We start from the raw sequence: 72,089 nt of genomic DNA on the forward strand, positions 1-72,089 counted from the left end.
AAACATCACCCCCAACTATGTCCCAAGCCATTTTAAAGAAATGACACGAATAGTCGTATGGCCTAGGAGCCTTATTCGAGTCCTGAGCAAACATGGCCGCATTGATTTCCTCCCATGAGACCTTTTTCTACAAGTGATCTTTAGCCAAATAAGAGAAAGAAACACCCAACAACTTCTTAATGACACTAGCATTTACCATTGAGACACAATCATCCCGTTTCCCTAGCAACTTCTCAAAAAACTTAATAGCTTCCTTGGAAATATGCTCTTACGAACAAAGAACATATCAACTCTTTGTTTTCTCTAACAACCACCATATATTGAAACAAAAAATCTAGAATTATGATCCTCTTCTGAACCCATTGGATTCTTACCTTCTACCTTAGGAAACTCTCCTACATTCAGTAAACACTCAAACTCAGAGTGCATTTCTCTTTCCCAAACTTGTAAATCCCTATTAAGAGGCAAAAACAAGACCTTCAATATGATTAGAATAGCTCCCATTCAACCAGATCAGAGATATGACCATACTTATTCATATTCAACCGTTTCAACTCAACCTTCTACCTTTTCAGCTTGACAAAAAGGGCTCTAATGGTATTAGCTACCCAAATAGGCTTCTTCCAACTTTTCTCAATGATACAAAGAAACTCTAGATTCTTAGTCCAAAAGTTAAAGAAATGGAATGGCTTAAGTAAAGAAGTTTGCTCTTTCTTCAAACTAACAAATTCAGAATAGTGATCAGATAAACTAGGAGCCAAAAAATCAACCTGCACATGAGGAAGATGTAGACACCATCACCCTGTCCAACTTTCTGGCCAAGAATGAGCCCTTATGCCTATTCAACCAAGTTAAAATCGGTCCAATAAAGTATGGTTGACTAGTGTTTATTTTGTGCTATATTTTGTGCTTAAATGTTCTTTGATTGTTCATGTTTATTACTAAATTGGACATTTTTATGTACTTTCTGTGCAGGGTAATGACTTCTGTAAAATGTGCTTAAAAGGGTTGAAAACTACATTTTTTTGTTATGGAATCAATGCTGGAATAGTGGGCATGAAATGTTGATGTGCCAGTGAGTCAGTAGCTTATAGAAGCTCTAGTCAACATCGTCCAATCAGCAACTTCTAGAAGATGGTCAGACGACTGAGCATTTCAAGCAATTCAAAATTCAAGATTTTTGTATTATCTTTAGGAATTTATTCAAACTATTTTTAGAATTATATTATGCTTAATCTAGGGTTTTTGAAGGCTATAAATATCCTCTAAGGGTAAGCCTTGTTCACCACTTGTTCTTCATTCAACCATTTTTCGAACTAGCTTGTTCTTTTCTTTCTTTTTATAAAAGTTCTTTCTTTATTATTTTCTTTTAAACTTTGTTTTTAAAATGCTAAGTATGACTTTGATCATGCTTAGATATTTTTTCTCTAAGTCGAAGGCTGAGCGATGACTAAATTCTAATATGAGAATTAAAAAACACTTAAGTAACTTCAGATACATTTCTCAATTTATTTCAAATCAAAACAAATTTTCAAAACCAAAGATAGTTGATGGTCAGAATGTTTTTGCGATTAAGCATGTGGGAGGAAGGATCAGCTAATTGATAGCAAATGAACTTCCTAGGAACACAACTAGCAAATTATTGCTAAAGTGAGAAATGAGATCAGAAACAGTTTGTATGGAAACAACTATTCGAGTCATTTTTTCTGCGCTTAGCGGTTCATGATCTACAACAATTAATGTTGATTGGATCAATTTCCAAATTCGAGATCTAAGAGTTGCACTTGGGTATTTGGTATACAAGTTAGTTGAAAGGATCTGTCCTTGTAGACAAAGTGATCGACGTGAATCCCGAAGGGTAAATCTATTTCGATGATCCGAAGAATGTTAGTTAAACCGAATGCCTAAGGCTGATTTAATCCATTGAATTCTCAAGATTCTATATTTCTCTATTTTCTTTAAATCAATTTTCCTTGTTTTTATTCTTCAACCACAATGCCCCCCATTTATTTCTTTCTATTTCATGTATAATGGTCAGAGTCAAAAGATAAAGAATTTCATGTATCTCCTTAGTCCCTGTGGGTTCGATCCTACTTCTCCTATACTATGTTAATTTACTTATTTGTTTATTCGAGTAAAAAGAATTTATTTTGATGTACAAAACAACACTTGTCAAATTGGCGCCGTTGCTAAGGACTAATAACATTTATTGATTATTTTTATTTTGTTTTTGATTTATGACCAAAAACAACTCGGGAGAATTACTAGATTTTGACCCGGAGATCAAAGCAAGAGCCCGAAGACTCTAGGCACAAAACGCTTCGAGAAAAAACAAAAAGACAAGAAGAATAAGAACAAAGTTCAAAAAGTGATCTAGATCTAGAAACAAAATTTGGAATTGACACATTTACCAAATCAAACAAAAAAAAATCAGATCCTGATGGTAAAAGAACAAATGTTCCGAGAGCTAGCTACAACTCCTGCTACTCAAACGCCACTTTTTATAACCTTTCTACAAGGCGAAGTTCCATTTCAATTGAAGACCAACCTTATTCGTCTCCTATCTACTTTCCGTGGTCTTACGAATGAAAACCCGCACAAGCATTTGATGAAATTCCAGATGGTATCCTCTAGCATGAAACCACAGGGAGTTTATGAATATCAAATAAAATTGAGAGCATTTAATTTTTCCTTAGCCGAATAGGCTAAGGAGTGGCTATTTTATTTACCTCCAAACTCAATTAATTCTTGGAGTGACATGTGCCAGATATTTCTTGATATATACCTTCTGACAGCCAAAACAAGTGAGTTACGAAGGAACATTCTTTCAATTCGAAAGAAGCTAGAAGAAAATCTTTACGATTATTGAGAAAGATTTAAAAAGCTTTGTGTGAGCTGTCCGCAACACGGATTAAGAGAACAAACATTGTTGTAATATTTTTATGAAGGATTGTCGCCTTTAGAAATGAAGATGATCGATGCCTTAAGCAGAGGAGCCTTAGTTAATATGACGCTGACAAGAGCAAGGGAATTATTTCGACAATGACAACTAATGCTCAATAGTTTTCAAGTGAACTCAGTCTACATGTTCACAAGATAAGTACCTATTCCATTGAAAATAAATTAAATAAATTAATTGTAGTGGTTAATTCATTGGTTGTAGGAAAATCTGGAGTAACAAGAGTCTGTGGGATATGCACGATGCCAGATCATCCGACAGACTACTTCTCGATACTACAAGAAATTCCATAAGTCAACGCCATAGGAAGATTTCCAGGACCTCCTCAAAGACCATACAATCCCTATGAGAATACTTATAATTCAAGACCTCCTCAAAGACCATCCAAACTTTAGTTATGTACAAAATTTGAACCTGAATTATCAACCGAGACCACATTCATAACCACAAATACAAAAGACATCATTGGAGGCGATGGTGGATAAGTTGGTAATTTTTCAGGAAGAATTCATCGCTTCCCAGAAGAAAAAAAAGTCCAATGAAGAACTGAAGCGCATTTACAAGAGCTGGATAATAAGTGAGCCAATTAGCCCAAAATACGGGAAAACTTGAGTCGCAGGGAAGACTACCTTCTCAAACGGAGTCAAATCGGCGAGAGAATATTAGTACTATCACTCTTCGAAGCGAAACTGCTATTAATCCCGAAGTCGCAGAAGAAGAAGAAGATATCGTACATTCTAACGAAAAAAAAGACATGGCACAATCCCACGATCAAAGTACAACTTCTTCGCCTTCTCCTTTTTTTACTTCTTCTCTTAAAAGCACCTCTCATTCTTTTCTTTCTTCAAGCAAAACCACACCGCCCTTCCCCTCAAGACTATTGAGGCATGATGAGAAAGCTAATGAGAAGGAAATTATAGATTTTTTTAAGAAAGTGCTAGCTAATATTCCTCTCTTTGATGTAATCTGACAAGTCCCGAGGTATGCTTGATTTTTTAAGGAACCTTGTACCACGAAGCGAAAATTGAACGATCACGAAAAGGTAAATTTGGGAGAACATGTTTCAGCGGTTTTGACCAAGAAACTGTCACAAAATGAAGGATCAAGGTATGTTTTCCATACCTTGTAAAATAGGTAATTTTTCAATTAAGCGTGCAATGTGTGATTTATGAGCTTCGATTAATGTTATGTTGCTTTATATGTATAAGATAATTACTAACGAGCCTTTGAAGGAAACACCAGTGACTATACAGTTGGCGGATTACTCAGTCATTAAACCAGTAGGAGTGCAGAAAAACGTTTTATTGAGAGTTGATGTTCTTATTCTTCCTATCAATTTTTATAAAATCAATATGGAAAACGACAAGACAAATACTTGTTCCAAAGTTCTATTAGGCTGACCCTTCTTAAGCACCGTAAATACGAAGATCGATGAGAGAAACTATATGTTGACGATGGAATTTGATGACGAGATTGTAGAGTTTGGCATCTACAATGCTATGTAACCTCCTGAAAATGTCGCTAGTTTAAATTTTGTCGATATTATTAAACCTGCAACTGATGAAATTTTGTAAACTAATTTTTTTCGACAAATTATGCAGGAAATCAGAAAATAAAAAAGAAAAATTCAGGAAATTGAAAAATAATTTTTTTGAAGAATCTGATTTGCGCCTAGTTCAATCTGAATCTAAAATTTTACTATCCCCTTTTCAGGTGCCAAAAATAAAATTGAAATTGTTGTGGGATCGTTCGAAGAAACCGATTTTTGGTAAAAAAATATTTATTCACAACCATTCTTTTTGACAAGATTTTAAAATTGGGGAAGATTCGAAGAAATCTTTATGAGAATATTCAAATTTCTCTTAAAGAATTTCTTAGTTGGTAGAAACATATGAAGTGGAAGTGTTTGTCGTGGAACCAAATTCGTTTTAATTTATTTCAATTTTTCATTTTTATTTTCCCTTTTAATTTTTGGTTTTTGATTTTTATAGGTACCACGCTGTTTGATCTTGAATTTTAAATAAGTGAAAGTCGTGAGTGTAACACTCATCTCCCGTATAGGTTTCCGTACACGAGATATGGATGTCACATCACTTTTAAAATATTTTTTCATTTGAAAAAAAATCATAGAATTTTGTTTCAATTTTTAATAACCTCAAAATATGATATTCATATAAGCAAAATACTAAAATTATTAATTTAAATACATTACAAAATATTTAATGTAGTTCCATTACATTCCAACTAAGTTTTCAAAAGGAATAAGATTGTCCCAACGTTACTGACGGGTCAACCTTAATTGATGATCGCTGCTGCTGCTGCACTCCTTACGCAACTAATCTTTGCCTTTACCTACGCGTGAAATCAACACACGTTAAGTAATTACTTAGTGAGACATAATACTTCAAAGAATTCAAACTTTATATATAATTATCTTATGAATACTGAATGACGATTTAAATTGCGAACTCTATAAGGACCAAATAAGCTATTCTTAGCTACACCATAATTCTTTCAATAAGTCATCTAAATTATTCTTAGTAGTCCCAGCCTATCTATCATTCTTTATATTTTTCCCCAATTATTCTTTATTTGCATGGTGTATGTTAAATTAGAAAGTACTATACATGTATTGCACCAATGTACCAATTGATCATGTATCTTTTATAATCATTATGGGAAGCATCTTAACTACTGTTAACACATCATTTTGTATCTTCATTTGGGCATCCTTTCATACCTATTTTATATTATTTACGTTTTTCCTTTATGACATCCATTCATACCAATTATGCATTGTTGTACATTTTATATCTATAAGACACCTTTCATACCGTTTATGCATCGTTTAAAACCAAATGCATTATAATTCCTTTAATCTTTTACCCAAAGGAATTTAACTTTTCATCTAACTTGCATGATTGACACTCTTTTGCCAAATACACAGATATGCCATTTATCCTTTACTCAACGGTCTTTAACCGTTCATCTAACTGACATAATTGACACCTTTATGTCAAATGCACAACTAGGCCATGTATCTTTTACTCAACGATCTTTAACCGTTCATCTAACTCGCATAATTAACACTTTTCTGCCGAATGCACAACTAGGCCATGTATCTTTTACTCAACGATCTTTAATCGTTCATCTAACTAGCATAATTGACACCTTTCTGTCGAATGCACAGCTAGGCCATGTATCTTTTACTCAACGGTCTTTAACCGTTCATCTAACTGACATAATTGACACCTTTCTGCCAAATGCACAACTAGGACATGTATCTTTTACGCAATGGTCTTTAACCGTTCATCTAACTGGCATAATTGACACATTTCTGTCAAATGCACAGTTAGGCCTCAAAGGCACTTAGCCTTTCATCTAACTGGCATAATTGACATCTTTTTGTGATACACACAGTTAGGCCACTTATCTTTTACTTTAGACCAGTTTCTACTATAATAATTATTCATAATATCAATTAACTCTTTCAATCATTATACATTCTATGGTTGATACCTATAGTGCCCATGCAATAATCCCAAAATCCTACTATAATTTACGTGGATTACTCACCCATTACCAATACTGAAATTCACCTTCTTATTATGAACTTTTGATAATTTCACATATATTTCACTTAGTATGAATTTCTTAGTTTGCACACACAGTGCCCATACGGAAATTCATACACTTAGTAAGAATTTATTAATTTTGCACACAAAGTGCCCATACCGAAATTCATACACTTAGTATAGATTTCTTAAGTTTTTGCACGCTTAGTGCCATTTGGTAATCACCATACTTACATTAATAAATCATACAACTATGACTACCATAACATATATGTACATAATTAAATGCACTCACCTGGCTTGCCTCGCTACCTTATCCAAAATACAATGTTTATCACTCAGGTAATTTGCCCTTGCCCTTCGTTTTGATTGACTCGAGAACTTGATTTCGATCTAATCAAGCATCTATTAAATACATGTACAATATCAATTATTAGTATATTTCCTAACGATTTCACTTAAACATTACTCAATAGAACCTATTATTAACTTTTCTACAACATTATCAGCCTATCTTACAATTTTTGAGTCCTCAATATCGATACCCATACCATGGTATCGATACTACCATACTATGGTACCGATACTATGATATGATATCGATACCATTTTTGTGTTCTATTTCGAAATGGTATCGATACATTCCTTTCGGTATCGATACTCTCCCTTTGGTATCGATACCGATTGAATCAATATCGATACTACTTAGCAAATTCTATTGATTTCAAGCCTATAGTATCAGTACTATTCTATCAGTAAGTACTATTCTATCAGTACCGATACTTGTGCCCAGAAATTATAGTTTTCAGCCCGATTATCACCTAAATGGGGTAAAATTTTGGTATGTTTATACTATATAATACTATTAAGCTCTTATTTACCTATCCATACTAACTTTCTTTCATTTAGTTACTTAAAACATCTAACATCCTTCAATATCATTTGATTCTAAGAATCACACCACATTTTCCAACTTGTTTTTAAACTCATCTAATGCTTCTAATCTCTCATTTACTACTTTGACAAGTCAAATCTACCGATAAACATCAATAAACACTAATATACTAAAATATCATTTTAAAACCCATTTTCTAAAATCTCTAATATTTCCTCTATTTTATAGTTTTAATCTCATATAACATTTCCTTAAACTTACCTATTACTTAAGGTTACAAGAACCAACCAAAAATCAACCGAAAACATAAGCTAGATGAAGCTTACCTTAAGCTATGGAGAGACACTCTCACTCACGGGAAAAAGAAGAAAAATCTTTTTTCACTTTCCTCTTTTTCTTAAATCCCTAAATTAAATGGGTTTTAAATTCATTTAACCTAAAAGACCAAAATGCCCTTTTAATAAACTATCTCTTACAAATTGATCTTACTTAAGTCATTTCTTATACTTTACCAAGTACTCAATTTTGTCCTCCAATTTTTTAATTCCTTTCAAATTAATCACTTGGGTATTACATTGAGTCTTTCGAATCGATAGCGAAAAATCGGTAAAAGTCAACCCCCGAGCATGAAAATTACATGCATGGCAGCAACAACTTTTGTAATTTGGAGCAACAATTTGCGTATATAATGGAGCATTAAAATCAGGCAAAAGCTTGAAATTTCACCAAAATTATGAAACTCACTGTTCTATTTAATTGGGTCCACCATAGCATAACCCATTCATGAGGCCGGTACACCCTAGCTAAACCCCTCCCAAATCCCTTTTCTTTGCCGCCTACCCCACCTTATTTCCGCCCCGCCCCCAAAATCCAACATTCTCACTTTTGTTTTCTTTCAGCCACCCAACCTTTCCTATCACTTTCAAACTCATTCCCTTATCACTTTTCAATTTTCAAACTCTACCTTACTTTATCCTTTGACCCCATTAAAATTATATTTTATTTTTTCAAACCTTTCTCCTTTCTTTCTTACGTAAAACCATAAACCTAAACAAAGACTTTTTCCCTTCCATACCCGATCATTCACTGCTATCACGTGCGCAAACCAACCTTGCTCCTATCGCCACCTCTTCTCCATTGATCATCATAACCGTTCAAAGGTTAGTTCCCGTACTCTTTTCCATATATTTTTCATCTAACATTTTACTTTCAACAATGGTTCAAACTAGAAATCAAATCGGTAAACCGTCCCGACCACGCGTCACTCTCGGTGGGGGATACCGTCATTTTACTATGCTACATGTGGTGAAGGTGCCAGCGGCTCAGACTCCCAATCGCTACAACCATCACCGCCCCGTGAACCCGCTGCCTGACTTGGTGAGCGTCGTGCATCACTCCGCGTGCGCGTTCGCCTACTCTGGAATCGGTTCACGTGCATGAACCGTCACTATCCGTCATCGTCGATCATGATACCATCGACTTTTTCATGCCGTTGCAAAGAATTACCAGACCATCAAGAGTATGGCTGAACCATGCTTTATCGTCTGCTACCTGAACTTTTCACATGGCACCATCGGCATCTTATTCCCAGTCGATGACGGATGATGCCCCATCGTTTGCCACGCACTTTGCCACTGCCGATCAACCAGAAGTTAGCTGTGAGTCTGTCAATATCGAGCCTTTAATGATGTGGCACCACGTGTTCAGTATTACGAAGATTTCCGAAATGGTTTACCATTCCAATCGGCGTTCCACCACAGCCGAGCCCGGAGCCATTATTAGCACCCAAGCAATCCTCTTCATCACACTCATTCTCCGGGTAGCACAATGCTTCACACTCGCCCATACATTCGGACGAATCTGAAGACATGGGGGATGATGCATTTGACCCCTACGACGAGCGCAATCACCATGGCTGAACTTACTCAGTTCTGGTCAAAGAGGTGTTGCAAGGGTAACTCGATGTCAATGGCGACGAAGCGTTATGATTCAACAACAATCACCATCGACGATTTCATATATGCAAATATATCCCATCACATACACTTGACATTTTGCATTTGAGCGATGCTGTCGCACACTATTTCGATGCCATTGGTTGGACTCCATACTTTAATATTCGATGCAACACTTATTAAGAGCTAGTCTTTGAGTTTTACACGACTTTTAAATTCTCACGAATCGTGGCATAACTTTTCAATTGTTGGGTTAATATTTTAGAGTGACGTTGGTTGATTTTAATTTTTTCATGGGGATCATGACGGATGTCACAAACCAAGATTCTCTAACATGTTTGTGTAAGATCTCACAGGATTTCAACACTGACATGGCCTATGAAGCACTTACGAGCATGGATGGAGTACAATTTGAGTCTCAAACATAAAAAACATAGCACATTCACGACCTGTCTCTCCGATATATCCACCAGTTTCTAGCATACAACTTCTCCGGACGTAACGATACTACGTCCTGCTTAAGAAAGGTTGAGTTATTCTTTTTATAGTGTATACAAACCGGGACAAAGGTAAACCTAGGGTATTGGTTTGTGCGTACCTTTGATAAAGTTGTGTGAACCAATTGACCCTTAATTCTTGACCCTTATATTACGCACCTAGCTCAACGTTTATTTCCAACAACATTTGATACTACTAATTTCACTTATGCTTTTCTTATGGATGCTTTGGATTCTAGGTGCTTGGATTCAATGGGAATTCTCGCCGGAACACCCGTCGCTCCACACATTGTACCTCCCGGCACCATCATGGCACGCCATGATCGTGTCTTCATAAGGAGGCTCAATCCTCCATCGACTCCGATAGCTAGCACGCAACAGAACTTGCTAGAAGATATACAAGGCGTCCAAGGTCGCTTCACCTCTATCGAATCCATTCTCACTGAGATTCTCTCTTACCTATGACCGGGATTATCTCGATGTGGCCATGGTCGTAGTCGTCATTAAAACAGGAGTATTCGTTTTCCCTCTCCTTTGCATCTTTATTTTGAATTACGTTTTGGGACAAAACGACTTAAGTAAAGTGGGATGATAGCATGTTAGATTTTTCCTCACTTGTTGCATGCTTGAAATCGAATATTTTGATATTGATATGCTTGATCGATTGGTTGCCAATTCTCTTGATTTGTTGAGTAATTAGATTGTTTTCTAATGAATTATCTAATTTCACTTTGAATTGACATTGATACATGATGGTTCGTTGGTTTAGCTAGTTAATTTCTTGAAATTATAATGTTCCATGGATTATTGGTTAATTGATACATTCACTTGATTCATTGAACCTATTTTAGTGATACTTGAGCCTAATGAGCATGAATTTTTTGTTTTAATCTTGCTCTTTGTTTCTTTGTGTGTGTCAAGCATTGTTTTTGCATTCCAGATCTTGTGGTTTGATTTTATTTAAGGCTACATGCATAATGAATTCAATGTTTTTAGATGATAGAGGCATTAGGATTAACCATTTTCTCTACCTCATTCAAAAAACATACCCTTTAATTTATCCCTTAGTGAACCAAGTTTGAGTCGACTTTCCCTTTTCTTTGATTTTCACCTCATGAAATTCAACCCGAAGCCTTTTCTTTCATCTTCCCTCTTTTCATACCCTTGTCGAGACCTTGATCATTCATTTTTGCCACCACAAAAAAGCAGCCGAAATAGTGAAGAAACACTAATGGAAATTTTGTTCGACCAAAAAAAGAAAAGGTTTCAAAAAAAATAAGAAAACACCCCTTTTGTTCGAACAATAGAAAAAAAAGAAGAAAAAATGACCCTTGATTCGAATGATTATCCCTTGGTTTTTTATTTTAATTATCTTCCTTGTGCTTCATTCTTATTGGTGGTTTGTTTCAATTTTTATGACTCTTTGTTTCAATAATTTTAAACATTTATTTTCGGTCTATTTCCCTACCCAAACCATACCCACATTACAACCTGATTAAAGGCCTCTTGGCTCTTGCATTGAATTTGTTTTTAAGTGGTGGAGATTAGATCACATTACAAGCTTATGGTTATGCATTGACTTGCTTTGTCTTGAACGTTTCTTTTCCTTAAACACTTTGAGCGAATGAGCAAATCCTTGTGAGGTAATCAAGTTGTGCATCATGAGATTAGTAGCCATTGGAATGTCTTCTTTCGATTATTTCTTATTTTTGCAACTTGTTTGTTTTCTTTCTAACTTTCAACTCTTTGCTTAATTGCAGTTTGTTAGGGACAATTGGATTATGATATGAGTTAAGGAATGAGAACCTATGGATTTAGTATGTTGATTGAGAAATGCTTCAGGACAAGCATTGGACAAGTGAGGGGGAATTTGACTAGTGTTTATTTTTTGCTTAAATGTTCTTTGATTGTTCATGTTTATTACTAAATTGGAAATTTTTATGTTCTTTATGTGTAGGGAAATGACTTCTGGAAAATGTGCTTAAAAGGGAAGAAAACTGCATTTTTTTGTTCTGAAATCAAGACTGGAATAGTGGACATGAAATACTGGCGTGGCATTGAGTTAGGAGCTTCTAGAAGACCCAGTCAGTAACTTCTGGTTAGCAGCTTCCAGAAGGTGGACGGACGACTGAGCATTTCAAGCAATTCAAAATTCAATATTTTTGTATTATCTTTAGGAATTTATTCAAACTATTTTTAGGATTATTTTATGCTCAACCTAGGGTTTTAGAAGGCTATAAATACCCTCTAAGGGTAAGCCTTGTTCATTGCTTGTTTTTCATTCAATCTTTCGAACTAGCTTGTTCTTTTCTTTCTTTTTATAAAATTTATTTTTTTATTTTCTTTTAAGCTTTGTTTTTAAAACGATAAGCATGACTTTGGTCATAGTTAGCCAATTTTCTTCCAAGCCAAGGGCTGAGCGATTACTCAATTATAATGTGAGAATTGAAAAAACCTTAAGTAACTTTGGATACATTTCTCAATTTCTTTTGTGCTTATTTCAAATCAAAACAAATTTTCAAAACCAAAGATAGTCGATGGTCGGAATGTTGCTATGATTAAACATGTGGGAGGAAGGATCAATTAATTGATAACAAATGAACTTCCTGGGAACACAACTAGCAAATTGTTGCTAAAGTGAGAATTGAGATAGAAAACATTTTGTATAAAACAACTATCCAAGTCGATTTTTATGCGCTTAACGGTTCTTGATCTACAACAATTAATGTTGATATGATCAATTTCCAAATCTGAGATCTAAGAGTTGCGCTTGGGTATTCAGTATACAAGTTAGTCGCAAGGATCTTTCCTTGTAGACAAAGTAACTGACGTGAATCCTGAAGGGTAAATCTATTTCGATGATCCGAAGAATGTGAGTCAAAGCGAATCCCTAAGGCTGATTTAATCCATTGAATTCTCAAGATTATACCTTTTTCTTTTTTCTTTAAATCAAATTTCCTTGTTTTTATTCTTCCACCACAATACCTCCATTTATTTATTTCTATTTCATGCCTAAATGTCAGAGTCAAAAAGACAAAGAATTTCATCTATCTCCTTAGTCCCTGTGGGTTCTACCTTACCTCTCCTATACTACGTTAATTTCCTTATTTATTTATTTGAGAGGAAATAATTTATTTTGGCGTACAAAAAGACACCCGTTAATGGTCGAGTAAACTAACAAATCAAGTGCATGCATAAAATACCTCCATATCATGCACTATAGAATCATCAATGACTCGAGATGTAACACCCCAAAACTCAGGTTGGTACCTCAGGTCAACCCGATACCAAAGGTTTGAGTTAAATAGACCTTAAATTATAATTGACCAAGTTTATTGTTTTTTGGCTTGAGTTAGGGCCCAAGAGTTTTGGTGGTTGTTTATGGGTGTTGTGTAAATTTTAAATTTTGGGGATTAAAAGTTTAGTTTACCCATGGTTAATTTTAATAGTTAAAAACCCTCTTATAAATTATATTTTTACGTGAACAACTCCTCCTTATCTTCTCACCAAATGTTTTTCTTCTTTCTTCCATAATTTTTATATTCTTTCTTCCATTCCAAGTTAGAGTTCAAGCGTTTCAAGTCTAGTGTGGTGAAACTAAGATGAGAATATCAATCTTCATCCTCCAAGCTTTTTTTAAGTTCCGTTTGATTAGTTTTTATGGATAGAACCAAAAATGAGTCTTGAGAGATTTGTGGGAATCTATGGATTCTAGCTAAGTTTTGAGTTATAGGGAGTTTGTTCAGATTTTATTCAACCCCTAGATGGATTGGTAAACCATTTTCTCATTTTGTTTAGTGAAGGAGATCGGAGAAAACTCAAGAGCTAAAGGAAAAGAAAAGTTGAATCTTGAGTGAGTTGAGAAAGTTTCTAGCCATCCAAGGAGCAAAGTAACACTTTTGCAACTCTTTTACACTCTTAGTGAGTCATTAGAAGTTTAAGATATTTTAAATGTTTGAGTTGAGCATGATAAGCATTTTCTTGGTGAAATTCTTGTTTTAGAGTTATAAATGTGTTTTCGTATGTGTTTGGGGACAACTCTATTATGAGCCTTGTTGATGAAATAAAACTTTAAGCATATTTGGGGACCTCACTAGGGTCTTTGGGGTTGAAATATAGTATTTTTGTATGTGTTTTATGACTTATGTAGGTAGAGTATCGATACTATAGGGATAATATAGAATATTCTTCTTCGATTTGGGCAAATTCATGAGTTTCTGGGCAAGAGTACCGAAACTTTGGGTCATAGTTTCGAAACTCCCTGAAAGTTTTTCCAAACTGGGTAAAACAAAATGTTTAAAAGTATTGGTACTTATATAAAGTATCGAAATTGTTACAATAGTATCGATACTCGGGCTAGTATTGATACTTTCAGTCTGTTTTGGGCAAAAATGTTAGTTTTTAAGGGAATTAGACTCGAGGTACACCAACACTTCATTATATCATCAAATAAGACTACAAGTGAGAATATTAATGATATTAATATTACACTTAGAAAGAATATCAATTAGGATGATATGAAAATAGCCTTGGATGATGCTCGGGAAACGATCAGGACACCCGAGTTCTTTTAGAAAATGCTAGCATTATCGAAAGTATAGATTCAGTCCGGATATATCTTTAGGTAGTATATAAGGAACTTAAAGCTAACTAGCTTGGGTGCAATGTCCGACACTCAAGGAGTGGGCTAGTCAAGGGGGTTGACTGATACAGAGAATTCGAGCAACTAGCCTCCGTAAACTATAGGGGTGTGTGAGCTCCGAGATACGGATCCCTTAGTCACACCATGATGTCTACCATAGAGTAAAGAGTGTAGTATACAAGTATACTCACTATTGTAGTTATCAATTAGCTTGAGCATGGCATGAACACTTTTAGTATGGTTTAGTTGTTAGTGTGGCACTGAGCTAGTTAGCTCAGCATTTGGAATTTGTTTCCTTACATATGTTAATCGAGGAACAGTACGATGACCTTTTTACAGTAGTGATCCAGACCCAGATAGTGCAGAGTACGTCTCAAGTTCATCTTTAGAGGGCATGTAAAATTGTAAACCCCAATTTGTATATTTTTTATAAGCTATAACTCATTTTAAACTATAGTATGTATGATTTAAATATTATTTTAGGAGCTCCTAATGTAAACTATTTTATTAAAATTGCAGTTGATTTGTTTTAGCATGAGTGGTTACAAATGGTCATTTTAAAAGGGAAAAAATTAAAAGAAAATTTTGGTTAGCCACTCCGGTGGTTCAGTGTGACATTCTGATTGGCTGACTATATATCGTACTGGTTTATGGTATTAAATTTAGTGGTATTAGAGTGTCATGTTTAGATATTCCTAGGACCTGCAAGTCAGACTCAGTAAAAGTTTATGAATATACATGTCTTTAGAGATGTAAAGAGTACTTCTGCTTTTGAAATAGTGATAGTAACTCCTCTTATTGTTTAAGTTTTTAGAGTTTAGTTGTGGAGGAGAGCCCAGGTCATAGTCAGGAGGGTAGGAATGAGAATATAGCTTACCTCGTAGGCAATATCAGTGATGATTTTATTCCCGATATAGATTTTGAAGAGCTCGAGGATGAGGGAGTTGAGAAGGCAACTTTCTTTATAGAGATGGCTGCTACCCTGAGGCATATAGCCAGAGCCTTACCAAGGACTCCAATAACACCACCTACCCAGCCAACCCCTCCTGTTGTAGCACCGCATAAGTCCTCTGTTGAGAGACTTAGGAGGTATCAGACCACATACTTTAACGGATCAGAAGGCAACTACCTAGTAGCGTATGATCAGTGGTTGAGGGAGACTCAAAGGACACTTCGTCAACTACACCTCACTCCTGGAGGTATGCTCGAGTGTGTCACATTTTTTCTGAAATGTGATGTAATAGATTAGTGGGATACAGTCGAGATTTCCATAGAGCCCGAGCGGCATACTTGTGAGTAGTTTTTAGCAGAGATTAACCAGAAGTATATAGGTAAGGCTCACATAGATGATCTTAGAGTTTTGTTTTTGCAGTTGATACAAGGAGATTGTTCTGTGTTTGAGTATGAGGTAGAGTTCCTTTGGCTCAGTTGGTACACGCCAGAGTTAGAGTATTCAGAGCACTTTCGATGTAGGAAGTTTATAGAGGGCATCGACTAAGATATCCTTACCCATCTATCCACCAATTCCCCTAGATTTTTTACCGAGTTGGTCCGCCATGCCAAGGCCTTAGAGAGGGTGCTGGGGAAAGGAGCTGCAGTTAGGAGTGCTACTCCCGGGTAGGTCAGAAGAGCTGTAGAGTTATCTGGACCATCGTAGTCATCCAAGAAAGCGCGAGACTCTCATGCTTCTTGAAAAGATTCACAAGGCCAGTCTAACAGACTATTTCATCAGGCGAGCAGAGGATGTGGTAGATCTGATCAACGTAGGAGACCTTTTGTCACTACCTTAGCAGTGAGCTCAGAAGGTTCACCAAGGGCACAATCTCAGCCTGTCTATTTAGTTTGCGACTGGAGGCTTCCAATGGTGTGTCGTCAGGGGTCTCGAGGTTGCTATAGATGTGGTTCTTTGGACCATTTTATTAGAGAGTACCCAAAGGTTAGAGATGTGGTACTAGCTTCAACGCAGAGGATGACCCTATCAGTTCAAAAGGGTAGAGGTTTCCACAGGGGTGATAGTTGAGCATCCGGCCAGACCGGTAGGGGTACGGGTGGATCTGGAGCCAGTGCAGAACCTAGAGTTACTGCTCGTCAGTATGCAGTCCGAGCCCAAGAGGATTACGACACTGTATTTACTACATTAATCGACCTAAGATCCAGTTATTCCTATATCTGTTATGAAATAATTTAAGAGATAAATATCCCAACTAAGAACCTCAAGATAGGGTTCAGAGTATCTAGTCCGTTAAGATTAGATGTCCTAATGGATAAGGTCCACCGTAGATGCCCTATTGAGATTCCAGGTGAAACCTTTTCCGGTGATCTTATGGAGTTGCCATTCAGAGATTTTGATTTAATTTTGGGTATGGACTGGCTATCAGAGCACGATGCGAGTTTGAGATGTAAGCTTCGATGACTTAAGCTCAAAAAGATGATGGGACTAGGATTGTGATGTTTAGGGTGCAAGGGTTGTTTCGGCTCTTAAAGCTCAAAAGATGCTTGATCAGGGTTGTGAAGCCTTCTTGACTCATGTAGTCGATACTAGGACAATAGTTCTGCGGATTGAGGATATCCTAACCGTTGGAGATTTTCCAGATGGTTTTCTTGAGGAGTTACTAGGGTTATCACCATCTGCTCTGATGTTCATTGCCCCTTATCATGTGACACCGACGAAACTAAAAGATTTAAAGATTTAAATCCATGAGTTACTGAAAAAAATGTTTCATTCGACCAAGTAAATCTCCATGGGGAGCATCATTTCTCTTCGTTAAGAAGAAGGATGAGTCGATGAGGTAATGCATCGATTATCGATAGTTGAATAAACTAACCATCAATAACCATCATCCCTTACTCAGAATCGATGACCTCTTTGACCAGTTCAGGGGAGTATGTGTTTCTCTAAAATAGACCTAATATCTAGGTACTACTAGTTGAAGGTTAAAGAAGTGGAAATAGAAAAAATGATGTTCAGGATAATATATTGTTATTATAAGTTCCTGGTAATACCATTTGGACTCACCAACTCCCCGATGATATTCATGGATCTCATAAACTGAGTTTTACACCCATACTTGGATCAGTTTATGGTGATTTTCATAGACGATATTCTGGTGTATTCATATTCAGAGGATTGGCATGATTGGCACCTCTACATAGTTCTTTAGACCCTTCGAGATCGATAGTTGTTTGCTAAGTTTGAAAAGAGTGAGTTTTGGTTATCCAAGGTTTCATTTTTGGGGCATGTAGTGGTAGAGGATGGTATCTGAGTTGATCCTCAAAAAGTTCAAGCAGTTCTTGAGTGGGAGCCACCCAATGCGTAATCAAAGTACGTAATTTCTTAGGTCTCACGGGTTATTATCGTCGCTTCGTAAAGGGTTTTCGATAATAGTCACCCCGATGACAAAGTTGCTTCAAAAAGGTGTATCGTTTGTGTGGGGTGAGAAACAACAATATAGTTTCGAGCAATTGAAGACCCTTTTGACCCAAGCCCCAGCCTTAACCCAGCCTAAGTTGGGAAAAGAGTTTACCATATACAGTGATTCCTCGTTAAACGGTCTGGGATGTGTTTTGATGCAAGATGGAAATGTAGTAACGTATGCATCTCGTCAGCTCAAATCTCACGAGCGAAATTACCCCACCCATTATTTAGAGCTTGCAACGGTTGTTTTCGTGCTCAAGATTTTGAGGCATTACTTATTTGGGGGAAATGCCACATCTTCACAGATCACAAAAGTTTAAAGTATTTGCTTACCCAAAAAGAGCTAAACTTGAGGTAGCGTATGTGGGAGGAATTACATAAGCATTATGATTGTGTTATCGATTATCACCCTGGAAAAGCGAACGTTGTGGCTGATGCACTGAGCCGAAAGTCAATGTCAGAGCTTAGAGCCTTGCTAGCGCGCCTGAGTATATCTAAAGATGGAGGATTATTGGTCGAGCTTAGAGTAGAACCCGAGTTAGTGGGTGAAGTCAGGAGACTTCAAAGTTATGATAATCTCATAAGAGCTCGCATGGAGCAAATCCATTGAGGCGAGTCCCTAGGGTTCGAAGTGCGAGATAGTGACGTGTTGTATTTTAGAGGTTGGTTATGTGTGCCTGATGTTGAGCAGTTACACATCAAGATCCTTCATAAAGCTCATTTTAGTCCACTCTTTGTCCATCCTGGTAGCAATAAGATGTACCAAGAGCTTCGACCGTTATACTTTTAGTCAGGTATTAAAAGAGAGGTTTCTGAGTTTGTAGCAAAGTGTCCGGTGTGCCAACAGGTTAAGGCGGAACATCATGTTCCCTCAGGGTTACTCCAGTCAATTCAGATCCAGCAGCAGAAATGGGACCGATTAACTATGGATTTTGTGACGGGATTACCGATGACAAGACGCAAGCATGATGTTGTGTGGGTGATAGTAGATTGGTTGAACAAGTCTGCTCACTTTTTAATGGTTAGAATAGACTTCACCTTAGAGAAGCTAGCACATCTCTATATTCGTGAGATAGTGAGGTTGCATGGAGTCCCTACTTCGATCATCTCAGATAGAGACCCTAGATTTATTTCTCGATTTTGGGAAGCTCTTCACAGTTCCCTAGGTACCAAGCTTTATTTCAACACCGCATTTCACCCTCAGAAAGACGGTAAGTCAGAGCGCGTTATTCAAATTCTTGATGATATGATTAGGTGTGTTATTATGGATCTTGAGAGTAGTTGGGAAGATCACCTACCATTGGTGGAGTTCGCGTATAATAACAGTTATCATTTGAGCATCCAGATAGCTCTATATAAAGCTATGTATGGACACAAGTGTATAACTCCTTTTTGTTGGACTGAACTTAGTGAAGGGAAAATAGTGGGACCAGATCTAATCTGAGAGACTGAAGAAAATGTCAAGGTAATTCAAAGAAGGCTTAAAGACGCTTCAGATAGGCAGAGATCGTATGCAGATTTGAAACGAAAGGAAATCGAGTTCGAAGTGGGAGAAAGGGTATTCCTTAGGGTTTCCCCATGGAAGAAAGTACTTTGGTTTGTACACAAAGAAAAATTAACTCCGCTTCATTGATCCCTATATGGTGCTCGAGAGAGTAGAGTCGGTTGCTTATCGTTTATCCTTACCCACATAGTTGAAACGCATTCATAATGTGTTTTATATGTCTATGCTTAGAAGATATCGTTTCGATTCGTCTCATGTCATATCCTTAGAGCAAGTTAAGTTGAGCCCCGACATGTCTTATGAAGAGGAGCCGATTAGAATCCTAGCCAGGGAAGTGAAAGAGTTGAGAAACACGAAAATCCCTTTAGTAAAAGTACTTTGGAGGAATCATGGGATCGAGGAAGCTACTTGGGAAACAAAGAAAGATGTAAAGATCCAATATTCGTATCTTTTCTATCCAGGTAAATTTTGACGACAAAATTTGTTGTTAGGAGGGGAGAGTTGTAACACCCTGAAACCCGGGTTAATAGTTCGGGTCAACCCGAGACCTAAAGTTTGAGCTAAATGGACCTTAAATTATAATGGACCAAGTTTATTGTTTTTGAGCTTGATTTAGGGCCCAAAAGTTTTGGTGGTTGGTTATAGGTGTTTTGTAAATTTGAAGTTTGGGGGACTAAAAGTATAGTTTACCCATGGTTAATTTTGAAAGCTGAAAACCCTCTCATATATTTTGTTTTTACGTGAACCACTCCCCCTTATCTTCTCACCAAATGCTCTTGTTCTTTCTTCCATAATTTCTTTCTTCCATCTTTCATTCCAAGTGAGAGTTCAAGCATTTCATGTATAGTGTAGTGAAACTAAGGTGAGAATGTCAATCTTGAACCTTCAAGCTTTGTTTTAAGTTCCATTTGATTAGTTTTCATGCATAGAACCAAAATTGGGTCTTCATAGATTTGTGGGAATCTATGGATTCTAGCTAAGTTTTGAGTTATAGGGAGTTTGTTTAGATGTTATTCAACCCCTGGATGGATTGGTAATAAATTTTTTCATTTTGTTTAGTAAAGGAGATAGGAGAAAGCTCAAGAGCTAAGGAAAAGAAAAGTTGAATCTTGAGTGAGTTGAGAAAGTTTCTAGCCATCCAAGGAGTAAGGTAACACCTTTAAAACTCTTCTATACTCTTAGTGAGTCATTAGAAGTTCAAGATAGTTTAAATGTTTGAGTTGAGCATTATAAGCATTTTCATGGTGAAATTCTTGTTTTAGAGTTATGAATGTGTTTAAAGCCTCTATTACGAGTCTTGTTGATCAAATAAAACTTTATGCATGTTTGGGGACCTCATTAGGGTCTTTGGGATTAAAATATAGTATTTTCATATGTGTTTTATGACTTCTGTAGGTAGAGTATCGATACTATAGGGATAATATCGATACTTGTTCTTCATTTTGGGCAAATTCGTGAGTTTCTAGGCAAGAGTATCGATACTCTTTCAAGAATATCGAAACTTTGGGTCATAGTTTCAAAACTCCAAGAAAGTTTCAAAACTGGGCAGAACATAATGTTTAAAAGTATCGGTACTTATATAAGGTATCGAAACTTTTGAAGGAGTATCGATAATCTTGGGCTAGTATCAATACTTTCAGTCTGTTATGGGCAAAAAGTTAGTTTTTAATGGAATTAGATTTGAGGCACCCCAACACTTTATTATATCATCAAATACTACTACAAGTGAGAATATTAATGATATTAATATTACACTTAGAAACAAGATCAATTAGGATGACATAAAAATAATCTTGGATGATGATCGGGAAACGATTAGGACACTTGAATTCCTTTAGAAAATGCCAGCATTATCAAAAGTATAGATTCGGTCTGGATATATTCTTAGGTAGTACACGAGGCACTTAAAGATAACTAGCTTGGGCGCAAGGTCTAACATTCAAAGATTGGGCTAGTCAAGGGGGTTGACCGATGCAGAGATTCCATGCAACCAACCTTGGTAGACTAGAGGGGTGTGTGAGCTCAGAGATACAGAACCCTCATCCGCACCATGATGTCTACCGCATAGTAGAGAGTGCAATATACGAGTATACCCACTATTGCAGTTATCAGTTAGCTTGAGCATGACATGCACACTTTTAGTATGACTTACTTGTTAGTGTGGCATTGGGCTAGTTTCCTCAGGGTTTTAGAATTTGTTTCCTTACGCAAGTTAGTCAAGGAGCAGTCCGAGGACTTTTTAATAGCAGTGATCCAGACCCAGATAGTGCAGACTACGTCTCGAGTTCATATTTAGAGGGCAGTATAATTGTAAACCCTAATTTGTATATTTTTATATGAGTCATAACTCATTTTAAACTATGGTCTGTATGATTTAAATATTATTTGGGGAGCTCCTAATGTAAACTATTTTATTTAAATTATGGTTGATTTATTTTAACATGAGTTGTTACAAATGGTCATTTTAAAAAAATAATAATAAAAGAAAATTTTGGTTAGTCACTCTAGTGGTTTCGTGTGACATTCTAAAGTCGATTGTGTGTCGTACTGATTTAGGGTGTTACACCAGAGCTCTCATCCGGAGAAGCCACGATATTAAAATTCCCCGAAACTAGCCAAGGAGTGTCTCCAACAAGTCTTTTAAGACCAACCAGGTGCTGCCAAAGCCTCACCCTATCCGAGCCCAAGTTACAATTGTAAATCCCATACACATAAAACTTAACCCCATTTACACTGATATGAAGAAGAATCTTCCACCATATCCACATAATCTTTGCAAAGAAACCAAATTCTGCAAAGATCCGAAAAACCATAGTTATGAAACCCCTTTCATTTAGAGAAAAACTTTCCCTAGATAAGATGTTTATAACACTCCCTAACTCTAGTCTCCAATAAGCAAAAGAGTTTATACTAAGCTTATTAATTTTCTCCAAAACCTAGATTGTTTACAAGGGTTATCGAACCACATTGTGTTCCAAAAAATGCATCTTCATGATAAAACAGGAGAAGTACCAACACCATCCTAAATTTCCCTTTTCGAGCATTCTTTTTATTCTTCTTCAACCCTTGCATTAACCCTTTACATTAGACCCATCACCTTTTTGCTGGATAGAAAATTGCACATTAAAACTCTCATTTCCCACACTAGACCCATCACCTTTTCGCTGGATAAAAAATTGCACATTAGACCCTTGCATATTCTTCTTCAACCTAGAAAATTGCACATTAAAACCAGGGTCTAAACAAGACACCAAACCATCATACTGCACAAGACCATCTAGCATAGCAACAATGCCCTTTTAATCCACCAAAAGAACATCAGAGTTCAGTTTCTCACAACCTGATCAATTCCAGCACTTTATTCAACCTCAACTGAAGCTATTGTATCAGTAACAACCACAGAAGCTTTTGAAACCCAAACCTGCTGAACAATTTTCTTATGCTCACAACTCCTATCAGTGTGTCCAAAAATATGACACCAAGAGCAACGAGGAGAGATCCAAGGGATACTTGACAACTGTCGTTTTGATGTCAAAATAAAATCCTTCTTCTCAGATAATAATTAAAGGAAAATTCATAGCGTAGAGAAGTAGGGTCGAATCCACAGGGACTTGGAAAATTCTTAATTTAATGTTTGATTGGTCTATGGCAGGCGTGAAAGATAGTAGAATGGGGGGTTTTGGGTATAATGAGATTTAAATAGTAATAAAGACAATTAAATAAAGCAATTGAAGTAAAAATAGGAGAAATAAGGTTGTGAATAAATACTGTGAAAATAGCCTCAAGCTTCGCTTTGACTCAATTTTCGTAGATCATCGAATAAGATTTTCTCTTCGGGATTCACGTCGGTTACTTTGTCTACAAGGGCTATCCTTGTGACTCTATCTTGTATACTGAATACCCAAGGCAATCTTTGATTCCGGCTTCGGTAATTGATTCTAACAACATCAATTGTTGTAGATCAATTACCGTTTAAGTTCGTGGCGTCCGACACGGATTGTTGCTTCTATAACCGTCAATTCCGATCTCAAATCCCTCTTGGCGAAGCTATCTCACCAAGTGTGTTCCCAGGAAGTCGAATTGTTTTCTATAAGTCGAATCTTCCTCCCACACGTTTAATCGCAACAACCTCTTGACCAAAGTCAATGTTTGATTTTGAAAACTATTTTGATTTTGAAAAATAAGCGCAGAGATTGAGAGAGATATTCCGAAGATATTAAGGGACCGTTTCAATTCTCCTGTTGGAATTGAATTATCGCGACAGCTCTCGGCTTATGAAAAGTTTAGCTAAGCATGACAAAAGTCATACTTAGCATAAAAACAAAACTTGAAAATAAGAAAAATGAAAAGAACTTGAAAAGTAAAAAGAAAAGCTTTTATAAAAACTAGAGAGAAAAGAAGAATGTATTCCGAATGATGAGTTTAGGCTTACCCCAAGTGGGTATTTATAGCCTCTCAAAGCCTAAAGGATAAACAAAGAAAATAATAAAATAATACAAAAGATAATTGTTTTTAAATTTAAATTCAAACTTAAACTAGTCTCCTAATGCAACTTTGCTCGTCAATCTTCCAGAAGGCGTGCAGACGAAGTCTTCTAGAAACCGCCGCTGACTGGACCTTCTAGAAACTGCCACGTCAGACCGCGTCGTGCCCAGAGTCATGCCCATGTCTCCAGCCGTGACCAAATAATAACAAAAATACAGAATTCACCCGTTTTATCACCAATTCTGGAAAGTAAGGACCTGCATGAAAAATAGACATAACACAACCAAATCAGCAGCAATAACTTCACAAAATCGAAGAAATAACGAACAGATATTAACGATTCTGAACACTCATCAAATTCCCCCTCACTTATCTCATGCTTGTCCTCAAGTATGATTAACCAAATCAGTCAAAAACTTCATTAAACGTTCTTTATCAAGTTTCATATTCAAGGAAGCAAGGTAGAGACCACAATAACTATTGAAGTCAAGAAATCAATCAATTGAACATCACCAATTGAAATAAGTCAAGTGCAATTGTAATATCCATTCATTCATAAATCTCAATGCTCATAACTCAATACCTTACCGGGATTCACTCAAATCACTCAATGTGTTTGGGGTAAAGAAACGCTCAATGTCGGAATCGACACGATATTACCATAAGCCTGCAAGTAAATCAAATCTCCACTACTAATAAGAACAAGATGCATAAATCAAAGGGTCTTTTATTGGTTGTAACCTGGCTTAGGTAAAGGTGGGGAAAAGGCTAAATATATGGCTAAAATTCAAGGCAAGGAACTAACAAATAATAATCTCAACTCCATCAAAACATTAAGCACAACAAGATAAAAAGACGGCATATCAAACAACAATTTTCTTGTCGAAATGCATTTTTTATTTTTCACACTTTTGTTGTTTTGTTTTCCATTTTTTCTTTCATGTCTTTTTTTTCCTTTTTCTTTCGAACAGTTTTTTTTTCGAACTGCTATTTTTTTCAACATTTTTTGTGATGGATAATACAATGGTAAAATTATTCATTTGCCCTGAAAAAGGTAGAAAAGAGGGATAAAATAAAAAGGCTCGGGTTTATGAATATGGTGGAAACAAAGAAATGGAAATAGGCTCAAAAGGGGTTAACTAAGGGAAAATATGCATGCGTAGGCTATTTAGTGGGGAAACAGAATGGTTAATCCTAAGGTGCCCAAATTATTTTTAAGCATCATGTTCATGTGTAATCTCGACAGTATTTAACATGCAAGTTCTAGAATGCCAATGTCAAATTCGACACACTCAATCAAACAAAATGAGAGCGAAAATGATATGCTCGTAAAGGCTCAAATCTCACCAAATTGTTTTCATGCATTGAGCTAATCACATTTCAACCAACAAAATCATGGAATATCACAAAAATACCAACTTATCACAATCCATGCTATCAATTATCCAGAATATCATAACCTAAATAATCATGTGTTCCCAAACAGGCATAGCATTCCAAAAATTTTCACCAAGACAAAGACAATCAATGAAATTTTTGACCAATTCAACCAACACATACTAGATTCAAAGCATAAAGACAAACGAAAGGAAATTCAATCCTATCCTACACTCTACTCCCCCTCACTTAAAGCGTTTTGCCTCAAAACGAAAAATTAAAATACAAGAGAAGGAATAGAGTACTCCCCTGATCTAGTGTCGACCGCGACCATGGCCTCGGCCGCGATGAGAGGTGCTAGGACGGAGGTATGAGAGAATTTTTGTGATGTTTGTCTCGATAGAGTGGAGGCAGTCGTGGACTTTATCCATTTGTGACTGCATATCTGGGCGTGGTGCTGCAGGAGGCGGTGCTGGTGCGTGTCGACGAGTGAAGACGTGCTCGCTGCGATGAGTGAGGATACCCGGTGGAATGAAGTAAGGAGCCGTTGGGGTTCCGGCAAGTAGGCCCATGGAATCCAAGCAACGCTCATCTAAAGTATCTGTAGAAAAAGCATAAGTAAATCGTGTTACATCAAAGCGAGTGATGCGAGAAGCTAAATGTGTAATGTAAGGGCCAAGGATAAATGGGCGGTTGGATCGGATAACGATCTCAAAAGCCCGAGCAAACCAAAAACCGAGGTTCACATGCTCGCCGGCGGACATGCACCATAAAAAGAATAGCTCGACGCGGCTTAAGGAGGACGATGAGTCATTCTGGCCAGAATAGTTGTAAGCGAGGAAGCGATGGATATAACGCAAGGCCGGGTCGTGGATAAGATGGGCTCGCGTCGAGCGGGCGTTAAATGTTGGTTCGGCTAAACCCGTGAGCACCGCATAAGCCGTGTCGGCGTCAAAACTCTGTGGAATCTCAAGCAAAGCAGTTAAATATGAATGACTCATGACATCCGTCACGAACCCCATAGCAAGATTAAATTATGATATAGACATTGAGAAGTAAGATCCACACAGTCGGAATGAGACAACATCAGGTGAACTAACATTAAGCAGGCGTTGGGGCGAAAAATTAAAAGTTGCATAAAATTCAAACACAAGTTCATAAAACGTTCCATAATTAATCATCGGATAAAGTTCCCAACCAATGGCAGCAAAGTATGCGTGAACAGATTCACGTAAATGCAATGTTTCTAGAGTACGCGTCGGAATATATTTAGCGACACGGAAAGGGCGATGTCTTACCGATTCGAAACGTACCAGTTCGTCATTGGAGAATTGTAAATAGCCGTGCATCGTCTCTTCGGGGGGAACTGCGTATGATTGTCCTCGATGGTTGCGCTCCGGGTTTTCGTGGGTTGGTGGCGGGCTGTCGGGTACGTCCCCCGAGCTAGGTGGATGGGTTGGCGAAGTATCACGGTCATGGTGTTGCCGAGAGCTGTATGTCGCGGGTGATGGATCCGAGGGTGGAAATCCGGCAGTGAAGTCCTCTGTAAAACCATAGACAGGGTGGTACATTAGCAAAGGTTGAATTGATATGGGGCTAGAGTTTACCTCGGGAGCATTATCCGATGTCGCTGAGTGCATCGAGTATGACGGGAATGCTGTCCGTCGTGAGCGAGATGACATTGCCTTAGTTGGCATGGAGTGAAACGACGGAGATGGAGACCGCGGAGGGGATGGGCGACGAGATGTGCTTGGGCTGGGACGGAAGGAGGCGGTCGGCACAAATGTCGAATGGTATGGCGATATCGGAGCCGGGCCATAACTTTGTGTTGATCGAACCGGGGGTTGCGGCGGTTGGGAATCGGAGTCGCTTGGCACCTCGACGAACGCCGGGGCGTTTGAGCGGCGTCGTCCACCAAGTATGGTGGGAGGCGGAGCGTCGGTGGCATCGGGTCGGTTTCGCGTGCGTACCATAGCGGGATAAGGAGAAGCGTGGTGTGTTGTAGCCGCCGACGATGATAAGGAGGAGGCGTGCGTTTGGGGGGTTGTCGAGTAGGAGAGGAAGTTTATGTGACTTGGGTTGAAGTTGATACTGCCGTGCGTGGGAGATGAGTTTGAGTCAAAATGGGTTTAATTTGTTTAATGATAAAGTGTTTGAAATTTGAAAAATAAATGGATAGATGGTGATAGGTTGGGGTCTACGTAATATCAAATTGGGGGAGAGGATAAGGTGGGCGGCAGAATCATCAAAGGGGGGGGGAAAGAAATATTTTGGTTTTGCTAACGTGCGCCGAGCCCCCCCTTGGGTTCCGCTAACATGCGCCGTTAATTAAACGGCGCGCACAGTCTTCTCCTTTTTTGTTCCCTCTCTGCTTGATCGTGCATTGTAAGTTCCGGGTTTAGAACTTTTCGAATAGAAATTTTGCAACTCTTCGTCGTTTAAGTTCCAATAAAAATATTCAGTTTCTGCAAAATAAAAATAAAAAATAAATTAAACACGCCTGATCGAACAAAAATAAAAAATAAAAATAAAAATTTAACGGAAAATAATGGGTTGCCTCCCATAAAGCGCTTTATTTAACGTCGTTAGCTCGACGACCTGATTCAGACTACAGGTTCTTCCAAGTTGAGATCTTCAATTAAGCAAACTTCGCTATTCGCATAATATGGCTTAACCCTTGTCCATTGACTTTAAACCGAGTGCCCAAATTATCTTCAATTTCGACTGCGCCATGAGGAAATATTCCAGTTACTGTATAAGGTCCGTTCCATTTTGACCGAAGTTTACCTGCAAAAAGTTTTAATTTTGAGTTAAAAAGAAGAACTTTTTGTTCGATAGAAAAAGATTTAGAAACAATTTTTCGATCATGAAATTCTTTTGTTTTGTCCTTATATATTTTTGCGTTGTCGTAAGCATCTCTTCGAATTTCCTCAAGCTCTTGTATATGTAACTTCCGTGTTTCGCCAACCGCTTCTAGCTCCATATTGCAATGTTTTACGGCCCAATATGCCTTGTGTCCTAACTCGACAGGTAAATGGCACGGCTTACCGAACACAAGGTGGTATGGTGACATGCCAATAGGTCCTTTGTATGCAGTCCGATAAGCCCACAGAGCGTCAATCAATTTCAAGCTCCAATCCTTGTGATTTGGCTTAACTATTTTCTCAAGAATCATCTTGATTTCTCGGTTTGAAACTTCCACTTGCCGTTTGTTTGCGGATGATAACCCGTGGCAATTCTATGATTCACTCTATGCTTCCTCATAAGTACATCAATTACTCGATTGATGAAGTGTGTGCCACGATCGCTTATTATCGCTCTCGGTGTACCAAACCTGGAAAAATACAATTCTTTAGAAATTGAACAATAGTTTTAGCATCGTTGTTTCGAGTGGCCTTAGCGTCCACCCACTTCGAAAAATAATCAACCGCAAGAATTATATAACAATTGCCAAAAGAAGAAACAAATGGACCCATATAGTCAAGTCCCTAAACATCAAATATTTCGCATATATGTATAGGATGAAGGGGCATTTCATTTCTTCGACTCAAATTACCTGTACGTTGACAATTATCACAAGTTTTGCTGAACAAGTAGGCATCACCGAAAACATGAGGCCAAAAGAATCCGCATTCCAAGACTTTATGAGCAGTTCGTTTCGGTCCAAAGTGTCCACCACACGAATAAGAATGACAAAAATTTAAGATTGAGCTTACCTCGCTTTCAGGAACACATCGACGAATTACCTGGTCCAAATAATGCTTCCAAAGATATGGATCATCCCAAATGAAGAAACGAGATTCTCTCTTAACGCGGTTTACTTCGGCTCTCGTTAAATCATATGGTAACTTCCCTGCAGCTAAGTAATTAACTATATTTGTGAACCAAGGTATTGATGTTTGCGCCATCATCAAGATTTCCTCCGGGAATTCTTCACGAATGGGAGAATCAACCGCAGTGATTGAAAGCAGGCTTAAGTGATCGGCTACTAAGTTCTCACATCCTTTCTTGTCCTTGATTTCCAAATCAAACTCTTGGAGGAGCAAGATCCAATGGATTAGTCGTGGTTTCGCCTCCTTTTTGCTGAGCAAGTATTTCAAGGCTGCATGATCGGAGAAAACAATAACTTTAGTGCCAAGAAGATATGATTGAAAATTGTCTAATGTAAAAATAATGGCAAGTAATTCTTTTTCTGTTGTTGAATAATTTCGTTGTGCGGAATCCAAGGTGCGGGATGCATAAGCGATAACGTGAGGTTCTTTCTCGATCTTTTGTCCGAGCACAGCCCCAACGCTTCCATCTGAAGCATCACACATAACTTCGAAGGGAAAGTCCCAATTTGGCGGTTGGACTATGGGTGTCGACACTAACTTTTCCTTCAATACGTCGAACGATTGTTGGCATTTTTTGTCGAAATTGAAGATTTTATCCTTCTGTAATAGCTCGCACAATGGTTGCGCTACTTTAGAGAAGTCCTTAATGAATCTACGGTAAAACCTGCATGACCAAGGAAAGAACGAATTTCCCTCACCGAAGTGGGGTAAGGTAGTGAACGTATGATATCCGTTTTCGCCTTATCTACTGCAATTCTTTTAGACGAAACAATATGTCCTAGAATCAAACCTTTATCAACCATAAAGTGACACTTTTCATAATTCAAAATAAGGTTAAATTCTAGGCACCGATGCAACACATTTTTCAAATTTAATAAACATTCCTTGAATGAATTACCGTAAACAGTGAAGTCGTCCATGAAGACCTCAATACCTTTCTCAACAAAATCAGAAAAAATACTAATCATACACCTTTGGAATATGGCAGGTGCATTGCAAAGTCCGAAAGGCATACGTCGGTAGGAGAAGGTACAGAAGGGCATGTGAATGTCGTTTTTTCTTGATCTTCAGGTGCTACTGGAATTTGAAAAAAACCTGAAAATCCATCAAGACAACAATAATGAGATTTACCGGCTAATCGTTCTATCATTTGATCTATAAATGGAAGAGGAAAATGGCCTTTCCAAGTTAACGAAATCAACTTCCTGTAATCGATGCAGACTCTCCATCCATTCTGAACTCGTGTTGGTACAAGTTCTCCTTAAGAATTTTCAACCACAGTAACTCCAGTTTTTTTAGGAACTACATGTACCAGACTTACCCACTTCCTATCCGAAATTGGATATATAATATCTGCATCTAGGAGTTTTTGTATCTCCTTTTTTACCACTTCCACCATTGGTGGATTCAGCCGGCGTTGACCCTCACGTGTTGGTTTTGCACCTTCTTCGGTTTTAATTTTATGCATACAAGTAGATGGACTCAAACCTTTTATGTCAGCGATGGTCCATCCTATAGCACCCTCGTTTTGGCACAAAACCGTGATCAAGTCTTTTTCCTCCTCCTCGGATAACCCTTTTGATATGATTACTGGCAGAGTGTTGTTTGGTTCGAGGAAGGCGTATTTCAAGTGGTCAGGCAATTGTTTAAGTTCAACTTCGGGTGCCTGCAGAACAGAAGGTAAGATTTTAGAAGAAATCAAATTCAATTCTGTATGATCATAATTCACGTTCTCATCATGACCCTCCAGCTCCCTGCATATATCAAAAGAGAAATTAGTCATTAAAAATTCGTCAGCCAAATGATCAATTGAGTCGACAGAATTTAAACTTTCCACTTTATCAGGATATCTCATTGCCTTATATACGTCAAATTTAACGATCTCACTGTCAAACTCCATAGTTAAAATTCCGCTTCTCACGTCAATTGTTGTGTGTGCAGTGCTCAAGAAAGGGCGCCCCAAAAGAATATCGGACGATGTGCTTGTGCGTTCATTCTCCATGTCAATTATATAAAAATCGGTGGGAAATATCAAGTCGTTTACTTCCACCAATACATTCTCCAAGAGTCCTTCATGATAGATTACCGACCTGTCGGCAAGCTGTATTGAAATCTTTGTATCCTTTAAAGGATAATTAGTGACCATTTTATAGACAGATAGAGGCATTAGATTAATTGATGCACATGGGTCACACATAGCTCGTTTAATCTCAACCTTACCAATTTTACAAGGGATTGCGAACATACCTTGGTCCTTCAGTTTAGGTGGTAACTTTCGTTGGAAAACGGCTGAGACGTTCGCTCCTAAGCTTACTTTCTCAACTCCGGTAAGCTTCCTCTTTGTTGTACAGAGATCCTTCAAAAACCGGGCATACCTTGGAACTTTTCGGATAACCTCAAGGAGAGGTATATTAACTTCCACCTTCCGAAGTACGTCTAATATTTCCTTTTCTTCAATTTTTTTATCCTTTTTAACTAACCTTGATGGAAAAGGTGGTGGCACGTCATAGGGAGATGGCGTCGGATCGTCCACTTTTTCTTCTTCATTCTCATTCTGGGATCCTGCGTCATTGGTCTTCTTTTCTTTTTGGACTGCTTGGTTCGATGGGATAGGTGGCGCTACTACTGTACCACTCCGAAGGGTGATGGCGGTAACGTTTTCCCTCGAATTCACTTCAGTTTGAGACGGAAGTTTACCTTGTGACTCTAATCTCCCAATGGTTTGAGTCAATTGGCTCAATTGCTTGTCCATCTCTTGGAAGTGGGCTTCAGTTCGGGTCTGGAATTTCTCCTGGGATAGTGCTAACTTTTCGACAATCGATTCTAGTGATGTCTTCGGCGGCTGTTGTTGTGGTGAAGGTCTCGCTTGATAGCCTTGATTCGATCTCGGGTTCTGCGCATAACTGAAGTTTGGATGATCCCTCCATCCTGGGTTGTATGTATTACCGTAAGGATTATAAGCTTTTTGGGGAGGTCCCGGGAAGTTTCCGACTACGTTGACTTGAGTTGTTGCATCGTCTTGAATCACTGGACAACCGTCTGTTGGATGATCAGGTAGTGCACATATTCCACATAATCGGTTTTGTCCTGTCTTTCCTGCAACAAGAGAGTTTACGACTTCAGTTAACTTGTCAATTTTATTTTCCAAGGAAGATGAACTTATCTCATGAACCCTTCGAGAAGGTTCATTATTTGCGCAAAACTGTTGGGAATTTGCAGCCATCATCGATATTAAGTCTCTTGCTTCAGTAGGAGTCATATTCAGCAAGGCTCCACCGCTGGCTGTATCGATCATCTTCATTTCCAGGGGAGATAGTCCTTCGTAAAAGTATTGAATGAGTGTTTGTTCGAATAACCCATGTTGTGGGCAACTAGAACATAATTTCTTAAACCGCTCCCAGTAGTCGTAGAGCGACTCTCCATCAAGTTGCTTGATTCTAAGTATTCTCCTTCGTAATTCACTTACTTTTGCCGTAGGGAAAAACCTGTCAAGAAAACAACGAGTCATTTGAGCCCATGTAGTAATAGAATTAGGAGGAATATAAAATAACCACTCCTTAGCTGAATCGGCTAAAGAAAAAGGAAAAGCTCTAAGTTTGATTTGATCCTCGGTTACTCCCTGTGGTGTCATGCTAGAGCAGACCATGTGAAATTCTTTGAGATGTTTGTGTGGATCCTCGTTTGGCAATCCGCGGAATGTAGGGAGGAGATGAATAAGACCGGTTTTCAACTGGTATGGAGTTTTGCCTTGGGGAAAATTAATGCACATAGGTCCTTGTTCAGTGGGTGCCGCAGCTAACTCCCGAATAGTAGGTTCGGCCATCAGGATTGTATTACCTGAATTTGATTCTTCTTCTGGATCTGATTGTTGTCTCCTTCTTTCCCGAAATGTTTGTGCGTGGAGTCTCCTAGCTTCAGCTTCGATCTCCGGGTTGTACTCCACTAATGTCCCCGGATTAGTCCTGGTCATAAATCAAAAACAAACAAAAAAAAATTAGTAACTTTGGCGAAGTCCCCGGCAACGGCGCCAATTTGACAAACTGTCGTTTTGATGTCAAAATAAAATCCTTCTTCTCGGATAATAATTAAAGAAAAATTCGTAGCGTAGAGAAGTAGGGTCGAATCCACAGGGACTTGGAAAATTCTTAATTTAATGTTTGATTGGTCTATGGCAGGCGTGAAAGATAGTAGAATGGGGGGTTTTGGGTATAATGAGATTTAAATAGTAATAAAGACGATTAAATAAAGCAATTGAAGTAAAAATAGGAGAAATAAGGTTGTGAATAAATACTGTGAAAATAGCCTCAAGCTTCGCTTTGACTCAATTTCCGTAGATCATCAAATAAGATTTTCTCTTCGGGATTCACGTCGGTTACTTTGTCTACAAGGGCTATCCTTGTGACTCTATCTTGTATACTGAATACCCAAGGCAATCTTTGATTCCGGCTTCGGTAATTGATTCTAACAACATCAATTGTTGTAGATCAATTACCGTTTAAGTTCGTGGCGTCCGACTCGAATTGTTGCTTCTATAACCGTCAATTCCGATCTCAAATACCTCTTGGCGAAGCTATCTCGCCAAGTGTGTTCCCAGAAAGTCGAATTGCTTTCTATAAGTAGAATCTTCCTCCCACACGTTTAATCGCAACAACCTCTTGACCAAAGTCAATCTTTGATTTTGAAAACTGTTTTGACTTTGAAAAATAAGCGCAGAGATTGAGAGAGATATTCCGAAGATATTAAGGGACCTTTTCAATTCTCCCGTTGGAATTGAATCATCGCGACAGCTCTCGGCTTATGAAAAGTTTAGCTAAGCATGACAAAATTCATACTTAGCATAAAAACAAAACTTGAAAATAAGAAAAATGAAAAGAACTTGAAAAGTAAAAAGAAAAGCTTTTATAAAAACTAGAGAGAAAAGAAGAATGTATTCCGAATGATGAGTTTAGGCTTACCCCAAGTGGGTATTTATAGCCTCTCAAAGCCAAAAGGATAAACAAAGAAAATAATAAAATAATACAAAAGATAATTGTTTTTAAATTTAAATTCAAACTTATACTAGTCTCCTAATGCAACTCTGCTCGTCAATCTTCCAGAAGGCGTGCAGACGAAGTCTTCTAGAAACCGCCGCTGACTGGACCTTCTAGAAACTACCACGTCAAACCGCGTCGTGCCCAGAGTCATGCCCATGTCTCCAGCCGTGACCAAATAATAAAAAAAATGCAGAATTCGCCCGTTTTATCACCAATTCTAGAAAGTAAGGACATGCACGAAAATAGACATAACACAACCAAATCAGCAGCAATAACTTCACAAAATCGAAGAAATAACGAACATATATTAACGATTCTGAACACTCATCAATACTGATTTCAATGACACCACAGTCCCATCTCTCAACTGAACCTTAATGAACTTAGGCACAGTGAAAGTTACTTCCATCTCCACGTAGACCTTTACAAAAGCCAACCTACGCCGATGAACAGTGAACTCATCTAGATACAGAGGAGTGCCCAAAGCACTAGCTATGTAGCTCAACCTTAAACCCGTAAATAAAATTATAAAGGTATTTGATTAAGATGAACCCAAACAAGGGTTCTATCCATAGCAAAATCTAGAGATCTCATATTTGGCTCCAATCTCCACAAGATAATAGGCTTATTCAGAACATTTCATGGGCCATTTGAAAGCACCCATTCACAAGCTTCTAGATTCAAAAATTGAAACAAGAATAGATCATTACCTATAAAATTGACAACGATTTCCCCAAACCGACCCCCAAGTGAATTGGCAAATCCATGAATAGTAGAGAAGATTGTTGACTTACCTAGAATTTGGGTAACCAGAGAATTTTTTTCAAATTTGCACCCCCACATCGAAAACCTCCGCTGGAAGCTTGATCGTGATCTCACCATCCTTCCGATGGGGGGGGGGAACTGGAGCGAAAGATCCTCTTTAGAAACGAACAATTGTCTCTAATTCATACAACTTGAGCTAACCCAATTTTCCAAATTGATTCGCAACCAGCTAGAACCCACTGAACTGAACCCAAAAGAAAACGAATAGAAAATTCAAAAAACACCAAACCTTATCGAACCCGAACAAACCACCTCGACTCACTGATCAGACAAACCAGAAAAATGGCCGACGAACCAAAAAACACCAGTGAACAAAAGACCTGCTATCGTGCACCCAGAGCTTTTCTAATCGTTCCTAAAAATATAAAAATATTTATCTATAAATTATCTAATTATTTTTATTTATAAACATAAAAATATTTATTTAAAATTTTAAAAATATACAAATATTTATTTATAAATTCTCCAATTCTATGTGTATGTATTATGTTCATAGAAATAGATCCGATAGAGTGAACCACAATAAGATTGTGTTACTACTTTGATTATTTTCTTGTAAAATGTTTGTAGTAAATTACTACGCTATTTCTAACGAGTTAATGGCTTCAAGACTTGTTTTTTTTATTAAATGAAAAGGTCCTCACCCAACAATTTTTTGTTTTGATAAATTGATAAAATCATGGCCGTTTGAGCTTGTGATATATTCATTTGTGAACAAACAAATGCCTTCACCAATCGAGCTCCAATCCAAACAAATGCCATTCAGATATAAATCATTTACTTAAAAAAAAGATATAAATCATTTACAGTAAATTATATAACTTTAAGTTGATTTATTTTTCTTCATCATAACCAGACAGAAAAGATCTCACAAAATGGTGGTTATTCGACTAACAATTTCACTCAGAGCATGGGTTAATTTGGTTCAAACAAATCAGGTCAACCGCCATATTATATTGGTAACCTCTAGCTCCATGATAATACCTGAATCAAGCATGATAATTTTATTGAAAGAATAAAGTGAACTAAAATACTTGGATACATATTTTCAATATTCTTTTCTAGCAGCAATCCGTTCTAGTCTAGTTGGTTAGGATACTCGGCTCTCACCCGAGAGAATCGGGTTTAAGTCCCAGCAACAGAATTTGGTTTTATTGTTACGTATATTTTTGTCTTTGTTGGGGGCATCATTTCCGCCACTCAGTGGTGGTACCCTACTGGATCATAGCTGCTAAAGTAAAGCACCAAAAGAGTTTTATGCCCCACTTTGTTAAACAATAGAGGAAAAAGCTCCAACACACAGTATCATAGCTGAGAAAACGAGGCTTACGGCTTCACTGTATCAGTTGATAACTTAAAATTTTATATATCTTGTTCCTTCTCAATTGCTTTCATATAATCAAGAAACCAAATAACCGTGTCTTAGCTAAAACAACAGAAGTTGATCAAATAAAAGCTTGCGAGTTCAAATTCAGTTTTTTTGAACCATAACAATGGCGGATGACCTTTCAGAGAGCTCCATGAGGTGCAATGCATAGACACATACTCCTTCCTTTTTCTCAGTAACACGTGAAGCTGAGAATTACTGTCTTTTCTCTCTATTGTTTTCTACTCATGTTCTCCTTTACCATTTCGTTTAGCTGGCTCATACACTGCCATCACAAGGGGGGGTAGTTATAAAAGTTGTAAAGATGGTCATCAAAACCATGATTGCAAATGTTTTGGTCATTCAAAACCTGTAAAAATGTCGATTGGAAAACATTCATAAGGAGCCGGAGGCGGAGCTCTCTTAGGCCCGGCTCCTGTAAAAAAAAAGTTATGTTCGATAGATTTTTATTTATTAATATTTTAATTCATATAAAAATAAGTATTCAAATTAAAAGCAAGAATTTATTAAATATTTAATCATGTAGGGGTCGAATTAAAGAATAATAATCCAATGTTCTTGATTTTTTTGTCTAAAAACAATTTAGGTCATTGTAAATTTAAATATTAAACAAATTAAATATTATTTTCTGAATTTTAAGTTTAAATATCTAATAAGTCATTATATATCTCTTAAAAAATTCAATATTTTAGTCCATGTCAATTCCTAATCTTAGCTTTGTCCCTGATTATATATATTTTTTTAAAAATTCAATATTTCGACTCCTACCCATTAAATTTTATCATATCCTAGTCAATAGTTTAACATATAAATAGTCATGTAACTATTTTGTAATTTTTAATAGTTAGGGGACTCAACAAAACAATGTCCTATAATTGGAGGACCTTTTGTGTACTTCACCCAAAAAATAAAAAAATATATTATAGGTTGAAAATGACATAAGTAAAGTTTAACTATCTTTTTCCTAAACTTTTATCACCTAAAAAAAGTTATCTTTCTTCAAGTTCTAAGAAGATAAATCTAATCATAAATACTAGTTGTAAGTTACCATTAGAACTAGATTTTGAGATAAACGAAAACTCTTTTTCTATTAGCTTTTTATATTTGAATGGACCTTATTTGTCTCAAGACTTGTACGTAACTTTCATTATCAGTACATTGAATCAGATAAAATGGTGTAAGCTGCAATGTAAAAACTCAAATCTCTTGCTCCGAACATGCATGTTTTATTTAATACACGTGCACAAAAAAGTTGTACAGACAGCTTCACTGGCAGAGCTATGCATACTCCACTCCGCAGTCCATACACGAGACAATTCGATGTTGACGACAACCCCATTCTCGACATAAATACTACGGTGGATGTATAGAGCTACTACACAATACTAACAAAGAAGAGTAGATCTGATATTTTTATTAGTGGGAGAAATGGGGTTGCATCTTATTTCTGATACCAAGTACACAAGCAACAAATAATAATTGCAGCAAGGGTAAGCATACAAATAAAATGAGATTTAGGGGCTAATTAAGCTTGGCACATGCAATCAGGAGCCGGATATGTATATATGGACTGTTTCAGTTTCCTCAACCGCAGCTGCCCTTGTCTATTTTGGTGTCCTTCAACCACTGCCTGACGGAATTCCGACCAAGTCATGTTTTTGTTAAGGAAGAGTTGGCCCAACAAAGCCATGTTTGGCCTGATCGTCTTCATGTTCTCGAACGTTCGATGTCCCATCTGTTCGCATGTCGTTGCCAAACAAAGAAAATCACAGTTACAAAAGCATTGCAGTTGCAGAATTCACTCAAAACTATAGATTTCAAAAGTAAATGAACTTAAAATATGCATGTAAACGCACAAACTATGAAACCATTTATTGACACACTCTACATAATAGACTGCTAATCGTTCCCCATGCATTTTGCCAGAAATACTCACCAACGCATTGTGCATGTTCCCCGGAGAAGCTGAGACAAAGATGTCACTATGCAAACCCACATAGTAATTAACCGCTGCTAACAACGAAGCCTTTCCTTTTATATGGACCCTTTCCTCCGGTGATGCAAGGCTCTTTTTGCTTTCCATCATCGGAAACAGCTCATGTAGAGTGGCAATCCTAGCTTCCCCACCGTATACCTGAAATATATGGCCATTTGATGAATGCATGGTCAAAAAAATGATGTATTTGAAAAAGATTTCTTGCAAAACCAGAATTCCTAAGACGAAGTACCTTGTGGGAAGCAAGATAAAGACGGGTACTATTATCAAAACCTAAAGCTGCTAGCAGCAGTCCGATTTCCTCAGGAGTCAATGGACAACGACCTTGACTTCTCAACTCTTCATCAGTAAACTGAGAATTGAGAACCCTCCCTCCCCAAATCGTTTGTCGGTACTTGGCCAGAGCTAACTTTTCGGCTTTACCCCCACCGAAATCACAGGCCGAATGAGCAGCCATATCCTGCATAGAAACAATGATATCTTTTAATATGCTCAATGGTATTTCAAACTAAATTCTATATATCTAAAAAATGCCACGGATGCAAGGATGTTAATCGACATTACAAGCCAGTTATATACCTTATCAAACCGAAGGTGTACTACTACAAATTTCTGCGGTCTTTGTTTGTCATTTTGATGAGTGTTTCCTGTAAGATCGTCAATGGCAAGTGCTTGACTCTCAGCCGGAGGATACCTGAGGTGATGGACAAGGGCATCTCCGAGTGCACGAATGTGTGGAACAAAAACGAGTGCTTTAAAGTTGACGTTACAACGCAGTTTCTGGATTTCACTTGGCAAGTTGTCAAAAGACAAACGGTGAGAGAATGGAGAAATTGCAGCAATCCCATTGCTGTAAAATTGACAGAACATTTTTATTAGAGTACAGTCAAATCTGCACCATACGCTCACTGGCTGTGAATTTAAACCAATCACACAGCGCACGTTTATGCATAATGTCCCATGACACTAGAGAGTACTTGTATGTGTTTGAAAACTATCAAAAGCATCGAAAATGTGCATACAAATCAAAACGTTCAAGTTGCAACCAACCTTTCAAGTACAGGCAAGACGTTCTCGAGGTACCAGTTTACAGATGCATGAACAGGTGCTCGTTTAATTCTGGTGGCTCGAATAGCAGTGGCATAATACTCTCTTGTGCTCCAAGAGAATTCCTCGGGCAGCTTTTTGACAATCATTACATCATCTTTCAATACATTAATAAAGTGATCCACGTCAAATATATCCATGAATGAGCTGCAGGGAAAACAGTTACTTCAGAAAAAATACGCCTCCTTAAACCAGGGCGAAAACTAATTTCCACTCGGAGTAAGAACTTGAAAGGATGATCTTTTTTTCTACACATAAGTACCTTGAGTCTTGCCAAACCGGATTTACTTCAAGATGTGGGATCACAAGTGTTGCATTTAGTATTTTAGCAACTGCAACAGCATCGCATATCTACGAAGCAAAAAGGAACTTAATATCTTACAATCTGATTGAATGTTTAATCAAGAGACATAGAATTATTGGATGTTTTGTAATTTCCGACTCCTCTAGAATACGTAAAACGAAAATGAGACCTACCCCCATTCTTTGCTGGTTGAGTCCTCCATCAAGAAAGACCTGAAGATATCCTTCAGATTTCAGGGGCAGCGCTGCTCAAAGCAATTGAAGAGCAAAATCCAAGAAAATATAAGTATTGACAATGGAAAAAAAAAGAAAAGAAAAAACTCGAAATAGCATTGCTTAGTACTCACATGGGGCGTTTACGGATTCAAGACATGGTCTCCACCCTTGGTCAGCCAAAGGAGACCAGAGATCAGATGGTTCTCCATTGGACTGAATACAAAACATAGAAGAAAATCAAACAGAAAAATTACAAGTCAATATACAGTCATAAAAGGAAAAGCACAGGGAAGCGCGAAATGCTGCATAATAGACATCCACCCACGCTTTCACGTTGTAAGGCGCTTGTGAGTAAAGGTAAATGTCGAGGTTTCATGACATTAGACTCCTGCAATGAGCACCAAAGGTTAATTACCTTTCCCAAACAAAGCAATACTACAACAAACCAGATAAATTGAAGTTCCGTTTCCTTCCCAAAATATGAGCATTTATCAATCTGACAGTACAAATCAATAGATTAACGGGGGAATTCTGCTCAAATATGTTACCTTTATACTTTTTGTGAATTTTGTGGAGGAAAATGTTTAATTTAATCAAGAGAATAGAAATACTTGGAGAGGCTAAAGAAAATTTACAAGAATGGAAGAAAAACTGAATTGCAGGCCACCATTTTTCAAATTTCCAGTTCAAGCAAATTAACTATATACTACCAAGACAAGGAATTCTAATTTGGGATAATTTTCAATAAAGCAATATGATTACCAGACACTTAGCTGCAAAAGCCTGCCACTTCTCAATAAACTTCTGTCGGCAAAATAAACTTAAAACCAACTCTTGTTTTCCATTTTTAATGAACTGCAAACTTTTCATTGAACAATCTCAAATTTCCCATTTCCATGAATTTTCCACAAAGAAAATTATAACCAATAACTCATTTTCAATAGAATAAGGAAAAGGAAAATTCATCTAAGGAATATATACATGTATGTATGTATAGAGGAACATACCAATAACGTAGAAGAGGAAGCATTGGTGAATGAAGTAAACAAACAAAGCCAAAAAACTGGGAGAAGCAACACAAATAACCCAGCAATTGCTTCTCTTCTAAGAGGCTGATAATAATGATTCTGATGCTGAAACCTCATCCTTTTTCCCATTAAACCTGGAAACCCAGATCTCCAAAACGATCACTTTCCCCAGTTTTCTCTCCTTTCTTTTCTCTTCTTCTTTGTTGTTGTCTTTGATATTGCTTGATAGTGATAACCACAAAAACAAGCAACAAAAACAAAATTTAATCAACAGTCAATATGAAGCTCAACTCAAGCCCCCAATATCACATGAATTCTCTGTAATTTCCTGCTCTTTTCTCACTTTCTCTCACTTTCTGGACACCTGTATTAGCTTCAATAATGGGAAACTGTCCTTTATAAAGAGTCCCTATCAAAAAAACACAAGCCGTATATAAAAGTTTATATATGCATGTGCATATAAAAAGAAAAGAACCAACAAAAAAAGGATAAATTTGTTGTAGGACATTATACATGATAAAATTGGAATCTGTGAAATAAATTTTTAATCTTTTTTCACATTTTTTTCGTTTAAAGGTTTGTGAAAAAAATATGCAGTGTGGTGAGTTGGTGTTTTGATAGACTTTTGATTAAAGTTTCCATCTTTTGATTTTTTGAACGGTGATAAATAATGTGATCAGAAAGCAGACCACCGACACTGATGAAACTGTTGAAGTCTTTAAGGTTTACATATAAATGCGGCTGTAATATCATGATATGGTCCCCAATGTTTCTCTAAATCAAATTTTCAGTTTTGTCTAAAATGGAAGTGAAAACAATAGGGTAAACTATGAGTTTAGCACTCAAAGTATCATTTTTATTCCCTTTTGATCATTCAACTATTATTTTTTCATAATCATATCTAATATTACGTTTTGATTCTATTTTGATCATCTACATTTAAAAGTAATATAATTGCTACTGATGTGGTACATTTTAAGTTTTTCAAATATTGATGTGGAATTCGCTTATAATAGCATTTCAGCATCACTATTAATTTTTTAACGGTAGATGATGAAATTAGAAAAAAAAGATAACATTAGGTATGATTTTCAAAGAAAAAATAGTTGAGTGACCAAAATGAAATAGAAGTAATAATTGGAATACTAAGAGTGTAGTTTACCCTAAAATATGTGATATATTGATGAAAAAGAATATCGTTTTGGCTATCCTCTATCTCCGGGTTTATTTTGTTGTTTAAGAGAGACCCATTCGCTTTCTCTAATAACTAATTCGAAAGAATCATCCTATGATAAAAGTGACATTTCTCGTCTTCCTTACTTTATCATACTTTTAAATGGAATCTTTATTTTCTTGTCTTCCTTATCTTACTTCAATCGTCACATTTATTTTCTTTCTTTTATTTTTAAGATATAAAGAAAAATGGTTTGTTGTTTTAAGGATGTTATGTTATCCAAATTATTATATGTCCAAAGGAACAATTTTTATATTAATTTTCATTCATAAATGTATTGAATACAAATATCATAAAATAAAAATACTTTTAAAATAATAAAGACCCAAATACTAGATATTTGGGGAGTTTAATAATGGGTTACTGAATTTCAGCTTTTAAACATAAATTTTTGTAATGTGGAGCTCACCAAATATTTGTTTCTTGATATGTGATTCTTAATTTTTCTGTTCAAATACAATAGGTGAGGTAGTAGTTTACAACAGTTGGCACAATAAAAAAATGAGATCGTTATAATTGGAGTCTCTTATAATTTAAATGGAGAATTATTAGTTAATTAATTGAAGTCTAAATTAGGAGAAAAAGTGAATTTTACAGTGAAAGAGAAAGAATCTCATTTGATCTTGTCGTAACCGACCTTCGGGTGAACCCGGAATCGGGTTTCGACTTGAATTTAATGTGTTGGAACCACCACCGATTATTTTAGATTAGAATGATCAGATACATTAATTTACCATTTTATCTGATCTGCGTTTTACTAGAAATTTGTCGGATTCGGGAGTTGATTACAATCAAAGAATGATTAGCACCCTTGTATTGCCCTTTCGGTACTAATTTAATTTTCCGGTTGTCTTAATTACGAAAATTAAAATTTAAATTAAAATTTGAAATTCGATCCGAATTACTTACCTTTGATCGATTAAAATTGTCCTAAAAAGCCAAAAATAAAGTTAAATAATAAAATAAGATAAGATAAAAGAATAAATGCAAAGAAATAATATTAGGGTTAGAATAAAATATAAAAAATTAAATTAAATCAAAAAAATAAAATTAAAAAGATTAAATTGGAAAGAATTAAAAATCAAGAATCAATTTGAATTAATTGAAAACTGCAACGAGAAAAATAAAAGTTAGTGGGTTAAATTGTAAAAAATATAAAAATAAAATAAGATAGGCACTAAATTGATTTAATTTAAAATTCTAGGGCAAATTTACAACATGTGGTCAAAATGAATTATGCATCAAAAGTACAAGGACTGTGGAAATAATTTAACTATTTCATAATTGCACAATAGCCCTCCCTATAAATATCCCTCCCTATAAATATCCCTTAAAACAAAAAAAATCATTTTTAACTCATTTCTGAAAATAAAAACCTTCAAAACTCTTTCAAGCTCTCTCCCTCAAAATCGACCGGCCTATAGTCGGTCTCCCTCCCGACGAGATACCACCGCCTCCGGTGGCCGAAAACCTAAAGGCCTACCCCAAAACTTCCTCTTAACATCCCAGACCCAAAACCGACCTCCAAATGCTCAAACAACACCCCTATCAAAGTATATTTAAGAAAAACCTCTCGGGTCTTACCTTTTTTTTGGCGAAGACTGATGGTTTTCCTCCCTTTCGAACCGAGACCAACGCTCAACCTTGATGCCTTTTATATTTTTAGTATTTTTTCTTGTGATTTGCTTGATTGCCTTGTGATATTTGCTGCTTGATATTTCTATTATTTCGATTTTTTTGTGTTGCTTTGATCTTTGTTGTTGTGTTCTTAATGGATTTTAGATTTCTTGTTGTCTTTGGTTTGATGGCTTGGTGGGGTTTATATAACCCCTTCGAAAGTGGTGGTTTCTGAGCATCTCGGGGTATTTCTGAGTATTTTTTGGTTGTTTCTATGTTGTCCATCTTTGACCAAAGATCTCAGATGATTCAGTCTGAGTTGCTTTGATCTTCGGGGTTGTTCATGGTTCTTGTTTGACCATATATCTCGGATGGTTCAGTCCGATCTTCGCGTTTCAAATGCCAAAATATTAGCCGACTGGTAGTCTCGTCGGTGCGTGATTCCCACGCGTTGTCATCGGTGGCTCTCGAGCTTCTGGAACCTTATGGGATTTAATCTTGGTCGTTGGATTGTTTGCAGATCCAACGGTCCAGGATCGACTGCGGTGTGATTCTATTTTAGTTTTAAAAAACCCTAAATCTCTTACGATTCTGGCTATTGATCTCCATATCGATCAAACGACCCTTATTTGTACGGCGCTGGACTTAATGATGAAACCCTAGTGGCCTGGGCTTGCTTCTTGGGCCACTGATTTTCCACCGGGTCTGCTGGGTCAGGCTACCTGGTTGGGTTTCGTTTCTGGACTTGGATCTTTAGACCCCTTTTATTGGATCGAAATTAGACCTAAAAAAAGAAAACCGAAAATAATATTAGTAATAAATAAATAATACTATAAATAATATATAATATGATATAATATAATATAATATAATATGTACTATATATTTATTTAAAAACTATATAACATATATTATATTTTTAAAAAACCATATAATATGTTTTCAAAAATTATATATATTATATATGTTTTCAAAAATATTTTCAAAAACTATACTATATATTATTATATATATTATCATATAAATAAGCCCCTTGAAGTCTTGGATGAAAATGAGTGTCTACAGCTATCCCTCTTTGCCCATTATTGTGTAACAAAAATACGGCAAAGACACAAATTTTCGTTTGGTGCAAATGGACTTGAAAGCAAGGATGTTCCTATGAGGGTTGTCGATCTCTGAGTTTAAAATCCGACTCAATGTTGCAGTCGACTCTTTTATCGAATATCCTCCATCACAGAGTTGAAATTCGACTTAAAAATAGAAGACAACTCCTTTTTGTTGGGACGCATTACGGGTGACTCATTCGTAATGAAGTTGAAATCATGGTTGACCCCTTCGTCGTTAACTCGAGTCGATCTTAGATGTTTCGAGCATGATATCCTTCGGTGTGAAGTTGAAATCTAGTTCAAAATATGAACTAGAAAGTGGCTTCTTGTTGCCAAATCGTAGTCAACCTTGGTCTTTTTCTTTTCTTAAAGATCTTGGTTTAAAATTCAACCAAAAAGTAGTTCCTTGTTACTACCATGCGGTTGATACGCCCTCGAGCTGAATGGAATCAAACTCGAAAGTTTTCGTTGATAGAAAACCTTTCTCGACTTAAGCTATGTTGTAAATTAGGTTGAGTAAATTAGGTTGAGAGATAGTTCCTTATTGATAAATGGCAACCAACTTAGGTATTCTTCTTGACTTAAAGACCTCATTTTAAACTTCAACCGGAAGTAGTTCCTCACTGTTACCATGCGGATAATATGCCCTCGAGCTGAATGGAATCGAACTTGAAAGTTTTCGTTGACAGATAACCCTTCTCACCTTGAGATATGCTGTGAACGATTCCTCTAAATGAATTATGGCTCCCCTTCGCGGGTTTATGCCAGTCATAATTCCTTAGATGACTCCCCTTTGCGGAAAAGCCAAGTGATATATTCTTCGGGTGGTTCCCCTTCGCGGGTCTAAACCAGATGAGATGATATTTAGATGACTCCCCTTCACGGGAAAACCATGTGGTATATTCTTTAGGTGACCCCTCTTTACGAGAAAGCCAAGTGAGGTAGTCTGTCAGCCGAATATCATACATCCTGGAGTTGAAATCTGGCTTGAAAACTTTAACTGGAAACTAGTCACTCGTCTTTAAGTTAAGCTAAACTGAATCTGTTCTGAATTGGCTCTCGAACTAGTCGAACTCGATTTGAAGTTGATTATAAGATCCATCGATCTTTCTATCAGCTAAGTTGGTTGAGGTATAGCTCATCGCCGCTGAGTTAAGTAACTACCATCAATTTTTTTGAAGATGCTTTTGAATTGGGTATCCTTCGTCGTGATGTTGAAACTTGACTCTAAAGTTGCAAAAATTATGTATGCGGAAAATGATAAATGTGATAGTCTTAAGTATGTCTAAGATGTATGCACAATGAATTAGTTCTTGCTTTATTTCTTGGACAAAGTCTCATTCTTTGTCTACTGGTCTTGTCCTTGGAATCGATCATGCCCCAGCACTGATGGCTTCATGGAAAATATGTGACATTTGCTCATTTGTTAGCTCAATCTAGTGATCTTGCACTCTTGATTATATGGATCAATTTTAATCGAGAGATTTTTAAGCGTTCTTTTAGCCTTTGTTTACTTGAGGAAGTAAGACTCTTTTTCATTTTAGTTGATGATCAACTACTGGAACTAGTTGAATCAACATCGTGGTTGACATATCAATATTTAGTGAAAGACCTCCTTACATGGCTTAGAATATCAAACGACAACCTCTACAACTAAGGATGCCTCTTCTAGTATCTGTAAATCTATTTTGATTGTCATGGAAAAAGACCTGCAAACAGGAAGGCATTCTTCCTTGAAATTATATCAAGCAACCTCAGTTCTTCTTGTGAGTTCTCAGCTTCTTGTACTCGCAGAGTACTTTGAATTTCTTGCATGGAAATCTTGGCAACAAATCTTATCTTTACACTAAACATAGTTGAGTTATAAGTATCTCGCTTTCTCCCTTTCACGCTCATTTGGGTTTTCATTATCATCATGGATTGGATTCATGTTGTTTCTCTTTCATATGACTTCCTCAAGTATGACAATAAACTTATGCTTCAGGAGGGACCCGATAGTGAACGAATTTCTTGTCATCACGGGCTAAACTCTTTCATACCAACTCATTGATATAGGTCTCTTGCACCTTAATGGACAACCATCTTCATAGTAAAGAGAGATAATGTGCTATATAAAGAAACCATATGTATTGTTCATACTCACTTTTAAATCATTGGTTAAAATGATTATTTTTGTCCCTTTTTTCTAGTATCACGTCTGGCCATGGATTGTAACACTACCTTCTACTTCGTAGCGTCAAACTCTGTTGATAGGAACCACGTCAAGAGGCACGGGTGGTGGAAAGAGAAGATATTGAAAACCTAGAGATGCCCTACATCGTTTTATGTCCTTCAACCGATTTTTCAAGAAACTATGTCTTGTCTGAGATATATCTCTCTTTTCTTAAAGGTTTGGTATAAAAATGATATCAGAGCAATTGAAACAAAGTATTATCTCACTGAATATCAAATAAAAAAATTCACACAAATTGTTTTCAAAAGTTATAGCCCTTTGACAAGTGTCAAGATCTATGGGGGTATAAGAAGGCAATACGATTTGGTTTTGATTTTCATGATTTTCAAATAGGATGAAACAAAATAGTGCAACTGATGCATTCCACTGTAAGGCCCTTTAGAGAGCATTTCTATCTCAATTCTCAGGAATCTTCCATTTTTTCAAGTTTCATAGACTCCTTAAGAAGAGATAGCACTGAAATATCAATCTAAAAACAAAACTCCTGAGTTCTTTTGTGTAGTAAACTATAACTCTCTTAGTCCACTTTTCATCGAAATTTAATTTCAAATTCACGTTTATTTTAGGCCTTATCCTCTTTCTTTAAATTATACTTTGTTAAACTTGATGTCTTTGCTTTAGATTTTGTTGGGAGATTTATCTCGACACATAGAGACTAATGCCATGATCTGAATGTACTCATGTTCATAAAGTTAAAGAACTTAACATTTCCCATTTATTTTGTGGAAAACCCTTGTTAAAGGATTCAAGTGTCAAAAAGTCTTCGACTTGACAAACTCAAACGAAACTCACTTCATAAAGCTCGAACATTGCTTCAGACATTACCTCCAAAGATTAACAGTCTACTACTTTCAGCGGAGTGCCTTCAGCATTGTTAAAATTATCGTTCATTAATATCACATTAATTATTCGATTTTGAGATTCCCTAAGTTTGTCAGGAATAATCTATTATAGTCTGAGTGTCGGTGGATATCAGAAAACTTCATCTTTAGAGATCAATTCCTAAGAAACTGATCTAAGCCAAATTTGTTTATTTCACCATTCCATTTGTGAAAATTGTATATCATTACAGAACGTCCTTAACAGACATGCAAAAGTTGGTCTTGCAATGTCATGCATCAAAGATGCCCCATCTTGTCTACTTCCAAACTTGTACGCGTGAGAAAAACATTTTTTCTTTTTTCGGGTAAAAGATATGGATCTTTTTTATTATTATTAAAGGAATTTAATCTTGGCATATGTAAAAAGGCTATAACCTCATTTCTCAAAATGTGCATTTTATTATACTTGATATTCATTGAATTTCAAACAATTATCTATTACTCAAAGATATGTCCTTTTTTTTAAAAAAAAAGTTCAAACATATAAAAGATAAATTCAAGCAAGACATTATTTCCTAGGCAACACAACTCTATGGTAATAGTGATGATCTCCTCTTGTCCCATCCCAAGATACCCCGTTCCTCGATTACTACATTCACTTTTCAGATGCATTTCTAGTTGCACAAACATCCACTTAGTGTCCTTGCTTTCATCATAAAATTCCAGTTCTTTTTATCCATCATTAGCTGGATCAAGGCTTTAAATTCAGAACATTCTGCACCTCATGTCCTTCTTCATTGTGATAACAACAATGGTTACCACCTTCATATTCCGGTGTGCTAGAATGTGGTGCAAGAAATCATACCCTTACCATCTGCCTTCATACCCAGGCCAGAGGAGACTTTACTTTAGAAACACTTGTTTTAACTCTCTTGCCCCTCTCTTTGATGATTGCATTAACCCCACTTTCTTGGTGGTTAGTTAGAGGGTTTTGTGCAACGTTAGGTGATTATGAATTATTAAAATGAATCCAGTTCCAGTTGTGCATCCTTTGAATGATCCTCTTAAATGCAAGGCAGTTTTCAATAGCATGCTCCAAGACACCACTATTATACTCACAATGTGCATTTTCATTATACCACTTGGGGTATGGGGGCTTTAGTGGTTCTATTGGGTATGGTAAAACCACATATGTATCGAAAAGTTGCTGGTAGAGTTCCTTGTATGTCAGTTGGTTTTAACTTGGAGATCGTAACACTATTGTTGGTACTAAAGGTGTTGATGTTGTTGATCTCTCATTTTTTTCTTCTTCATGGGAGGTCTCCTACTTGATTAACCCCCATCTATCTTACCTTGTTTAATGGTCGTCTCGGTCATCTCTCCGACCATAATCAGATCAGATAAATTTCCAAATTAATTACAACCAGATGCCCGAAGAAAGAAGTCTCCAAAGTATGTACGAAGAGCTTCCTTGTTTCTTTTTCATCCAAAGGAGAATGAACTTGCACAGTTAAATGCCTTTATCATTGTGAATACTGTCTGAAGCTTTCATTATGTTTCTTCTCCATACTTTGTAGCATGACACGATCTGGCCTCATGTTGTTTACATGATTGTATTGTTCTAAGACAAATTTGGTAGGATCTTTCCATGTTCTGGTGTGCGAACGGTTCAGCTGATTATACCACTGGATGGCAGAACCTGACAGACTCTCCTGAAAGTAGTGAATTAGGAGCTGATCATTTCTTACGTATCCTGTCATCTTTCGACATAACATGGTAATGTGAGCTGAAGGGCAGCTGTTCCCATCGTATTTCTCAAAATCTAGGACTTTAAACTTAAGATGAATAATTAAATATGGGACTAAGCTTAGTTCCAGAGCATCAACTCTGTAATAATTATATTTTCTCTTAATTGTATTCATTTGATCTTCCAACACCTTAATTTTCTCCTGCATCTTTTGCAGCCGATGAAGCTTGTGCTTTTACAGCATATGAAGCTTGTGTTTTTGCAGCATATGAGTCTCCTTAAGTCCTGATAAGGTTCTAGGTAAGATAATTAGCTTTGGGGTAGGTGATACAGTCCCCCTTCAGATGCCCCTGCCCAGGAGCATTCGTTTGATTTAGGCCAGACAACCTTGCAATAATATGATCAACTAATGACTCTTGGTTCCAGCATTTGTTCCTTTTTTATGAGACATTTTCTGATAGTTAATGTGAATGTAAAGAAATGAAAAGAAAAAGGAAAATGAAAAAATATGCAGGAAAGCATGATGCATGAAGTTTTCAAGGCACTGATCTAAAAAACGTGTATTTATTACAAATAATATTTATTGGGACAAAAGTGTTATTTCTAAGAGACCAAAAGAACTCAAATATATATTTTAGATAGGTCCTCTAGACCCCGAATGACTTCTAATAGATTGAAAAGTCTTCTTGCTTCATCTGTCACTAGTTAAATACCTTTTCGAACCGCTCCAGCTTCTCTTGCCAAGTCATATAGGTGACGAGCTACTTTTTGTACCTTCTCTAAAAAGTCTTGAATAACTACATCTCTAGCTTTCACCTTTTTTGAGCCTGCTCCCAATGAAAATGCCACTGAAGTCCTCTATCAAAAGGAACTATCTGGAGCTCATTTGTCTACTTCTTGAATTTGTCTACAATGACCTCCAACTCAACTATAGTTCTACTATCATGTTCTTGATACTTTTGAATGGACCTTTCCAAATCAGCTACCTTGGTTTTCAATCGTTTGTTATGGTGTTGGCTTTCTAACAAACATCTTTGAGAAGTCTTTAACTGCTCTTTTAATGTTTTTTTTCATCTTGTTCCTTGAACTTTCTTTTCAGGCTACTAACTTCACCTTTTCAGTACTCGGAAGACCTTTTAAGCTGGAATTGCTATAAACTTGCTCTTGATACCCTTTTCTAAATTCTTCCAACTCAAAGCATATTTTCTTATATTCCTTTTCTAACCTGTCTACTCGATCCTTTTGAGTATAGGCATCTAACTTCCATTGGAATTTTTTTAGCTTTGATTTCCCTTAGTCTTTGTTTCACCTCCTCCTTTCAGCTTTGAATTCCTTCTTTTGTATCTCTAATTCAGAAGGAACATGCTTAAGATATTTTTCCATGGTCCGAGTATCTTCATGATCTGGTATAGGAATGATGTCACTCTTCTTTAGCTTCCTCCATTCTATATAATCTGGAGTAAGCATGTCTTTAGCAGCTACAACATCTGTACGAAATATCTTCTTCTATGACTCAGCTACATCTTTGACCTTCTTGTAGTTGTCTTCATGGTATGCAAACTCTGATCCAAATATATCACGTGTAACTAGGACAAACCGATGTACCCCATACTGCCGAAGTACGAAAAGTGGAGAATAACCAACTCCTGGTCATAACCCAAGTAACATTACCATTCCTGAGTCACTGCACTGGTAAAGAATGCAACTACAAGTTAACCAAGGAGCTCTTCATACGACGTCTTTATCTACGACGTCTTTATCTTGAAGGTGCATGAATACCTTTACCCATTTCTCCTTCGAAATGTCTTCTTGACACTTTTGTGTAAGGAATTCCTCCAAATGAGACTAAGTGGTGTTGAATCGGTGATAAGATAACCTATCAGTCTTCTAGAAATATATATAGATCCAAACCTGAAGAAGTTGTGTGCACCCTATAAATTGTCCTCCACCAGCCTTTTTACAATGGTTTAGTGAACAAAAAGTTTCAGCTAAGATTGTTGGAGCAGGGTTTACATACTTAGGTAATTATTCGAACAGTTCTACCACAACTGCCTCAATGTATCCCAAAGTTTTTAAGAATATAACAAAGCCATAGATACCCAGTGCGAAAGGTCAATCATATTTCATTCATCAGGATGATTCTTCATTAATTGTTTGATGTGAGTCTAAGCAATTCCTTCTCCATTACCTTTGTGCTGATTCGGTCAATTGCCCACTTTTCATCTACCCCTGCAACCTTTGCCAACCCATTCTTGAAAGGATGACCTTTGATATATTTGGTGTAGACCCAGTTCATTCTGATTTTTTCACAATGTAATAGGATATTGTATTCCTCAATTGTGGGCAACATGTCTTCTTGGTTGAATGTAAAGCAGATGTACCCCGAATTCTAAAATTACACTAAGGCTCGAATAAAAAATTCATCAATCTTGACATAGAACAGATGTGTGATATCACCGTACCGCTGGTAGAATATTTTTTATGTCATTTTTCCAGCTGTCCCAAATGCTCTGCAATTATTGATTATTGTTATGTTTAAGGCTGAAAGAAGCATAGCCAACCAGATCTGACACATAGTTACTTTGCAGATTGTTTCCTTTTTCCTTACAAGTCTTCTATGACCATAGCCGGACCTCTGCATTTTTCACCTCTTGCATTACAACCCCTTTATCCATTAATGCAAATTATTCGAGTTTTAACGAACACTTTTTGCGGATCAACACCTCTTTAAATAATGAAAATGATATTAATAAAAGAAAAAAGTGAATGGAAACAAGTTAGTTAGATAAGAATAGTAATCAAAATAATAATAATGAAAATAAAAATTCATACCCCACATGATATTTACCCCACATGTTTTTTCCTACCCGAATATGATTTCTATCATACATGTTAATTTTCTAAACAAATCCTAAATGCATATATCTCTAATTCACATGATTTTAAAACAAGAAATAAATCAGGCATCCTAGGTTTTTGAAATGAAGTTTTAGGGTGAGCTTTAATTCCCTTTAGTCACTTGGTTTAGGTTCTAAAAAATGGTACCCGAGTTCTCCTTGCTGGTGCCCCCGTGGGCTTGCCAGACCCTCAGTTCTAAGCCCATTACAAGCTTATGTGGACCGAGTTAAACTCGAGAGGACATATTCCCTTATGATTGTACAGAGAATAAATTCACACGAAGACATAAGGTATATGAATCCTGAAGGTTACTTGTTAGGCCTATACGGAGAATAAATTCCCACGAAGGCGTTTCTTTCATCTCCACTTATGAAATGGTTTGGAGCTCGGGTATAGAGCATGAGATGATTTTTTGAAAAGCTGAAATCACTAAAAAAACATCAGTATCACTATTTATTTGAAAAATAATAATAAAAGGTAAATAATAAGGATCGAAAAGATAAATTAAAATTTAAACTTACAATTTTTGCTTGACTCAATTACATGTCCCCAGCATAGTCGCCAAGCTATCGTAAACGACCTTCGGCTGGGCCCGGAATCGAGTTTCGACTTGAATTTAATGTGTTGGAGCCGCCACCGATCATTTAAGATTAGGTTGATCGGATACCTTAATATACAATTTTACCTGATTTGTGTTTTACTAGAAATTTATCAGATTCGGGAGTCATTTACAGTCAAGGAAGGATTAACACCCTTGTACTGCCCTTTCGATACTAATTTAATTTCCCGGTTGTCTTAATTACGAAAATTAAAAGTTAAATTAAAATTTTAAATTTGATCCGAATTACTTACCTTTGATCGATTAAAATTGTCCTAAAAAAGTCAAAAATAAATATAAATAATAAAATAAATCAAGATAAAAGAATAAATACAAAGAAATAATATTAGGGTTAGAATAAAAATATAAATTAAATTAAATAAAAAATAAATTAAATTAAAAAATTAAATTAAAAAGATTAAATTAGAAAGAATTAAAATCAAGAATAAAATTGAATTATTTGAAAACTGCAAGGAGAAAAATAAAATTTAGTGGGTTAAATTGAAAAAAATAAAAATAAATTAAAATAGGGACTGAATTGAATTAATTTAAAAATTCAGGGCAAATTTACAACAAGTGACCAAAATGAATTACACATCAAAAGTGTAGGGACTGCAAAAATAATTATACTATTTCATAATTACATAATGGCCCTCCCTATAAATAACCCTTAAAACCCAAAAAAAAATCATTTTAACCCATTTCTAAAAATAAAAACCTTCAAAACTATCTCCCTCAAAATCGATGGGCCTATAGGAGGCCACCCTCTCGACGAGACACATCACTTGGATCGTCACTCACGCCACCGCCTTCGATGACCGAAAACCCAAAGGCCTACCCAAAGTTTTCTATTAACATTCTGGACCCAAAACCGACCTCCAAACGCTTAAACAACACCCCTATCAAAGTAAATCTAAGAAAAACCTCTCGAGTCTTACATTTGTTCGACGACGACTGACGATTTTCCTCCTTTTCGAACCAAGACCAACGCTCAACCTTGATGCCTTTTATAATTTTAGTGTTTTTTCTTGTGATTTTCTTGATTGCCTTGTGATATTTGCTGCTCAATATTTATGGTATTTCAATTTTTTGTGTTACTTCGATCTTTGTTGTTGTGTACTTGATGGATTTTTTATTTCTTTTTATCTTTGGTTCAATGGCTTGGTGGGGTTTATATAACCCCTTCGATAGTGGTGGTTTCTGAGCATCTCGGGGTATTTCTGTGTATTTTGGGGTTATTTCTCGGTTGTTCGTGTTTGACCAGAGATCTCAAATGGTTTAGTCCGTGTTGCTATGATCTTTGGGGTTGTTCGTGGTTCATGTTTGATTGGAGATCTAGGATGGTTTAGTCAAATCTTTGCTTTTCAAAAGCTAAAATCTCGACCAACTAGTAGTCTCGTCGACGCGTGATTCCCACGCGCTGTCATCGGTGGCTCTCGAGCTTCTAGAACCTTCAGGGATTTGATCTTAGCTGTTGGATTGGTTGCAGATCCAATGGTCCAGGATCGGCTGTGATGTGATGATATTTTAGGGTTAAAAAACCTAGCTCTCTTACGATTTTGGCCGTTAATCTCCATATCGATCTAACGACCCTTATTTGTGCGACGTTGAACTTAATGATGAAACCCTAGTGGCCTGGGCTTGCTTCTTGGGCCTCTGAAATTCCACCGGGTCTATTGGGTCAGGCTACCTCGTTAGGCTCTATTTTTGGACTAAGATCTTTGGACCCCTTTTATTTGGATTGACTTGGACCTAAAAAAAAGAAAACCATAATATAATATAATATAATATAATATAATATAATATAATATAATATAATATAATATAATATAATATAATAATATAATATAATATAATATAATATAATATAATATAATATAATAATATAATATAATATAATATAATATAATATAATATAATAATATAATATAATATAATATAATATAATATAATATATATAATATAATATATATATATAATATAATATAATATAATATAATATAATATAATATAATATATAATATAATATAATATAATATATATAATATAATATATAATATAATATAATATAATATATAATATATAATATAATATAATATAATATAATATAATATAATATAATATAATATAATATAATATAATATAATATATAATATAATATAATATAATATAATATATATATAAATATATAATATAATATAATATAATATAATATATAATATAATATAATATAATATATATAATATAATATAATATAATATAATATAATATAATATATAATATAATATAATATATATAATATAATATAATAATATATATAATAAATATAATATAATATAATATATATATAATATAATATAATATAATATAATATAATATAATATATAATATAATATAATATAATATAATATATATAATAATATAACATAATATATATTTATTTAAAAACTATATAACATATTTTATATTTTTAAAAACTATATAATATGTTTTCAAAAATTATATATATTATATATATTTTCAAAAACCGTTTTAAAAATTATATATATATATATATATATATTCAAAATATGTTTTCAAATCTATATTTATATACTTTTTTAAAAACTGTTTTTTTAAACTATATATTATATGTTTTCAAAACTGTTTTTTTTTAAACTATATATTATTTCAAAAATATTTTCAAAAACTATACTATATATTATTATATATATTATCATATAAATAAGCCCCTTAAAGTTCCGGACGATGGATGTCTACATATCTAAAGGAATCATATTATATACTTTAAATGTCTAATAAACATGTGGTCATTCATTCATATGATGATGTATAATGGCTTCAAAGTTGAGCCTTATACGTGGTTTCATCAAGTACATTATGTAAGCCTTTAAGCGGGATCCCACTAGAGTGGTAGAAGGTATAATATTTGTCTCTCACTTGATTAGAAGAACATTATATATCGACACAATTTGAGATACTAAATCACTATTTTAGTTATATTTATTTATAAGATTACACTATGCCCTTGAAAAAATGAGTAAATTTTCTTATGCTTTGATTTTATTATTTCTCATTATTGAATTGATCCGTAACTTCACCCAATTTAGAAGTCTTTTTGTGAGGTTGTGCGGAACATATTCATTTTCATGAACATTAAGCTTCATGCATATGATTTAATTTCTCTTGATCACATAGAATATTCATTTTTTAGAGGGTCTTTAGTCCTCTTGATCACAAGGAATACTCATATTTTGTGTTTTGAAATGGCATATAATTGCAAAGTTTAAGTAATACCATTTATATTTTCTTTTTCAAAACATTCTTAAATAGCGACACGGAAATGTTTTTAGGCATTTTATATAACAGTATCCTTGCTTTTTTTTCTTTCTTTTTTTTAAGTACACTTTCAAAACATTCTTGAATAGCGACACGGAAATGTTTTTCTTTTTTTAAGTATCCTCTCTTTTTTTCTTTCTTTTTTTTCCGATTATATGATGTTATTTTGTTATGTCTCATAATTATTAACAATTATAAAATGATCTTTTTACAACTATAGAAATAGTTTGTTGAGTTTCTGACCATTAAAAGTTACAAAAGGGTCACCTAACTAATTATGCGTTCTAAACTTATCATTTTTCGTTAAAAAATTGGCAATCGTTTGAGCTAGACGTTAATATATTGACTGAGATATGATAAAATATGATCATAGAATTGTTTGAATTATATTTTGTAGGTTGACTCTATGTTTACATTCTATCTTCGAACCAATATTTTAAACATTATGTCGTTGAGTTAATGCTTGAAAATAATGGTAGTACCAATAGATATCATTAAATATGATTTTATCATATTCAAGTCAACAAACTAACATCAAACTCACATGTCCATAAATTTTCTAATGAAAAATGAAAAGTTTGAAACATATGAATAGTCAGACGACCTTTTTATCACTTTTAATAGTAAGTGGACTCAATAAACCATCGATTTATATTCGAGAAATCATTTTATAACTTTTAATAGTTAGAAGACTTAACAAAACAACAGACTATAACAAAAGTACCATTTGTGTACTTTACCCTTTTCTTTTGTTTCACTTTTGAGTTGTATTAAACTTTGCATTTAGGTGGTGTTTGATTCGCTGGAATGTTTATGAGGGAATTGGAATCTGTGAAGGAATTGAAATCTGAAATCTGTTTGGTTGGCAGGAAATTGAATTGGAATCCAATTCCATATTCTATTTGGTTCGCAGACATGTCAGATGAATTTGATTTCAGTAATGTAAACTAACAAAATTGCCCTCCTTATTTTTTTGCTTAATTTTAGTTTGTTTTATAACTTACATATAACAATATATTATAAAAATTTAAAAAATATTAAATTTTTATTTTATTGATTGATTATTCATTTCAATAAATTATAAAAATTATACTAATAAACATCATAAGTTAAAATAATCCCAATTAGGGAAGGCCATGTGTCGGGTTGGGTCGGGTTTTTGGTCCACCCGAGACCCGACCCGACCAAAATAAAGTTTCACCCGACCCGAATATATGAATTAGAAAATCAACCCGACCCGAAATAATAAAAAAATATTTTTATTCAATAAAAACAGTGACTTAATTGAAAAAAAATATATATAGAGGGGTATTATTGTAATTATTCCTAAATATATAAGGTAAAATTATATATTTTTTTCGGGTCGGGTCAGGTATTTTTCACCATAAACCCGAACCCGACCCGAATATCACACTAAAAAAACCCAACCCAACCCGACCCGACCCGAACCCTACCCGAATATCACACTTACAAAAACCCGACCCGACCCGACCCGAATATTAAACTTTAAAAAACCCGACCTGAACTTGATTTTTTTTTTAAATCCGACCGATCCCGAATTTTTTTAAAAAAAATCCGACCCGAATACCAAAAGATTGATGAGAGTAGTATGGTCAAATTTTACATTCCCTCTAAAGATACTCATTTTTTCATTTGAATATTATTTATATTATTATTATTATAATAATAATTATTATTATTATTTTATTATTAATAAATATTATTACAGGCCCAATCCAGACTGGACCGGCCCATTTACAAAAGACCCAACTGGCCCAAACCTAATAGAAACCCTAAAACCCATTTAGGGTTTGATCTCAGCTTCAGCCATCGCTCATATCTCAGCCGTTGGATCAGATCTTGATCCAACGGTCCAAGGACCTCCAGATGCAAACCCTAGGGACCACGCGGCCGCCGTTCGTCAGCCTCTGCTACCACGCTGCCACGATGCCAACCGAAGGATCCAGAAGGCCTAGCCATAGCCACACACGTCGCCTTCAACGGTGAGTCACCACTGGAAGTTCGGTGACTCACCAAGCTTCAATCTTTTACCCAGTCCGAAGAAGATATCGACGAGGCTTATAAAAGCCGACCACCTGCAAACAAGAGAAAGACAGAGGGCCAGAACAGAGAACCAAAAAAATAGAGAAAAGGAGACAGAGAGAATACATCAACCAAACCATCAAAAGATCGAAACAAAAATTAAGAGAAGCCTTACCGAAGAAGCTGCGACGCCACCGGAGTTCATAGGTCGCCGTAGAAGCAAAATACCGAAGGTAGTTTTCTTAGATCTAGGCAAATATGGGACGTTTTAAGGAAAACTAAGGTCAAAGTTGAACGTAGATCACTCGGATCTATCGTTCGGGAGGTTTTTATTTTTTTCGGCCACCAGAAGCGGTGGCCGGAGCTGAGGTTATCGACGGCACAAGGCTACCGACATATGATCGCCTTCCCTCCGATGAGGGAAGTTAGAGAGAGGCGAGAGAGTTTAAAAACTCTTTCAGAAAGAGAGAAGAAGAAGAGAAAAAATGAGGATGCTGGCCCTTCGGGCCAGCCGTTTAGGGAAATATATATCCCTTCCCGAACGACGTCGTTTTGGGAAGGGGTATATGCGTAATGTATATATGTGGACAAACCTCGTCCGCAGTCCCTCGAATTTGTAATTTTATAATTTAGTCACTAAATCAGTTTATGATCCTTTTAATCTGGTTTAATAATTTTAATTTTATTTATTTTAGTCCTTTACATAATAATATATATTTTAATTAAAATAACCAATTTAGTCCTCGTAACTTTATTAATTAATATTTTAAACCCCGAATAACATGTTTTAATTTCTTTTAATTTGATATACGAATTTGATATAATTTTAATCTAGTCACTAAATTAATAAAAGGGTAGAATAACATATTTAGCCACTGAAATTTTAAATAATTAATTATGAATTAGGTATTTAATTCTATTAGGTTATAATTTAGTCACTAATTTCAATTTTTATTTATTTTTTACAAGTTTTATTTATTTTAAATATATAGTTTTAATTTTGTTCATTGTTTAGTTATATGTTAATTTTATATGTTTACTTTTAATTATTATTACTATTATTATTATTATTTAGCCATAAATATATATATATATATTTTATTTATTAAAATTTTATTTAATTACTTTTAACTTATTTTAATCCTGTTTTAATATTTATTTATTTTTCAATATTAAGAAAGTGCAGTCTTAAAACAACTGGATGTCCATTTTCTGATATTTTTAAATTAATAAATATCCTATTTTATAAATTATATATTAATTGTTTTAATTATTTATTTATTTTTTAATATCGAAGAAAAGAGCTGTCTTAAGGCACCTAGAAGTCATTTTCTGATATTTCTAAATAAATAAATATTTTATTTATAAATATATATAAATTAATATTTTTTTTTCATAATTATAATTTTGAAATAATAGGATTATAAATTAAATATATTTTGAATTTTTAAATTTCTAATAATAGATACAATTTATAATTAAAAAGTACCAATTTTGGGCGTTATAGGGGTGCTAATCCTTTCCTAAACGTAACCGACCACGAATCCCTTTTTATTATTAAAAAGAACGAATTTTTGATTAAAACGCAGATCAGTTTATCTTTTAATCGATGTTTTCTTAAAAACTCTTTTAAAGGATGATTTTTAGGTATTCGACCTACCTGACCCAAAAGGTTGATGGCGACTCCCAAATTATTTTAAAAACATTTATTCACATCACTTTTCCTGCCAAGTAAAAAATTCGTGCCCGGACGAAAACCGGTTACGACAGTTTGGCGACTGTGCTGGGGATAAGTCAAGCTTTTAAAATCAATTATAAATTGTCTCTATTAATTATAAATTAAAAATTCATATATTTAATTTATAATTCTCTCTTTTCAAATTTTTTTATATATATACTTATTATTTTCATAGTATTTATATATATTATTTCATTTTATTTGCAAGTATTTTATTTCATTATTTATTTTTCTGTCTGAGGTTTGAACATTTCTCCTCATACACAACACTTGCATTGCATAACATAAAGCTCTATAATTGAGTTTGTCCTTTTTAAGTGGGAGTGAAAGCGACGTCTTCGTGAGAATTTATTCTCTGTGTCAGACCTAGCAAGTAACTTTCGGGGTTCATATGCTCTATGTCTTCATGAGAATTTATTCTCCGTGTCAGGCATAGAGAAGTGTATCCCCTCGAATTGAACTCGGTCCACTTTAGTCTGTGATGGACTAGGGTTGAGGGTTAGCAGCCCAAGGGGGCACTAACAAGGAAAATTCGGGTACCTTTATTCTTAGATCTGAAACCCTGCATATAATAAACCCTAGAAACTCTTCCGATCTAAAGCCATGCCGAAATTTTGTATACACAGGAGAAATGAATTCTAACTTTTCCTTTTAATTTATTTATTTATTTTCTTACTGAATAAATTGCATGTGAATTTAAATTATTTAAAGTATGAAGAAAGCATGTTTAAATAAAGATATTTAGGTAGACATTATTATTAAATTATTTTTTCCTTTATTATGTAAACTAATTCATTTTTTTGTGTTCTTTATTTCTTCTGTTTGCATAGCATCATACAAGATAAAAGGCATTGATCCTCGTGTTAATTGTCTCATTGGAAACCCTTCATCCATGGATAAAAAGTGTTCAAATCAAATAGTTCTAAACTCAGAAGTAAGACAGTGGGCTGAGGACTTACAAAGCCAAGGGGGAGACAGTCTGCAGGATGAATATATATCTGAGTTAGCCAGTTATGCTCCAGTTTCGCTAAAAAGGAATGATATGCAAGATTTGCGAGGCATTTGGGAGAGTTGGGACTCAAACAAAAAGTTGCAGTTTTATCAGACTTACGGAGACATCCCATATTTTCTCTATGTCGAAGTTGATGATGACTTACTTCGAGCCCTAATTCAATTCTAGAATCCAGGGTACAATTGCTTCACTCTCAATAAGGAGGATTTGGTTCCTACTATTGAAGAGTACACAACTTTGCTACATATAGAAGGGGCTTTGGAGAATCAAATTTATTCAAGGTCAATTAAAACTCAACCTTTTTGAGTTAAATTAGCAAAGATTGCCGGAGTACGAGAGGAATGGGTGGTATCCCGTACAAAACAAAAGGGCGAAAGCGAAGGCATTGCTTGGACCAACATTAAAGAACTTATTCAGAGTCATCCAGACATTAAAGTACGATTCGATCTCTTTGCTCTAGGTATGTATGGTATGGTCATCTTCCCAAAAGTATTGGGATATATTGAAGCTGCAGTAGTAGATTTGTTTGAGCAGCTACCAAAAAGGGTTAATCCTGCTTCTGCAATTCTAGTAGAGACTTTCAGATCGTTAAACGCTTGTAGAAAGCTAGGATGTGGACGATTCTCAGGGTGTACCCAATTGTTATATGTCTGGATCCATAGCCATTTCTGGAGGACAGAAAAGGTTTCATACCGGCGCTTTAATACGGACTACTCACCATTGAAAGAATTTCAGGAGCAAGAATGGTCGAAAGAAATTACGAAAGATATGTGGATTAATGCCTTTCAAAATCTGCAAAGCGATGACATTGTTTGGCGAGCCCCGTGGCAAATCCAAAAGGAATTCTTTTACAAACGTGGTGATTACAACTGGGTAATGCTGCTCGGATTGTGGGGAGGAATCGAATATGCACCACTTCTGGTCATAAGACAGTATGAAGGTCATCAATTTGTACATGTCACTGCTGGATTACATTCGTATGAGTTCGCATTCCACAGCAAAAATTATAAAAGAAATATCATGGAGGCCTTTACAGCTTGGAAAACAACTTTTTGTATCCGAGCTAAAGCAGCAAAAGAAATGTTAACTCCTGATTATGAGAAATGGAGATCTGTCAGGAAAAATGAAATATCCCTCTACGAGACCAAAATGAGGATATCTCTATGGAAGATCGCATTAAGGTGGTTCCATCAGAGATTGAAATCCTGAGAGCTGAGTTTGAAGAAGAAAGAGAAGGTTGGTCGAGAGAATTAGAGCAAATGAGACGAGATAAAGCTATGTTGGGTGTTGACATTGACTTTCATTCATCACAATGTGCAATGTTGAGAGAAAACAAAGAAAAAGTTGATGGTGAATTCAGAACGTTAAAGAAGAATTACCATGAGCCATATAAATCTCGGAGAGCATCAGGACCGAGCCGATCAACAGTACATATGACCAAAGAATTGAACATCGAGAAAAGTCAAGTTGAAAATTTGAAAGGAAAGAATAGTCGTCTACTCAAAAGCCTTGAGAAAGGAAAGCAAAAATGGAAGATTTTGAGGTTGACAGAAGAGAGCGAATTATAAAACACAAAGCTGAACACCGCGAGATCATGAATGAAATGCAGAGAGAAAGGGATCGAGCCAAAGATTTAGAAGAGATAAAGAACGACATGCTTGAGAAATTTGAAGATGAGAAAAATACCATGTTCAAGGGATTTGAATCTGAAATAAACCATCTGATTGTCGAACTTGAAGTTAGGGGCCAAAGGATTGAAGAGTTCAATGTTGAAAAAGAAAAATGGGAGCTGGAAAGGAAGAATTTCAACACCAAACTTGAGGTAGAGCAAGAAGTGGCTAGCAATTGGATGCAAAGATGCAGAAACAAGAATGTTCAAATCCAGAAGCTTAATCAAAGGACGCAAGAAGCACGAACAAAACTTGAAGAAGATCTGGATCATTCTAGAAACAAAAACTCAGAGTTTAATGCTTACATTTTGCAACTTGAAGAGTCATTATTTCAAGAAAAGGTTCGTCTAGGACCTAGTGATCTTAAAGAAAGTAATGAGGAGAGTGCTTCACTGCGAAGACGCATTAGAGATCTTGAAAAAACTCTGCACAATTGTCAAGTCAGAATCACTGAGTTAGAGCAAACTCTTGAAGGAACTAATGAACAATGGCAAAAATCAACTGATTTCTATGTAGAAAGAAGTGAAGAAAGAAGCAATATGGTATTCGAGGCCATGGTACAAATGAGAGAAGTTGCTAGATATGTTGGGGAACTAGCTGTTGAAGCAAAAATAATTGAGCATCACGTTGATCCAATTTCTAAGTTCGGAAAGAAGATGTCATGGCTAATGAAAGAAATTATAGAGCTTAATAGGAAAGCTACGCCTTATCTGTAGTTATGAACTATTATAAAGAAACTTTTGTATGCCGATGAAAGTTGTTCTATGACAGTTAACTTTTTGGGATCAATACCTTTTGCATACATGCATTTTGCATACATGCATTTTGCATACATTCATTATTCATTGCATTGTTTTATTTATGTGTAATTTTTATTATTAAGATAACATTCATTAATTAATATTTGAAAAAATAATATCAAAAGAATTTTCAATCGCAATTATTCTGGCCGAAAGAGAAATACAACATCACTACGGTACTAGACAAGCTACTAAGAAAATTATGGAGGATAAAATACAACGTATTGAGGAACAACATAATAAAGAACAAGCAGAGATGAGAATGAAGCTAGAGAAAATTGAAGCCAGTATTGCAAACTCACAAGACAGCATGATGCAAAAAATAGAAGACATGTTTAAAAAGCAGGCTATCATTGGAAAAATACATGAAAATCATGTATCTTTCGACCAAGAACCTATGTATCCTCTAGGTTTCCCACCAGAACCAATTTATCACTCTGGTACTACACCTATACAAATCAATGCCCGCACATTAGCATTTCAAGAAGCCAAACCACATGAAAATCGACAAGTGGATCCTGCATCTTCAAGCAAAAATCCACTTATATCAGATGTGAAAATAGGGGATTTTAATGCTGAGCATCTAATCCCAGATTTGAATGAGCTGAATGAGAAAGAAAAAGTAAATGAAGAATTGACCAGACAGATCAGGAGCTTAGAAGAACGAATGAAATCCATGGAAATAACTGAATCATTCTATGGGTTTGACGCTAGTGAGTTGAGTTTGGTTCCAGACCTAATCCTCCCCATCAAGTTCAAAGTTCCCGAATTTGATAGATATGACGGTACCACATGCCCTTCATCCCACATTACTATGTTTTGTCGCAGAATGTCAGGATATGTGAAAGACGAGAAATTGTTAATTCACTGCTTTCAAGATAGTTTGACAGGACCAGCCTTAAAATGGTATACTCAATTGACCAAAGCCAACATTAGATCCTGGAAGGATCTGGCTAAGGCATTCCTAGAGCAGTACCGCCACGTAACATACATGGTCCATGATAGATGGACTCTCCAAAATTTGGAGAAAAAGAATAACGAAATATTCAGACAGTATGCTCAGAGATGGCGTGACACAGCAGCCCAAGTTCAGCCACCTCTATCAGAAAAAGAGGCCACAGTAATGTTTGTCCATACGTTAAAAGCTCCTTATTTAAATCATCTAATGGGGAATACAACCAGAAATTTTACATATTTGGTCATTTCTGGAGAACTCATTGAAAATGTCTTAAAAAGTGGCAAAATTGAATCAAATGAGGGGTCTAGTTCCAAAAGACCTATGTACCGGAAAAAAGAGAACGAAGTCAACAATGCAAACTCTTACAACAAGGATTTTTCGAAAAGTGTTACAATAACCCAGCCAAGGGTTAAGAAAGAAGAAACAGACACTAATCGAGTAGAGTCCAGAGGATCTCGAAAGGAAAATGAAAGGTTGTCTTTTACACCTTTACCAGTACCCTATGTTGAGATCTATGATTCGCTGTTAAAAGTAGATGTCATACGTCCCTATCCGTTGGTTCCCATGCAACCACCATTCCCTCCATGGTATGATGTAAAAGCGCATTGTGTTTACCATGAAGGAATTACGGGTTATTCTATTGAAAACTGTTTGGCATTCAAAAGGGTGGTTCAAAATTGGATCAACAATGGAAAGTTGGAATTCAATTCACCATCTACATCAAATCATCCGCTGCCAAATCATGGAGATAAAAACGTGAACGCAATTCAGGAAGAGAACATAAAGAAAGCAAAAACTGACGTTTCTGAGATTAAATCTCCTTTTGTTTGGATATTTCAACAACTCTCCTTATCCGGTATAATTCTACGAGAATTCAGGCCAAAGCATAATGAAGGCAAGAATTATTGTGAATATCATCAAGAGAAGGGACATGAAATGCAACTATGTCCTGAATTTACGAATTTGGTGCAAAAATTGATGAATAACAAAGAGATAGAATTCTTTGAAGAATAACCAGGGAAAAGAGAAGATGATGTTTGCTCATCAGAAGATTCTAAACCTAATCAGAGAACAAATGATCCCGTGATTATTAATGTGAAATCATCTACAGTGATTCCTGTACCAACAAAGCCGAAAGTAGTTATCACAACTCCTTTACCATTTCCATATAAGGATACCCACAGGGTACCTTGGAATTATACTACCAATGTTTCAATGGTAGGAGGATCTATTTCTCTGGAAAAAACAGAAGAAAAAATACAGAGTCTGGATTCGACGTCTGAAGCAGTGAGTGAAGTCGGATTCTTTACAAGAAGTGGGAGATGTTACTCTCCCGAAACATCAAATGCATCAGAACAGGTGAAAGCAAAAGGAAAAGCCATGGTAATACCCCAAAAGGTATTTGATGATGAATCCCCTCCAGCATCCAATGAGCCTGTAACAGAAAAACAAGCACAAGAATTTTTGAAATTCCTGAAACATAGTGAATATAGTGTGGTTGAACAACTACATAAACAACAAGCGCGAATTTCTATTCTTGATATATTGATGAATTTAGAAGCACACAGAAATGCCTTGTTGAGAATGCTTAATCAAACCTTTATCCCTGAAGATATATCCCTAAACAAGCTTGACAGAATTGTGGGACATATAGCCGCTGACAATTACATAATGTTCACGGATGATGAAATACCTGAAGGCAGAATGGGGTCAGTAAAAGCTTTGAATATTACCACACATTGTCATGGTTATGTTTTGCCAGGAGTATTGATTGACAATGGATCTGCTCTTAACTTGATGCCTCTAGTCACACTTCAAAGAATGCCTGTGGATAAATCGTACATGAAAAGTTATCAGAATGTAGTGCGAGCTTTTGATGGCACTCAAAAAGAAGTGCTTGGGAAAATGGAAATACCGTTGTTGATCGGACCAGTCGTGTACAATATTGATTTTGTGGTGATGGACATCCACCCTACATATAATTGTTTATTAGGGAGGCCATGGATTCATTCTACAAGAGCTGTTCCTTCTTCATTACATCAGAAATTGAAATTCGTTGTTGATGGACAACTAATATGCGTAGGAGCTGAAGAAGAAATCATTGCGTCTATAACAAGTGATGTTCTGTTTATTGAAACCAATGATGATGCTCTCAAATGCTCTTTCTGAGCTCTTGAATTTGTCAATGCAACCTTTATTGCAGAGGGAAGCAAAATTCCACATCCCAGATTGTATGATTGCACCAAGATGACTGTACGACAGACTTTAGGCATCGGAGCTAAAACTGAGAAAGGTTTAGGAAAGAATCTTCAAGGGAGTTCAGTTCCTGTAAGTATGAAGATGAAGAAAGATCGTTTTGGGCTTGGATTTAAGCCCAATTTTCAGCAAAAGAACAAAGAGATGAAAAGAAGATGTGAAGATAGAAAGGCAAGGTTGAAAGGAGAAGAAATCCATTGGGAACACATGTTTTTCCCGCAGTTGAAGACCACATTCAGATCAGGAGGAACAATTAATGTAGAACAATAGCTTGTTGAGGCCTTTAAAGAAGAAAAGTTGACAAAAGATCAAAGCATAGTTGAAGAAGCTATGAAAGGATTATTTATCAACATGATCATGAATGACAACAAGACTAGAAAATACTTGGCTAAGATTCGCCCTTGTTTTCCTGGAGAAACACTCAACAATTGAACTGCTGATGACCTCCCTTTAGTTTTTAATATTAACACAGAGTAATATTCAGAACTAATCTTTATGTTTAGCCTAAGAGTATGAAAACTTTTTGTTATCTTGTAAAGGAAATTATGTTAAGTTCACCTAATACAAATATAATAAATTTTCTTTAAAATTCTCAAATGGCAATCATTCTTTACATTCTTTGCATTTTTACATTCATTATTTTTCATTTATTTCATAAATTTACTATATCCTTTCAGAAATATGTCCGACTTAAATTTGCAGGTGTCACAATGTTAATAGCATGTTTATTCCTAAATTTAATCGAGAGATAAATTTAGAGCAGCCCATATGACTGGAGGAAATCAATGAGTGTGAGGATGAACTGGAATATGATGTTCCTACTGAATTATTAAGACTGGTAGAAAAATAAGATAAACAAATTTTACCTCACAAAGAAGAGATTGAGACTGTAAATCTGGGAACAGATGAAGAAATGAAAGAGGTGAAAATTGGTACTACTCTGACAATCCAGATAAAACAAGAATTGATAAATCTCCTTCAGGAGTTCAAAGATATCTTCGCCTGGTCTTATCAAGATATGCCTGGTTTGAGTACAGATATAGTGATGCACAAACTTCCAATCAGTCTAGAATATAAACCGGTCCAACAAAAGCTCAGGTGAATGAGGCCATAAATGTTGTTACAGATCAAAGAGGAAGTGATGAAGCAGATTAATGCAGGTTTCCTACAGGCAGCCAAATACCCAAAATGGGTAGCCAACATTGTTCCAGTACCAAAGAAAAATGGGAAAGTTCGAATGTGTGTGGATTATAGAGATCTCAACAAAGCTAGTCCGAAAGATAGCTTTCCATTACCCCACATAGATACCTTGGTGGACAATACTTCAGGACATGCATGGTTTTCATTCATGGATGGCTTTTCAGGATATAATCAGATAAAAATGAACCCTGAAGACATGGAAAAAACAACATTTGTAACAATGTGGGGCATATTCTGCTATAAAGTAATGCCATTTGGATTGAAAAATGCAGGGGCAACGTATCAAAGAGCCATGGTAACTTTATTTCATGACATGATGCACAAAGAGATTGAAGTATATGTGGATGACATGATTGCCAAATCCCGAACCGAAGAATAACATATTAAAAATTTGAGAAAGCTTTTCCAGAGATTGAGGAAGTATCAATTAAAGCTCAACCCTGCTAAATGTACTTTTGGGGTAACTTCCGGGAAGCTTTTGGGATTTGTGGTCAGCAAAAAAGGAATCGAGATTGATCCAGATAAAGTAAAAGCAATTCAAGATCTTCCACCACCCAATACAAAAAAAGAAGTTCGAGGTTTTTTGGGAAGATTAAATTATATATCTCGGTTCATTTCTCAATTAACTGACAAATGTGATCCAGTATTCAAATTACTTCGAAAGAACAATCCTGAAGTCTGGAATGATGAATGTCAAGAAACTTTGGATATTATTAAGAAATATTTATCCAATGCCCCCATTTTAGTATCACCAATGCCTGATAGACCGTTAATTCTCTACTTGACAGTCTTTGAAAATTCGATGGGATGTGTACTGGGACAGCATGATGAATCTGGAAGAAAAGAAAAAGCCATTTATTATCTGAGCAAGAAATTTACTGATTGTGAAATTCGATATCCACCAATAAAAAAATTATGTTGTGCCTTGGTGTGGGCTACTCGAAGACTCAGACAATACATGTTATATCATACTACTTGGTTGATATCCAAACTTGATCCTTTGAAATTCTTAATGGAATCACCAGCTTTGACAGGCAGAATGGCTAGATGGCAGATGTTATTATCCGAGTTTGATATTGTATATGTCAACCAAAAAGCGATAAAAGGAAGTGTCATAGCTGATTTTCTGGCCAGTCGTGTATCAGATGATTATCAGCCTTTGAGTTTTAATTTTCCAGATGAAGATTTGTTGTGCATGTCCATGAATGAAGAAGTCAGAACAAATGATGAATCTTGGAAGCTTTACTTTGATGGAGCATCCAACGCCTTGGGACGAGGAATCGGGGCAGTGTTAATTTCTCCAGAAAATATTTCTTATCCCTTTACAAGCAGACTGGAGTTCTTTTGCACCAATAACATGGGGGAATATGAAGCTTGTGTCATGGGATTGAAAGCAGCCATAGAAAGAAAAATTAAATGTCTCAAGATATATGGAGATTCATCGTTAGTGGTGTATCAATTACGAGGTGAATGGGAAACAAAAGATCCCAAATTATTGCAATACCGAATTTTACCCTCGAATTAGTGAAAGAATTTGAGAGAGTCACCTTCAATTATCTCCCTCGAGAAGAAAATCAAATGGAAGATGCTTTGGCTACATTAGCTGCTATGTTTCAGGCAACTAAGAAAGTTGATATGATGCCAATCAAAATGCAAGTATATGAAATTCCTGCACATTGTTATAGTGTGGAAGAAGAGGTAGATGGTAAACCATGTTATAATGATATCCTGCAATATATCAAAAATCAAAGTTATCCATAAAATGCATCTGAAATTAATAAAAGAACCATGAGAAGAATGGCTGCTGGATATTTTCTTGATGGCGAGACTATGTATAGAAGAAGCAATGATCAAATGCTATTGAGATGTGTAAATAACAGCGAAGCCAGAAGCATCATTGAGGAAGTAAACTGTGGAATATGTGGAACACATGCAAATGGTCTTTTCATGGCTAGAAAAATAATGAGATATGGATATTATTGGGCTACCATGCACACAGATTGCATTGATTATGCAAGGAAATGTCATAAATGCCAGATATATGCAGATAAGATTCATGTACCCACATCTCCTTTACATGTAATGACAGCACCCTGGCCATTTTCTATGTGGGGAATAGACGTCATTGGGGCAATCACACCAAAAGCATCGAATAGACATTGTTTCATCCTTGTGGCAATTGACTATTTTACCAAATGGGTTGAAGCTGCTTCATATGCCAATATTAAGAGGTCCACGGTCTGCAAATTCATAAAGAAATAAATAATTTACCGGTATGGCCTACAAGAAAGGATCATTACAGATAATACTCTGAACCTGAACAACAAAATGATGACCGAACTTTGTGCACAGTTTAAGATCAAACATGAAAACTCAGTGGCATATCGTCCAAAGATGAATGGGGCAGTTGAAGCAGCAAATAAGAACATCAAGAGAATCATTACAAAGACCACTGAAACTTACAAAGATTGGCACGAGAAGTTACCTTTTGCTTTATATGCATACCGAACTACTGTTCAAACATCTACTGGGGCAACGCCTTTTTCTTTAGTCTATGGGATGGAAGCATTCTTACCAATTGAAGTTGAGATTTCATCGCTTCGAATTTTGAGAGAAGTAAAATTGGATGAATCTGAATGGATCCAAGCTCGATTTGATCAATTGAACCTTATTGAGGAGAAAAGATTGAAAGCTATTTGCCATGGATAGATGTATCAAAAACGGATGATAAAGTCTCATGACAAGAAAGTACATCCAAGAGAATTCCAAGAGGGTGATCTAGTACTAAAAAAGATCTTGCCTATACATAAAGATTTCCGTGGGAAATGGATGCCTAATTGGGAAGGGTCATACGTTGTAAAAAAAGGTCTTTTCCGGAAGAGTGTTGATCTTGGCAGAAATTGATGGAAAAGTTCTGAGAAACCCAATAAACTCAGATTCTGTCAAGAAATATTATGTTTGAAGAAAAAAAGAAAAAAAAAGAAAAAAAGAGAAAAAGAAAAAATGAGGGTCAAGATGAAAACCCGCAAAGGGCATCTTGCAACCAAAGGAAGGATTTGAGTTGAAAACCTGAAAGGGCGGCTCAAATGCTTGTTGATATTAGGCATCTGGCAATTGAACCCTCTTAAGATTTTGATAGTTTGGGAGGAACTTCACATCTACAAGCATTCTGACAACGTTTGAGATCTTCCAAACAAAAGCTTACATCAGTACTCTAAATTATATCAATCTGATTAATTTAGAAATACTTATGCTAATAATTTGTTGAGTCATTTGAATTTTTATCATTCCTATGCTTGTCATAACTTTGAATACAATTCTATCTATTTATTAATAAATTCTAAGTTTATTTTCTCTAAATTCAATTTATTTGAGATTCATTTTATTTTTGAAAATTCAATTTATTCTTTTATTTTGTAAATGGATTAGCATAATTTTGAAATAAGTTAAAGATTTCTGAATATCACTTTATGTTAATACTTTTAAAGGCATGGAATACAAAGTAAGTCTTATCAATGTTTGTAATCATTGTTAAAAAGCAAACAAATTATTACCATCATAGAGTTATTTGGAAGCGGAACAAGAAGAAATTTGTTCTCAATTGGCAGATTATAAATATAGCCTTTTTTCATACAACAGTACAAAAATGCTTCGAATCTACAAATTCTGGCTCTACATCATATAAGTATTGTGATGTTTTGGTCCAAACACCAACTGAAGCAACCACCACGTTATCATGGTAGAAATAAGGAAGCCCAATAGCATCTTCTGGAAGTGTTCTTTGAGA

General features: G+C 35.8%; 1 protein-coding gene across 1 annotated transcript; it reads right to left on the reverse strand.

Moving 5' to 3' along the window:
• Positions 1–37,608: 37,608 nt before the first annotated feature.
• LOC120195541 (O-fucosyltransferase 39-like) lies at positions 37,609–41,416 on the reverse strand. The gene is made up of 10 exons (XM_039197539.1): positions 41,012–41,416; positions 40,330–40,392; positions 40,136–40,217; positions 39,963–40,033; positions 39,748–39,836; positions 39,429–39,632; positions 38,958–39,228; positions 38,611–38,838; positions 38,319–38,516; positions 37,609–38,117 (listed from the first exon to the last, which is right to left on the reverse strand). The coding sequence occupies exons 1-10, from the start codon at positions 41,159–41,161 to the stop codon at positions 37,908–37,910; spliced, it is 1,566 nt and encodes a 521-aa protein (XP_039053470.1). The 5' UTR covers positions 41,162–41,416; the 3' UTR covers positions 37,609–37,907.
• Between the last annotated feature and the right edge of the window lie 30,673 nt (positions 41,417–72,089).

The sequence above is a fragment of the Hibiscus syriacus genome, unplaced genomic scaffold (assembly GCF_006381635.1).
Source record: "Hibiscus syriacus cultivar Baekdansim isolate YM2019G1 unplaced genomic scaffold, ASM638163v2 tig00117016_pilon, whole genome shotgun sequence".
Taxonomy (NCBI): Eukaryota; Viridiplantae; Streptophyta; class Magnoliopsida; order Malvales; family Malvaceae; genus Hibiscus; species Hibiscus syriacus.

Excerpts from the sequence above, each read along its gene's own strand:
- LOC120195541 (XM_039197539.1), bottom strand. The coding sequence starts at position 41,161 with ATGGGAAAAAGGATGAGGTTTCAGCATCAGAATCATTATTATCAGCCT. Across the intron at positions 40,218-40,329 it reads GCGCCTTACAACGTGAAAGC|TCCAATGGAGAACCATCTGA; the intron begins GTGGGTGGATGT and ends TTTTGTATTCAG. Across the intron at positions 39,837-39,962 it reads TCAACCAGCAAAGAATGGGG|ATATGCGATGCTGTTGCAGT; the intron begins GTAGGTCTCATT and ends TTTGCTTCGTAG.